The sequence below is a fragment of the Ochlerotatus camptorhynchus genome, unplaced genomic scaffold (assembly GCF_037179485.1).
Source record: "Ochlerotatus camptorhynchus isolate MF236.1 unplaced genomic scaffold, CSIRO-AGI_Acam_v1.1 ptg000241l, whole genome shotgun sequence".
In the NCBI taxonomy this organism is placed as follows: Eukaryota; Metazoa; Arthropoda; class Insecta; order Diptera; family Culicidae; genus Ochlerotatus; species Ochlerotatus camptorhynchus.
The window spans coordinates 667,260-731,353 of NW_027040731.1; the positions used below are offsets into that span (position 1 = coordinate 667,260).

Sequence of the window (64,094 nt, forward strand, 5' to 3'; positions counted from 1 at the left end):
ATATAGATGAATACAATTAATTACATCATTTGTGTGGTAGTTACACCGAAAAGTCGAGAGATGTCGCCCCGCCAGTGCTGGTAAAATCATTTTTGCAGTATGGAGAATATCAGAAAATCCGCAATTTCTTACGAAATACATTTGCAATGCAAGTAAAATGTTTACGAGTACTTGTATTTGTACCATTTTAATGTGCTCGGGCACTTTTCTTGTATTTAACATACATGCTTATATTGGAAATATTCCATTAATACTGTAAATCCCCATACAATCTCAAACCGTTTACTACCAGCTCCATATGCATCCGAAAGCGGTTGGTCCTCTGGTTGTGAATGCTGTCAAAAACACCATAACATGATTAATTGTCGATGGAAATTTGATAGGTTCCCGAGCAGAGGGTGAGAACAAAATGAAAACAAGAATTATGTTGTTTTCATTATTCCTGATAACTCAAATTGATTTCATTTTGATGGAGTTGATGGCTAACAGAACAAAAATGAGAGGTGAAAGATATGCGAAGAATATCAAAATTATAACATATATTGATATTAGTGAGAACTGCTTGATAACTTATTTTGATATAGATTTTTTTTCTCAAGCATTTTATAAAAATCTGTATAAATCTGTATTGTAATTTAAAAATCTGTGATAAATCTGTATTCTGTATCGGGTCTGTATTAAGATTAAAAAATCTGTATAATACAGATAAATCTGTATAAATGGCAGCGCTGCAGAGAATGGACACAGCAAATAAATGCTAAATAAAATTAACTATTGTTGGCTTAATAATAGAATATTTTTATTTTTACAATAGTTGCATTTGAAAAGTGGCTGATTAAAACAAAAAGAATACTATTTTGAATTTATATGAATAAGTATTATTGAAACAACAAAAAGCAATATAATTTCAACTGGAATTGTTTGCTTAAATACAATTAAAGATTTTTTTGGTTCAATGCAAACAATTTTCTGTCCGTGCAGAAGCAACAATCCAGCATCTAATTTGACGAAGACGGCAGGAAACATTGTTGAAACAGAGTTATTTACGAATGAGGGTGTCGATGAAGAGAATCGATCAATGTAGATAGGACCTATTGAAAAGTGACGCGAGATTTGTTTTCCGTACACGCTAAGATCAGATAACCCAAATGTAGGTTTACTTTACCCAAATTAGGCGTAAACTGCACACTGAACGAATTTGACATATTCCTGTTATGTGGAAGTCTAATAAATTTGCGCTATAAGATAATCCATTGAAAATGATATGATTGAAAATGTGTCAGGTAAATTCTATATGAATATCTGATACATTTACAATGCTGATAATTTGGTAACTTTTATATGATCGTCATATGATATATGAAAATCGATCAAATTATAATAATTAACTGAAATGGATTTGAAACCCATAAGCATAAGCTATACTTTTCACCACAATATAATATATGTGTCATTAATCAATCGAAGTAAAGTTTATGTGAAAATAACATGAAATTTACTTCTTCTTTTGACACATATATTTAATCGATTTCTAAAAATAAATTCGAAAAAATAAACATCAGGCAGTGGGAGCTTTCACAGTTGTGCCTTTTTTTTTATTGTAGCTGATTTGGGATTCGATCAAGAACTGTTGAGGTGTGATGCTTTCGGTGTCTGTGCTCGATTCCACTGGGCCACGGCTGACTTCAAGATTGAGCTCGTTCAAATAGCATAAAGTAAGAACAGCTCTCCCGACATGGAATGTAGTGCAACTTTATGCTCGTTTTGCTAGAGTGAAGCCAAATAGCACTGACAAATTTATGTTCCGTTTCGGTGGTGTGATTTGTTCAAATCTTTCTTAATGCACCTGTGTGCAATAAATCAACGACTAAATTATATAATTTGATAGAACTGGCTCATGAAGTTCGAGTACTACTCAGGGCTGAAATCTGAATTAGCCGTGTAGAAGGCTTACAATTAGAATCATAGCAAAGTAAATATTACAGTAGAATCATTTTTTTTTTCAATCTCCGGAACCAATTATCTTATGAAACAATAACAAACAAAGATTATTCAATACAGTATCATTGTTGTTAGTAGTATTTAGTTCAACGAATCATTTTAATGAGTGTACGTTAACATCGTTGAAAATTGTTTCAATAATTTATAAAGAACAATCATGTAAGATGTATTTTATTGGGAGCGATATTCATCCCAGAAAAACATGCAAAAACAAATGCTTGCTGTTGGATTTCTTAAAAGGCATTTCTATATGACTATTTAATGATTGGGATAGATCTGTTTACAATCTTTAAACGTCAAAAATCAAAGCAAGCTATTACAATGAGATATACATGTTTTCCTATACTGCAAAGTTAAATGACAGTCCAATAGTTTCTACATGTCTATTTACACGCGACATATCAACAAACGTCAAAAATCAGTAAAAGCAACTCCAATAACATATACATGATTATCTTATAAATAAGATATATATTTTAGTGAGCCATATTCATCATGAAAACAGGTATATTTTACTGAATTTTCTCATAGTGCAAACTTATATGATTTTCCATTAGTTTCTAGATGTCTGTTCCCACCCATGACATATCAACAGTTTTTCACCATGAAATATATCAGACAATATTCATATAATTCTTACCTTCGCTAACCACGTTCGAAGCAAAGTATTATCAAGTACTAAGTATGTGAAATTACGATAGAAATCATTCCATATCGCAGTCATTGTTTTTAAGTTATAATCCAATAGAATCTATCAATCATCACATAGAATAAATAAATCTGCTGACATTGCTATTTTATAAGATGGATTCAATAAACGGTACATGTCGATTTGTTTCAGTGCACAAACTCAGATATAGGTAAATTTTTTAACCCAACTATGGGTAAATTTAAGTCAAATTTGCACAAAAATAAATCATTTATGGTTCAAAAGAACCCATATTTGGGTTAAAAAAATTACCCATATGTGAGTTTGTGCATTTTACGGCCAATCTCGGTAATCTCTTTGTACCGTCTAGGTAAACTGATCTTAGCGTGTACTGAGCTCCAATGCTACCGACGCCAGGGAGGCAGCTCCCACACCTGGACCCTACCAATCGACCCATCAAAACAACGACTTTACTTCCCGAAGGAAGGCGTGATCAGAGATGTTATGCCTTAGAACATGCCGGTGGCGCCGACTGAGATTGGACCCAGGCCTGCTGGGGTGAGAGGTAATCACTCTAACCACCGGCGCCGATATCTTTCAAGGTGATATCACGGCGAATGAGATCGACTCAAATTTGAGTTTAGTTATCTCAGAAATAAGAAATAAAGTGCAGGAACTCAGCGATGAGTAAATTTGCCTCATGTTTTCCCAGGATTTTCCAGGGAAAAATTCCCGAATTTGAGAAAAGTAAAGATTGGATTCACTCAGTCTATTGGTACTGCTAACTTACCTTACCAATCAGGCTAAGGCCTTGTTGTCCTCTGCTGTCCGAAGAAGTCGTCTCCACTCTACTCGATCCATGGCCACAGTTCGCCAGCCTCGTAGTCTGTGAAGGGTCCGCAGGTCACCTTCTACTTGGTCGATCCACCTTGCTCGCTGCGCGCCTCTTCTTCTTGTTCCTGTTGGGTCGCTTTCTAGAACCATTTTCACTGGGTCGTCGTGCGGCATTCTTACGACGTGCCCAGCCCACCGTAGTCGCCCAATTTTTGCAATGTGGACGATGGATGGTTCTCCCAGCAGCTGGTGCAATTCGTGGTTCATTCGCCTCCTCCACGTTCCGTCATCCATCTGCACTCCACCGTAGATGGTACGCAACACCTTCCGTTCGAAAACACCAAGGGCGCGTTGGTCCTCCACGAGCATAGTCCAGGTCTCGTGGCCGTAAAGGACCACCGGTCTAATCAGCGTCTTGTAGACAGTCAACTTCGTGCGGCGGCGAATTTTATTCGACCGGAGCGTCCTCCGGAGTCCAAAGTAGGCACGATTCCCTGCCATAATGCGTCTTTGAATTTCTCTGCTGGTATCATTTTCGGTGGTCACCAGTGAGCCCAAATACACGAACTCATCGACCACCTCGATTTCGTCACCGTCAATCTGAACTCGGGGTGGGAGGCTAACATTGTCTTCCCTAGAACCTCTTGCTTTCATATATTTTGTCTTTGATGCGTTGATGGCAAGTCCAATCCGTCTAGCTTCAGCCTTCAGTCTGATGTACGTTTCCGCCATCATCTCAAAGTTCCGTGCCATAATGTCAATGTCATCGGCGAAACCAAGGAGCTGGATGGACTTCCTGAATATCGTGCCACTCGTGTCTATCCCAGCTCTTCTGATCACACCTTCTAACGCGATGTTGAACAGCAGACACGAAAGTCCATCACCCTGCCGTAACCCCCTTCGAGATTCAAAGGGACTCGAGAGTGTCCCCGATACTCGAACAACGCACGTCACTCGATCCATCGTCGCCTTGACCAATCGCGTCAGTTTATCCGGAAATCCGTACTCGTGCATAATCTGCCATAGCTGATCTCGATCGATTGTGTCGTATGCGGATTTGAAATCGATGAACAAATGATGTGTGGGCACGTTGTATTCGCGGCATTTCTGCAGAACCTGCTGAATCGCGAAAATTTGGTCCGTGGTAGCGCGGGCACCCATGAATCCCGCCTGGTATTGCCCCACGAACTCTCTTGCATATGGTGACAGACGGCGGCATAGAATTTGGGAGAGTACCTTGTAGGCGGCGCTCAGCAGTGTGATCGCGCGGTAGTTGCAGCAATCCAACTTGTCGCCCTTTTTGTAGATTGGGCATACGACACCTTCCATCCACTCCTCCGGTAATATCTCCTCCTCCCAAATCTTGGCAATTACCCAGTGCAGCGCTCTAGCCAGTGCTTCACCACCGTATTTCAATAGCTCACTTGGTAGTTGATCTACACCAGTTGCTTTGTTGTTCTTCAGCCGACCGATCTCCTCCTCAACTTCTTGAAGATCAGGGGCCGGTAGCCTGTCGTCTTCTGCGCGTGCTCCAAGGTCTGTTGCCGTGCCACCTTCGTTTTCTGCTGCTTCACCGTTGAGGTGCTCGTCATAGTACTGCTTCCACCTCTCAATCACCTCACACTCGTTCGTGAGAAGGTTACCGTCCAAGTCCTTGCACATATCGGCTTGCGGCACGTAGCCTTTGCGCGAACTATTTAGCTTCTCGTAGAACTTCCGTGTGTCGTTTACGCGGTACAGATTTTCCATCGCCTCGCGATCTCGATCTTCCTGCTGACGCTTCTTCCTTCGGAAAACCGAGTTTTGTCTGTTCCGCGCTTGTCTGTATCGCTCCACATTCAATCTCGTGCGGTGTTGCAGCATTCTCGCCCGTGCTGCATTCTTCTCCTCTACTAACAGTTTGCATTCGCCGTCAAACCAGTCATTTCTTCGGTCCGGGATTGCAGTACCTAGTGCCGCTATAGCAGTACTACCTATGGCTGAACGGATGTCCCTCCAGCCATCTTCAAGAGAAGCTGCGCCAAGCTGCTCTTCCGTGGGTAGTGCAACTTCCAGCTGCTGCGCGTAGTCCTGGGCAACTCCGGTGTCCCGTAGTTGCTCAATGTTGGGTCGTGGCGTTCGACTTCGACGTGTGTTATGCACCGTCGAGAGTTTTGAGCGCATGCATACTGCAACTAGGTAGTGGTCCGAATCTATGTTCGCACTGCGGTACGTGCGGACGTTGATAATGTCGGAGAAGAATTTCCCGTCGATTAGAACGTGATCGATTTGGTTTTCTGTGTGTTGGTCAGGTGATCTCCAGGTGGCTTTGTGGATATCCTTGCGGGGGAAAAAGGTACATCGAACTACCATACCCCGGGAGGCTGCAAAGTTCACGCATCGTTGGCCGTTGTCGTTCGATACGGCATGCAGGCTGTTTGGCCCGATTGCCGGTCTATACATTGCCTCCCGTCCTACCTGAGCGTTCATGTCGCCGATGACGATTTTGACGTCCCGTTGCGAACAGCCGTCGTACACCTGCTCCAGCTGCGCATAGAACGCTTCTTTCTCGTCGTCGGGTCTCCCTTCGTGTGGGCAGTGCACGTTGATGATGCTGTAGTTGAAGAAACGGCCCTTAATCCTCAACTTGCACATCCTCGCGTTGATCGGCTGCCAACCAATCACGCGTTGGCGCATCTTACCCAGCACTACAAAGCCGGTTCCCAGCTCGTTGGTGGTGCCACAGCTCTGGTAGAAAGTAGCCGCTCGATGCCCACTTTTCCATACCTTTTGTCCCGTCCAGCAAAGTTCCTGCAGTGCTACGACTTCGAAGTTGCGTGGTTGAAGTTCGTCATAGATTAACCTATCGCAACCCGGGAAGCCGAGCGATTTGCAGTTCCATGTTCCGAGTTTCCAATCGTAGTCCTTATTTCGTCGCGTAGATCTGTGCCGATTGTTCCGATCCGTATTTCTTTCTTCGGTATTTGCAACTTTGTTTTTTTCCAGGGCGGCTTGTTGGGCCTGCCCCAACCCCCTGTCTCGCCGGGGGACCATCGTGCACAGCTCTGTTTAGAGTCCCACGCTGGCACTAGGACGGTGATCAGCCGCTCCTAACATGGAGAACAGACGCCGTTTTGAGCCGCACCTCCATGGTGAGCAGACGCTCAGGTTTGGTGAAGCATTTCCTCTATCACCGTACTATGGTTACCGCGCCAGTGTTCGCGTCGTGTTCAAATTTACTCATCGCTGAGTTCCTGCACTTTTGGCGATTATGAGTGAACTAAACTCAAATTTGGGTCGTTCTCATTCGCCGTGTACGCAAAAAGAAAAGAGCCAGTTTCGCTATTTGTTCGCAAACTACTCATAATGCACGGACAGAAAATTGTTTGCATTGAACCAAAAAAATCTTTAATTGTATTTAAGCAAACAATTCCAGTTGAAATTATATTGCTTTTTGTTGTTTCAATAATACTTATTCATATAAATTCAAAATAGTATTCTTTTTGTTTTAATCAGCCACTTTTCAAATGCAACTATTGTAAAAATAACAATATTCTATTATTAAGCCAACAATAGTTAATTTTATTTAGCATTTATTTGCTGTGTCCATTCTCTGAGCCATGAAAGCAAAAATAACTACCAACCATTCTCTCGTTTTCACCCGGACAAAAATGTAAACAATAACAATACCTACGCGTTCCACGTAAGTATTGTTTTTAATTGTAAATTTCGGGAAATAAGTGCAAGATTTTCGAAAATCTTGAGACTTGAGTTAAGTAAGTATGCTGCAATTCGAGCTGCAGTTGATAAATATAATCAATATTTCTGTTTTTTTTTTTTCCTTTATTTTTTTCCGTCGATCTTGTTTTCCGTACTGAGTATCAATGCTCCCGACGCCAGAAAGGCAGCTCCCACATCTGGACCCTACATATCGACCCATCAACTCATGAACCGGGGCTTTTATTTTATGCCTCAGAAATTCAATTACAATTTCTGCAATTTTGTTTCCAAATGAAAACGAAACATAAAAAAAAATGCCATATTATTTTTACATCAATAAACACATTTTTATTTCTACTGCGTGAATTGTCAGACTTTATAAAATAAATATGATTGAATCAACAAGAAATCTCTTTTAAAAACAAACATATTTTTGTTGTTGACCCAGCTGCCAAATTTGACAGCTTACGTCAAAACCATGAAAGCTCTTGTAAATTCTAAAAGATTTTCTTTTTGATTTAACAATCCATGGGTTTTTAGAAACAAAAATACTGGATTGTTGAAACAATAATGATTTCTTTTTGCAGCCAAAACAAAATGAAATTCTTATTGATTTTACGTCAAATATTATTACTTTTAAAATATTTTTTTCTGCGTGTGGGAGGAGTCTTTGTAGCTTTTATACCACTTGGTTGCACATCTTTCTGCTTTAACATGAAAAGATATAAAAGAGCGCTGCTGTATGGCATTAGCTCATTTTCGCTTCGGACGGCGTGGTGAGGAGCAATAGCAGCAGTAGGAAGGTGGTGGCTAGTCCACTCCTTCACAACCAACAAGCAACAATTGACTGGTCGTGGCAAAGGAGGAAAAGGTCTGGTAAAGGAGGCGCCAAGCTTCATCGCAAAGTTCTTCGAGATAACCGCCATCGGTCGTCTGGCTCGCCGTGGTGGTGTCAAACGTATCTCCAGTCTGATCTACGAGGTGTGCTGAAGGTGTTCCTGGAAAATGAGGTCCGTGATGCTGTGATGCGTGATGTGCTGGCCATGGATGTCCTCTTCAATAAAACAGCCCTTTTCAGGGCAATCAAGCTTACATCAGTAAAGAGTTGGAATAGAATTTATCTGTGCTTGTTTGTCCATATTGAGAACCACACAAAATGCTCTCCAGAGTTGTAAACTTGTAACCAAACTAGGAAACAGGGGTGCAACTGATTTTGATTGATTCTCTTAATCAACTTTCTCTTTGAAAAAGATTACTTCAAACTTGGTACGCCTACAATTCAAAAACGGAAAGAGTTGAGATAATAGATAATTGATCAATTAAAAGAACTAAATGCTCTTCACATTTATTCCGTCCACTAGCGGTCCTACGTCAAGCTTTCGTTCGTGCCCAAGGCACAGACCCTTCTACTTTTTTAAATTGATGCGGAAAACCAATTAGCTGTAAAGAATGATCAGCGCAGTTCATCTAGGACGATTCAGTCAGAATCGGACCAAAATACCAGACGCAAAAAACGTAAAATATAAAATATAGTCGTGCTAGTCAAAGCAAAACTAATAGTAACAGTAAAAGCAACAAACCAGATAATTGTAAGACTCGTCCGGCCATTGTGATTAAACCGAAAGAGTCCAAACAACCTCGCGAAGATACTCGTAAGTTTTTAAAAACTCAGTTGGATCCAAAAACACACAAAATCAGTAATTTTAGGAATGGTAAAGATGGCTCCATTATTGTTGACTGTGCAACAGAAGCAAACGTAAGTGATGTGAAAAATAGTATTTAAAGCAATCTGGGTGAAAAATATAGTGCTGTTGTTCCCACTTCGGTGCCAAGATTGAAAATAGCGGGCATGAGCGATCAGTTTTCCTCCGATGTCTTCATTGACTACTTAAAAAGTCAAAATGAAGACGTCGCTGTTAATGATGTAAAAGTAGTGAACATGTTTGAAAATCAACGCTTCACGTATAACAAGTTTAGTGTTGTAATTGAAGTCGATGTCGATACGTATTAATGTTTGTTATGTGCGAAAAAAGTAAATGAAGGGTTTGATCGATGCTCGATAGTTCCCGCGATTAATGTGTTGAGACGCTTCAAATGTGGAAAATTTGGGCACAAGAGCATGGATTGCAAAAATTGTGAGAGATGCTCCAAGTGCAGCTAACAACACAAAACGTCGGAGTGTACTTCAACTGTATTGAAATGTATTAATTGTTTGAAAATAAATAAAGAACGTAAAATGAACTTGGACGTCAACCATGCTGCATTTAGCTCGGAATGTTTGCTCTATAAAAGATGTTTTGATCAGAACAAAAGCAGCTTGCGTTTCAATAAATAGCTGCCAAAGTCCAGGAATGTGGATCAATTCGATTTTTTGTATTTGAATATTGCGGGGTTGACAACAAACTACGTACACTGAAACAAATCGACATGTACCGTTTATTGGATCCATCTTATAACATAGCAATGTCAGCAGATTTATTCATTCTATGTGATGATTGATAGATTCCATTGGATTATCACTTAAAAACTATGACTGCGATATGGAATGATTTCTATCGTAATTTCACATACTTAGTACTTGATAATACTTTGCTTCGAACGTGGTTAGCGAAGGTAAGAAATATATGAATATTGTCTGATATATTTCATGGTGAAAAACTGTTGATATGTCAGGGGAGGGAACAGACATCTAGAAACTAATGGAAAATCATATAAGTTTGCACTATGAGAAAATTCAGTAAAATATACCTGTTTTCATGATGAATATTGCTCACTAAAATATATATCTTATAAGATAATCATGTATATTTTATTGGAGTTGCTTTTACTGATTTTTGACGTTTGTTGATATGTCGCGTGTAAATAGACATGTAGAAACTATTGGACTGTCATTTAACTTTGCAGTATAGGAAAACATGTATATCTCATTGGAATAGCTTCCTTTGATTTTTGAGGTTTAGAGATTGTAAACAGATCTATCCCAATCATTAAATAGGCATATAGAAATGCCTTTTAAGAAATCCAACAGCAAGCATTTGTTTTGGCATGTTTTTCTGGGATGAATATCGCTCCCAATAAAATACATCTTACATGATTGTTCTTTGTGAATTATTGAAACAATTTTCAACGATGTTAACGTACACTCATTAAAATGATTAGTTGAACTAAATACTACCAACAACAATGATACTGTATTGAATAATCTTTGTTTGTTATTGTTTCATAAGATAATTGGTTCCGGAAAAGAATGTATTGAGATTGAAAAAAAAAATGATTCTACTGTAATATTTACTTTGCTATGATTCTAATTGTAAGCCTTCTACACGGCTAATTCAGATTCCAGCCCTGAGTAGTACTCGAACTTCATGAGCCAGTTCTATCAAATTATATAATTTAGTCGTTGAGTTATTGCACACAGGTGTATTAAAAAAGATTTGAACAAATCACACCACCGAAACGGAACATAAATTTGTCAGTGCTATTTGTCTTCACTCTAGCAAAACGAGCATAAAGTTGCACTACATTCCATGTCGGGAGAGCTGTTCTTACTTTATGCTATTTGAACGAGCTCAATCTTGAAGTCAGCCGTGGCCCAGTGGAATCGAGCACAGACACCGAAAGCATCACACCTCAACAGATCTTGATCGAATCCCAAATCAGCTACAATAAAAAAAAAGGCACAACTGTGAAAGCTCCCACTGCCTGATGTTTATTTTTTCGAATTTATTTTTAGAAATCGATTAAATATATGTGTCAAAAGAAGAAGTAAATTTCATGTTATTTTCACATAAACTTTACTTCGATTGATTTATGACACATATATTATATTGTGGTGAAAAGTATAGCTTATGCTTATGGGTTTCAAATCCATTTCAGTTAATTATTATAATTTGATCGATTTTCATTTATCATATGACGATCATATAAAAGTTACCAAATTATCAGCATTGTAAATGTATCAGATATTCATATAGAATTTACCTGACACATTTTCAATCATATCATTTTCAATGGATTATCTTATAGCGCAAATTTATTAGACTTCCACATAACAGGAATATGTCAAATTCGTTCAGTGTAGCATTACGTCAGCTTGTTGAGGAAAAACGTCCTCTTTTAGTTTTATTATCTGAAACTCATATTCAGCGCTGCCATTTATACAGATTTATCTGTATTATACAGATTTTTTAATCTTAATACAGACCCGATACAGAATACAGATTTATCACAGATTTTTAAATTACAATACAGATTTATACAGATTTTTATAAAATGCTTGAGAAATTAAAAATTCAAAATTTATAAAAACAAAATAACTTGCTCGATTTTATCAGCGTACCCCCTTCTCTTCAAAATTAATTGTTGTGCTAAAAACCATATTTTTTGCAGTGGGATCTGCTCGAGGCGTTACTGTTTCTTTTATGCTTCTCTCACTCCCTCCAACGGAAAACGCAGTCACGCCCGTCACGGTAGTTTCGTTGTAATACTTAGCTCTCATTTTTGTTCTGTTAGCCATCAACTCCATCAAAATGAAATCAATTTGAGTTATCAGGAATATTGAAAACAACATAATTCTTGTTTTCATTTTGTTCTCACCCTCTGCTCGAGAACCTATCAAATTTCCATCGACAATTAATCTTGTTATGGTGTTTTTGACAGCATTCACAACCAGAGGACCAACCGCTTTCGGATGCATATGGAGCTGGTAGTAAACGATTTGAGATTGTATGGGGATTTACAGTATTAATTGAATATTTCCAATATAAGCATGTATGTTAAATACAAGAAAAGTGCCCGAGCACATTAAAATGGTACAAATACAAGTACTCGTAAACATTTTACTTGCATTGAAAATGTATTTCGTAAGAAATTGCGGATTTTCTGATATTCTCCATACTGCAAAAATGATTTTACCAGCACTGGCGGGGCGACATCTTTCGACTTTTCGGTGTAACTACCACACAAATGATGTAATTAATTGTATTCATCTATATTAAAAACATCAAATAGTAATGAACTCGTGCACTTTTTTGCATTTAAAACTGCTTATCAGGAAGATAATGAATAGAAACTAAAATCTCCATACATTTTCAAACGGCTTCATATCACTCTTATAAATAAGTACGGACGATATCACAAATGGCGCAATTATATCCCGTATGGTAAGTACGATAGCCCGAATAGGTGGTTAAGAACTTTTTATGGTTATTTTGTATGCACTGTATTTGTAAAACAACAAAACATGATTAATTAAGAAAAAAATCGTCAATACAGAAAATACAGATTTTTTAATAGAGTGGATACAGATTTTTTATAAAACCACCTGGCAGCTCTGCTCATATTGTAGAAACCGAAGCTTTTGATTAGTATAGTATTCTGGGATATATTGTTGCTGCTTGATTATCACATTCTAGACACACTGGCAGTGTTGCTATTTATGTCAAAGAATCAGTTCAATTCAACCTTGGTACCAACGAAGTTATTGATGGCAACTGGTTCTTGGGCATTACAGTTGTACGTGGCATGAAGATAGGTAATTATGGTGTTTTGTATCATTCTCCCAGCGTTTGTTTAAGTTTTAGAGAACTGGCTCGAGACATTCCTTGATTCTAGTAAATTAAATATTTTGGCTGGTGATTTTAATATTAATTGGCGCACGCTATGTCTGAAGGCAACTTTTTGCAACATTCATGTACCTCATATTTTTCTTCACAAGATGTTAGCATTGATTCTAACAATCAAATGGTTTTAAAATATTTCATCTTGGGTTTTTAGAGAAAAAGTGTTTTTGAAGTATACTTAGTCGTTTACAAAGGCGTATGCGAACTATTGATAATACAAAACTTTTACGGATCGAAACAAATTCAGCTGAAAATGATTCAAATTGTCAAAATACTGGTAAAGTAAGATTTCCTTTTCGGTACCGTAAGATATTGTAGCTTTGCCATGATCTCATAATGTTTAAATTAATAAAATAATTAAACAATTGTGTAGTCTCTAAATTTACTATTAATCAGCCATTGCATTGCAAAGCGATAAAGTGGTTCTCAGAATTTGGTGAATTTGGAAAAATTATAATTTTATTCCTTATCGCAAAATATTTTTATTTTATTTTGTGTCATAAGGGTGACCATTTCAACGTTAGAGTAGTCCAAAAAATAGTTTATATTGAAAAACATTGATTCCTGGTCTTCCTGCGACGTTTACAAAAATAACCTCGGCTAGTTGTTTGCCTGCTTTTGGCGAAAAAGTGTTTTTCACTACATGCATGACGTTTCCTATGAGAAAGCTGCGTCAGAAATAATTTGCAAATTTTTATGAATTTCTTTTTTTTTCTGCGGTTATTTTTTCTAACAAATAGGGGAATTTACGTATTCTCGTCAATCTAAGCAGCGTCCGAACTTCTATTAGCGATTTCTCAGCGTCACACACATACATGACAGGTTTGTTTGTTGACATTTATCTGCTGCTTGCTGTTCTACCAATTCCAATCGACAGAATTGATCAAAACGGGTTGAACATGTTTTTACAACGATCCAAACTTCTCAGGTGAGTGTGACTATTGTTGGCAGTCTCTTTTTCTTCGGCACCCTTTCCATTTGAACTGCGTGTTAACCAGCTGTTCTATTATCGGCAACTCGAAATCAGCCGTATTTTGTAGTGTGTATGTTTAATTTAAAGAAAAATATGGCATAACAGGATTGCACAGTCGTAAAAATGTAATCAGATTGAAGCTGAAAAGGTAAGGAATCGGCTTAATACATTCAGCGAAGAGTTTTGATGGGAAAATACAGTGAAATTAACGTTTCAATTTCGGTTGCCGAAAATAGTCAATGGGTGCCGAAGCCATAATTTACCCTATCTAAAAACCCGCACATCTTTGACTGTCGAGTTTGGTTTGAACTTCTTGTTAACATCTTTCTTCTGGATATTTGTGGAACTCAATTTTCATAAACTGCTCCCTTTTCTATACCGGTAAACGGAAATGTAACATACGCGAGTCGTATTCACGATATTTTTTTAGGTGGCGTACCTCGATCATATTTCATAAGGGAAAGAGAAAGAGATATCACAAGAAATTATTTCTACTATACTTGTTTCCTATGATATAGAGTAGGAGTTGTTCAACCAACGACCCGATGAAACAGCTTATATTTCCTTGAACTTCGATGAAATTCTTCGAACATTCTTGATGTTCTTTGACCGTCTCTGAGTTTGGCTTTTTTTTCTTGAAATTCTCAGATATTTTCTAAAGTTCACAGTACTTTCCTAATGTTATTAAATTTTCCCTGTGGTTCACATACCATCCTAAAGTTTGCAAAAATTTCTTCACTTTAAAGAACTTTTTGCAGAGCATCATTGAAATTCATATAATGTTGCTATAGTTCACAGAACTCTCTTGAAGTTCGTAGAACTTACCAGAACGACATTGAACTCCCCAGAAGCTCACAAATCGTCCCTGAAGTCGGCAGAATTTTCCTGAAGTTCATAGAGCTTCTCTGAAGATCGAAGCACATCTTTAAAGTTTTAATAATTTTTCTGAAATTTGTAGAACTTCCCTGAAAGTCAATGAACTTATGTGAAAGTTGTTGAATTTCTCTACTTTATTGGCGGAAATTATTTAAAGTTTACAGTACTTTCCTAAAATTCACTACAGTTCCCTATAGTTCGCAGAATATCCTGGAAGGTCGCTGAATCTTCCTGAAAATTTCCATGGACAAAATATGGGAACTGCAATGAAGCTCTAGCAACTCTGTAGTAATTCAAAGTGAGGGCTACCTATACTCACTGGGCAAGAGTAACTAACCACATGTGAGTTTCATTCCTGTATTATTGGCATTATCGGTTAAACAATTTTCAAAACATGTCGTCATGGTTGCCAGAATTTATTTTCGATCTCGCCGTTGAGTCAAACATATCTATTTATTTTTAAAAATCCAAGCAAATTTTCCGCCCCTCAGGATGATTTAGTGGTAAATGCCACCAGCTGCTGAGTACAAGACACAAAACTTTCGGATACCTACTATCTCCTTTATTTAACTCCGGTAAAAATCTTTCAACGATCGTCGCTACTAAAGTGGCTTCATTTTTTTACAGAGTCGCTTTTCGAAGCACGACAGGCGAGCTCTCTATTTTCTTCATGAGATTCTTTTAATTTTTCCAGATTTTCTACACGATACATCCATAAAAAAAACACTCGAAATAGGACGAAAATCAATGCCTACTATGATTACGTGGCTGTTTCGGACTGTCCTGCTCGCTTCTTTCTCTTTTACTATTATGATGGAAGAGAAATTAAAAAGATTTGCATCAATTGAATCACTTAGTTAGCGAATATCATAAATTATACACTTCACTTTTTCAACAAAGCCTTAAACCAAAACAAAATTTCTTAACACATTACTCGACAATAATTGAACACAGTGGTCCACTAAAAAAAAAAGTTGCTTTAGATATGAGGCACGACATCGGAACTTCAAACAGTATTTTGATAACACATCTTCACGAAAAAAATACATGTTACACGATGTGCGTTAAGGCAGGCATACTTTTTGCGTATGATGTTGTAAACAGTAGCTTCTTAAAATCGTGATAAGAACATATTTTAACAACTTAAAATCCACTTTCATGATCGCTAGTTTTGAACACATTCAAACAAACAAGTCCCTAACATACAGAAATATGAATTATGAAGGTCACTTTTTGACAGTTACTCTGAATCGACCATAGAAGCTTACCAAATCATTGATGTCATCAAATATAAGACCCAATTATATTTGAAAGTATGTAAATGGTCTATAAGAAAATATCAAGAGCACTATTAAGCGTATGAAATAGTGAAGTAATGATGTATGTATGAAATAGGTTATAAACAAAACTGCATCAATATGATAGGAATAGATATGTTTGATGGTCCTCCATTTGCACTTGAGTGAATAGAAAATTTACTGATGTTCAGAAGAAGAATGTATGCATTTGATGACATTTAATGAGACGAAGAATACAAATGGAGATCAATAAGTATGTTAAATTAAGATCTATACTTATGTTATAAACTGCATGTCAATAGTAATAATTATCTTATTTTTTATTTAAATATTAAAGAAACATTTAATTATACAACCATTTCATTAGAGATGACTCAACTTATTTCAACAGTAGAAAAGAAGCATTTTTTTTTCGTTTCTATTGATTAGTGGCCAATTTTTTTCGTACTTATTATCAAATTAACAACATTTTTACTTATTAATGCTTATAACTGATTGAAATGGCTGTGTAATTATTTATTTCAATAATATTTCTGAAAAGCAAATACCTCTATTAACCCGAAAAAAAAATTACAGTGAAATTTTCAGTGGAAACAATGCTCTAACATTAATATTTATTGTCGACAATAAAAATGATTGTTATAATGTTGTACTCTTCCGAAAACGGCAAAACTGCTACCTAGATGTACAATGAATGTACATAATAAAATGTTGTTACAATGATTTTTATCGTATTTTTCATTTATTTTATTGTTAACATGATTCGATCATGAACAATAATGAACAACTCTATTACAATAAAAATTGTGGTTACATAAAATATTGGTGTATTTCTCGGTGTATTTTCATTGTGTGTTATTTCACGAACAATAAAAATAAATCTGATTGAAGCATGCAGATTATGAGAGGGTCAGCAACACTGCCAATGTAAGTAATAGCGAATTCGTTTATTATCGGGGTTGGAACCAGTTCCAACCCAGTGCGAAACCGAACTTTTTGTCAGTGCGAACCTCAACCTGAGCTAGGTTTTAAAAACAAACGAGCAAACTGACGTTTGTCAGAGAACAAGCAGACCCAAACTTGATACCCGATCCAGGTTGGAACTGAATAATAAACGAATTCGCTATAAGATAGGCGCTGCTCGTATCGTTGGGAGCGTGTGGTTCTGAGTATGGCGATGAGAGTGCAAAATATTACGCAATTCCATCCTCCCTATTCGCACGCACCCGAGGATCGGAGGTGAATGCCACTTCGACTTGTTTCGTCTTCTTACTACTCTCTGACGACTGTGCTGCGGAAGAAGCATATGTATGTAGGTAATTGGTGGATTTGTTAGTTAATTCGACGCTTTTGGACAATGCTGGACATTTACCAGTTTTTCAATAGTTTCTTGTTGAAAATCAACATTCGGAAGCATTTTGTTCGATGCGTAGCCATATTTCTGATCGATTGATGATAAAATTATTGAAATTGGACCAGGGGCAGCTGAGTTATTAACGTTCAAAATCTTTCTTAATTTGTTACATGTTCTATTTTCGGTTTTTACATAGTGTACCTCCATATCGAAATCAAAGACGTACACACTAAGATTTTTTTTACAGTATACCGTAATTTTTTACCGAATATGGAACAGCTGAACATTCGATAATCTATTCGGTATTTTTTTTTATTTACAATCCGTTCGGTAAATTTTGTTCACTTTGTGAGCTGTCAAAATGTACGGACCAGGACTGTAAATTTTGCTGAATGATCGGTGAAGTTTGTAATATAGCGTTCGGTATAATTTTTACCGAATGGCTGTACTTAATTTGCCTGAATTAATCGTTAATAACATGATTTTTATTGATTAATTAATCATTTATTTGACTAATAATCTATTTATTATCTATAAACATACATTTTCATCGTGCGTCCGTATATAAAGTAAGAACCTGACCGTGGTTAGCGACCCAGTAGCGAACCGTGCACAAATTCGCTTTTTGCTGTTGGGGACGAGGTTTGTGTGTGAGATTTGGCCATTTAATGTCCATGTCGTCTGAAAGCAATTGTCCAAGAAATGAAGAAGCATTATATAATTTATACTTTCGATGTAAATTGGACGGATTATAGGAAAAAAGTAACGTCTTACTATTCACTAAGGATAGCTAAAGAACACTCAACTTCTAAATGACAGCAAAGCTTTACAGTGTGAAGTTTGCAAATCTGTTCTGTATTTTTTACAAAAGTCTGGTACATTACTGCTGTTTGTTTTTGTAAAAGATTATATTTACAGCACATTCGTCACAATGTTTACAGTATTGCGGAATTGTAGCAATTTACGATTTAGATCAGTAATTTTGATTTACAGTTTTCGGTAGATTTCTATAAATTACGGAAATTCAGCAGTTTTGATTGCGGAAAATTGGTAAATCAATACTTTTACAAAGTTTTCGGTAAAATTTATATTTTACAGAACGAATCCAGCAAAAAAAGTACCGAACAAGATTTAAGAAATTTGGTGTGTAGTCCTACGTCAAAAGGACCACCCGTAACAGACATACCACTTCCACTTCCCGGGGCAATGTTTTTTCGATTTATTTTTAAAGTCGATAAAGTAGATCTGTCAAGTCAACACATACACTCTAAAGTACACTGTTATTTTTTTTAATCAATAAATTCGCCAACCAACAGTAAAATAACAATAATATATTATGTTATTGAAAAAAAATTATATGGGAAAATCACGAAAATTTCATTGTTAAGATACTTAACAACCCCCCTTTTTTATTGTAAATTTTCCATTTACCATGAAATTTACTGTTTTGTACAACATAAATCAAGGTAAATTTATTGTAGACGTAACAATATAAATCATTGTTAAGACAATAATTTTCGTCTTATTGTTACATTGTTTTTTAATGTATTTTTGTTGTTATTTTTTTTTCGGGAAGCCAACTACATAGATATGGGGATCATTTAAATACGATATGATTTTCTTCCATTCCAAGGCTGATGAGTTGAAAAGTTTATGTATGCAAATCATTCACATCTAGTTCTATTTTGATTTGATTGATGTATCATTATAGCACTTATTTTAAATTATATTCATACATTAGACTTGATTCTGTCAAAATATGAATTGAATGACGATCTTCTTAAAATCATCTGATTATAAGCATGGGGCTTGCGTGAGGCAAAAATCATTCAGTAGGCGTTGGGTGTTTTGGTTCAGTGCACGTAGGCGACGAACTCTTCCATCTTGTCGGCCACTTCTGACTTCGCCTTGAGCAGATACACCATATAGTAACGAGAGAAATCATCAATTACCATCATAAAGTATCGGTTGCGTTGCTGCGCTGAGCGTTGTTCCGCTTTTCCGTCTCCCGAATGAATTGCCGGCAAAACTTTTGTTTATGTCCCGGCTGCTTGCAGAAATGATAGATGATCTGCTTCTTCTTTCTGCTTTCCTCCTTGACCTTCAACGCTGAGTCCGTCTTAGAGCCCTGACGGTTGGTAAATTCGTCCAAAAGTTTCCTTTTCACCAACTCCAACGTAAGGTCGGCTTCTTCCCGGCTCTCGTAGTTGTCAATGCGTCGAACGAGCTCGGAAGACCTCGCAGGATCATTGCGACAGCGAGGTTTTCTGCCAACTCCTGCCCACCGTTAGTGAGCCGTGAAAACAACTCCTCCACGAGCTCCTCCATACTTTCCCGAGTTTTTTTTAACTCTTTATTTGTTCCAAATTCAAAATAAATTAAATTTCATTTTAACCTAGGTGCTCCAGTTACTACAGTAGCTTACCAGCCTTAATTGTTATGTACTTTCCCCCTCCGAGTAGCGTTTATCGCAAATGCGTTTCAGAAGGGAAATTTTGGAAGTTTCTGGTTTTCTCGTGGTGATTTTTCAATGCCAGCCAGGTTAGTCTTGCGGTTCTCACAGCATGAATCAGGCTATGCTGATTATCAAGCCCGATGGTTGCTTTCACCTTTGCGTCCCCTGCATCCCAAACGGCAGCTGCTTCGGCATCCGGCTTTACTCCTGGCTCATCATAGCGCCAAAGCTCCTCGCGGATGAGTAGCAGCTCCGCTTTGAAACGCCAAGTGGGGTAGTTGATGTTGTTTAATTTCTGAATGCTAAAACGGGATCCATCCATTTTGTTGCTCTCCGACGACGGCTACCGCGACGAACAACAAAAACAGCGATGAAAAATTTAACGAATTCCGATCGAAAAACAAGCCGAAAAATGGCATCACTATTGTATTTTCTCCGCGTGCAGGCCCATAACCTGTTGTGATATGCGCAGTACAGAGAAAGGAAACAACGTGTAGTACGGTTGACTAACTAACTCGGAACGAAACTTTATTTCTGCTTTTTGTGCTATACAGCAATCAGTGTATTTGTGTGTGTGAAATGAGTAGTGAGAAGATAATACTGATATAAAAACGATCCTTTCTTTGTTGTGATTCAAATGACAAGAGTCTAACAAGTTCGCATAAGAAAGTGTCTACATGGTAACCATCGTAAACACATAAATGAGTAAAAAAATACACATTTTTTATGTTTATATGCAGCTGTCCAAAAATGTGTAAATTTGAGGATCTTAAAATGTGTAAAAAAATACACATTTTAAGAATGTAGTACCAGTCAAAAAATTTGTATTTTTATACCCATTAATGGGTAAAAAAAAACTTCAAAATTTGCTGCATCCTGCTTTGTTGACGCACGCCATTAGCTAGATTTTCAGTGAAGAACAGGAAAATACTCGAACTATGGTCCAAACTGGACAGTGCGCAACGATGGACATGCTAGAAGGTAGGTGATTTATACTATTTTCATAGTTAAGTTTTAGAAAAAAAAAATCATATTCAATGTCCGTTGTCTCGCTTGCTTGCTTTATACTGATTTTTGTTTTTTTCCTTGATTTGTTTTTCGTGCTGAGCACCAATGCTACGACAGGAAGGCAGCTCCCACACCTGGATCCTTCCTATCGATCCATCAACTCATGAACCGGGGACCAATGGCTTTACTTCCCTTCCGAAGGAAGGCGTGATTCTCGGCGTGATCAGAGATGTTATGCCTCAGAACATCCCGGCGGTGCCGACTGGGATTGAACCCAGGCCTGCTGGGGTAAGAGGTAATCACGCTTATCACTACACCACCGGCGCCGCTACTGAGTTTTTTTATGGCATTCCTTTTTTTAATAAAATTCTTTTGTATTCGAGCAATCTTTATTTTATCATTGACACAAATAAGAAAATTCCGAAGATAATCAAAAAAACCATGCGCACCCATTATGTTTAAGTTCTAGAAATGATTACTTTTTACACATTTTGCTGTAAAAACCGTTTTTGAAAAATGTGTAAAAAATACACTTCTATTGACGTTTTCTGGGTTTACACATAAATGTGTAAACGCAGTTTACACATTTTATGAGTAGGCTCCCCGCATAGAAAAATACCATTTCTAGAACAGTTCAAACTTCACTGACACCTTACTAGCTATGTTAACTTTTCACAAAATAGTTTTGTTATGGTTTATGGAATGTAATAAACATTAAAGAAACACTACTTTCAACTGTTACAGTTTCTGGTATGTTTCAGCTAAATTTTGTTACGGTTGATCAACTATACTGAACTGTTACAAAACATTACGAATAAAAGTTGTAAACAACTTGTACAACGCTTACGTGTTTCGATTATGGTTGCTTTATGTTTTTACAATTTGTACAAACAGAAGAAAACGCTTTTGATTGAAACGGTGCTCGTGAGTTCATTGTGTTGTTTTGTTCGTTATTTTATTTTTAAAACCCTTGGTAATATTAGCTTAAAGCATAAAATATTTCTTAAAAGCGCATGCATTTTCTACACAAATATTCAGGGCTAACAGCGGTTTACATGTGAAGGAGATTTCGATGTTGGTGGCTCACATCATCCAAAAAGGAAATCGAAGCAGGTACGTTATGCCGGGGCCTTTTTATCTTCCAGAAATGGAATGGAGTTTGTTTTGCAGGGCAAATTCATTTATCTATTCATTTTATATTAGATCAATAAACATGTTACCAAGAGCAAGGGAGGTGTCCACAAAAAGAAATCTTGTAAATCACATTAAAATTAAAGAACAACCCATGATGGCTGTATTCCGGATAAGCTACGACAGTATTTATTATAACGTCAATAAGTATAGTAATTTATACCATTTCATAGTATATCATGAAGTTAACAACAATGGTTGGTTTTAAACCGTACTACCTTATTCGAAAGTTAATGGAAATAGTTTCACATATCCAACTAGAACCTTTTCTGATGTGGTAAGGCTATAGTTGTTTTGCTAAAAATGTATGAGAAAAAGCGAGATTTCGTATGGTGAACGTTCTTAACCACCCATTGTTCATATGGTTGGGTCTTCGAAAACCTTAATCAATATGGTCAAAACTTTATCTAGGTATGGTTTGATTAAAGTTGACTGAACCTTTCTCATTATGGTTTTCAGAGGAAGATAAACCATTTTTAATGTGGTAATCGTATGGTTGTGATTTATGCGGGTTGTCAATACCGATGTATTGACGTCAATATAAAATGCATTGACAATACGATCCTTTTTTCGCGAAATGTGTGAAATTTTACACAAATGTGTTTACCCTGGTTACCGTGTGTATTTGCTGGAAGAGCAAATTTTTTGACGGTGCTGTCAACGCCAATACAAAGGAGCGATACCCGCATAGAACCGGAACATACGTGAACAGTACCACTAATGGTGTATCATCCACCAGTTTACCATATCGTTAATGGTTTACAAACTATATCCCAACTACAGATTTTATGATTTTAACCATATATACAATTATTTTTTTTCAGAGTCAACCATTAAATCAATAGGTTGTTACGAGGGTTGTTAAGTATAATTACCATACGCAAAATGAAGAATTCCCATGCAATTTTTTGTAGAGAACCTTTCGTGAACCATTTATTCGAAGTATTGGAAAGAGCTGGTTTAGAATCATGGATTTTAACGTTCGAATGTAGTATTAGATGATATTTTGGACTATTAATTTTAATTTTATTTTAAGGTTTTGCTATTAAAGAGAGAAGATAGATGAAATAGTTTATTAATGGTTTCATAAAATTGTGCTACCATACATTGTGATGTTCTACTAGTTTACTTTTACGTTTAGCTTCGAATAAAAAGAAATGTTATATTAAAAATTAGTTTTATTAAACGAAACAAAAGGTTATAATCAATATTGGGGTTTCATCACCCATAATCTCAGCATTTACAAAGTTTTATTCACTTTTTACCTTCGCACGTAAAAAGTATGAACTTTAACAATACTTATGAAATCTTTTACTCGCTTTTTACAACTAATTTTGCTTTTTTGATTTTGTTTCCATTAGGAAAGAGTATAAAAAAGGAACGTAACGAAATCCAGGATTTCAGTTTTGTTTCGTACGTATAAATGAACTAAAAGTAATATGAAAATAGCATACATCAGGAAGTGTAGATCGTTCTATTGCAGTGCCTCTTGGACTCGTTCTGCATCAGCCTTATTCAAGTTGCTGATTTTTTGTGCGATACATTGTCTCACAAATCGGTCGTTCGCCAAAAATGAGACCTCTTTAACTTTGTGAACTCCAACCCGCATTGTCACGCGTTCGGTAAGCTTCTCTGTAAATGAAAAATAAATATACTGATATGCATTGATAATCAATAGCCTTTAGTTACCGTGAATGAACTTGAATATCTTAGGTTCAATCTTCTCCCTAGCGGGGTACTGCAGGGATCCATCAGGATTTAGCTGCTTAATAAATCGTGGCGTTGGTTTCCCGGTACAGCTCATTCCTTTAAGCCTGTCGGTCCCATAGAAAAATATTGCTAAATTAGCAACAAAAAGGCTGTCGGTCGTGGCCTCATTGTTCATTTCCACAATCTGCTCGTATGCAATATTTAATCCTGGTTCCGTCGTGACATCTGGAATAATGAAATAATTTTTGTTAGTTTCATTCCAAGTAGTGTTTTGAATTTTAGCTTACCGTTGGAATTTTCTGGTGATCCTTTAGATCTTGCAGCTCGCGGGAAAGGGATAGCGCCAGATCGTCGGTCTGAGCTTTGGCTAGCTCAGCCTCTTTACCCCTATTTCGAAGTCTTTTTATTTACTTGCCTGCGGCCTTGACCTTTTTTTCAGCCTCTTGAATCATTTTCTTAGCTAGTGGCACGCAAGCGGCACACAGCTTGTTTGGTGGTAAAATTTCTGCATCCAAGAGGGAATCAAGATCCAGAATATTCACCAATATAACTTGGGTTATTGGTTGAGTATGGGACAGCAGTCTTTGAAGGGCCTGCCAATGCATCTGCCACATATGCGCGATTACATTCACTGTCACGCGTTGGTTCCAAAAGCACCACATTCATTTCTTCTTGGTCAGTCAGTTTGAAAGCGACTTCAGGCACCTGCGCTTCTTCTGGTGATGAACGGATGGACAGATTTAGGACACAATTTTGCATCGTGGCATTCGGTTTGAGTTTTAAATTTTCGTCCTGGATCTCATTACCGTGACTTCCACTTTCATCAGTCTGAAATCCCTCTGTGTCCTCAAATATATCCAACTGCTGTTCATCCTCAAATGCCATCGTAGATGACGCAAGGGGATCTTGCGATTCTGGATATGAAGAGTCATTGGTATGGAGATCATCAGCCGCAACAAAAGTGTATCCCGCTCGAGTAAAATGCTCTCCTTGACTTGCGAGAAGCTTTTTGAGCTGAAAAAAAATAAAACATTGGAGTTAAAGCAACAAAAACATTGGTTTTCCTTCAGAACTGCTAGTCTTCCAGGAAATGTGGACTTTAACCGAAGACAACATATCAAGAAGACTGGCAACTCTTCCATTTTTTCTCAAACGACCGGTATGAGACAGCCACAATCACGTCATCTGCCGCTCAAAGGTAAATGCTCCGAACGAATTGGATAGCAATGGTTCCATCCACAGAAGAAAGGTTTGTGTATTTGCTCATTTTTCTATGCGTTGCTTCCACCTTCGCTCGAGCGCAGCGCTATTGTGTCTGACGCTCGGATTCAGGCAGAGTTGTCTTCTTGGCAAAACCATACCGGTAATACCATAGAGGTAACTCTAAGACTGTTGGTAATACGACACTGAACACAGGAAAACATGCAGGTACATGTGTTTTTACAAATTGATCGAATTAAATCAAATCGATTGTGGAGTGCGCGGCATTACCAAGCATGTGGAATAACCCACGTTTATGGTATGCAGTTCTTCAGTTAGTTTAGTGTGATTTGTATTATACTGGAAACAAGTTTCCAAATTATTTTTATGAGTGTAATATTGTATCTAACATTGCAGGTAATAACATTGATTGATATATATTATATAATTTAAATTTATTTGCTGTGTACACATTAAAGTGATGAGCGGTGGTAGGAAAGACACTTAATAGTGATGCATTACTTCGTTGTATTAACATAGGATGTACCGTGAACGTGGGTTATTCTGCGTGAGCTGTAATTCCGTAGACTTGTCATTCAAATACCAAATGTTGTAACTGTTTGTCAGGATACACAGGACAACAGATAACTTGACATGTACTTCCAAATTGATCGAATTCAATCAAATTGATTGTCGAATGCGTGGAATTACTACACGTGTGGAATAACCCACTTACACGGTACGCATTTTCCCAAATAGAAACTATCATCAGCATATCATTTTGGTAAACATTCATAAATGAAAATCATGCATATAATAATTAATTTACGTTAAGTGTAGGTATGTGAAACACTGATAGTATTTATTTTATTTTAAATTTAAAAAAAATAATATGATTATGCTTGTGATTTTGTAGAAAGTGTACATCCATATAAACGAAGCCTGGGTGATTGGTGGCTGTAAACACACATTTTTTATTTAGTTTGAAATCGATTTTATATCACACACGCTGCATGCGCGAAGGTGCTTTGTGAGTCAGTAGAGCTAAATGACGTACGTTCTCTCTCCTCTTGGGTAGGGGAAGAATATTGATAAAGTGAAATGAAAATCAGTTTTTCACCAATACTCGTTATCAATATTACCCTTTCAATAATATTGTCAGTATGTCAATTTACTTTTAATATATTGACTCGTGTAACGAGTGCTTTAGCGTGTTGTCATTAATGTTGTCAATATTTATGTATTGATAATATTGTAAGGAAAATTGACAATACGATGTTTGTCAATATATTGACATGTGTAATGGGCGCTTAAGGTTCAATTTACTTTGATGCATTTTCGAAAAATTCAATTGCAGTTTTTTTCGACGCATCATTTCAGCTTGCAAAAAGCTAGCGTCATTCTATTCTTTTTGCTTACACAAAATGACGCGAGCTTTTTGCAATCTGAAATGATGCGTCGAAAAAAACTGCATTTGAATTTTTCGAAAATGCTTAAAATTAAAAGTGACAATACGATACACTTTACGATACGCTTTATATACGCCTTTTTAATGCACCACCAATGTAGAGTGCGCCACCCGAGTTCGAGAAGAAACGTCAACCAAACCGTTTGTTTACATCAGAATAAGTATTTTCCCGAACGCAAATAACAGCATTTTTCATTCAAAATCTTGCCAATTTCCATCGGTAATTGTCTTATTGTACGATTTTCCACAAATCTGAACTGATTTGCACCTTAACTATTCACACACAAGAAATCCGGAAGATCATAACCACTAAGGCACTTTTCTAATTTTCCATTTTTCTCAACAAAAATATAGGCCTTTTTAATAGAAACTAAACGATCGATTCAACCTCTGGTGGTGAATAGGAGAACGTCAAAAAGAGTGTTGTGAGCATAAATTTTTGCCTTGAGACATAGGCAACGGAACACTTTTTTACTTTTCCTTATAAATTGATTCATCTGAGATGCTGCAAAACTTAATCTACAGTTGAAAAATTTAATTCTGTAACGTTTTGGAAAAGATCCTGCTGGTGTTCAGGAATATTTTTGTTGAGAAAAATGAAAAATTAGAAAAGTGCCTTAGTGGTTATGATCTTCTGGATTTGCTGTGTGTGAATAGTTAAGGTGCAAATCAGTTCAGATTTGTGGAAAATCGTACAATAAGACAATTACCGATGGAAAGTGGCAAGATTTTGAATGAAAAATGCTGTTATTTGCGTTGGGGAACATACTTATTCTGATGTAAACAAACGGTTTGGTTGACGTTTCTTCTTGAACTCTTGTGGCGCACTCTACGTTGGTGGTGCATTAAAAAGGCGTATTCCTGAACACCAACAGGATCTTTGCAAAAACGTTACAGAATTAAATTTTTCAACTGTAAATCAAGTTTTGGAGCATCTCTAATAAATCAATTTATCAGGAAAAGTAAAAAAGTGTTCCGTTTCCTGTCTCACGGTAGAAATTTCTGCTCACAACACTCTTTTTGACGTTTTCCTATTCATCACCAGAGGTTGAATCGATCGTTTAGTTTCTATTAAAAAGGCGTATACGTTTGTTGAAAATGAGCAAAGCAGCTATCCGCCAACAGAGGGACACCCTTCGAATGGGTGATATCAGTTCAATGAGCTGGATTACCGAGGTGGAGCAGTCGGTTAAGTTGTGTGAGTAAAACCCCTGTATGATACATGCAATTAGTGACGTCACTACTTGCGTTTAGGTTGATTTTTTGGATCACTAATACAACCATATTTCACGATCTGCTTCACCTCTCTCTGTACTCATTGATATCAGTTTGCTTAGTCAGCATTTTCATTGATTCATTGAGTGTAACCTACCCACACGGAGCTCTGGTCGTCATTCCGGCGAAAATCCTAAGCCAACGCGACACCAACCTGATTTCTACAGAACCCCAACCCGATGTTGACCCGAAATTGGGTCGACATCGACTATAAATTTGCCTTACATTGATCCGACATCGGACCGACATGTCGGGAAAATTTTCCTGTGTTTCTTCCATACTCCATTGTCTTTTTTTTTCCATGGTTTGTTTTCCGTCGATCTTGTTTTCCGTGCTTAGCACCAATGCTACCGACGCCAGGGAGGCAACTTATACACCTGGACCCTACCTATCGATCCATCAAACTCATGAACCGGGGACCAACGGCGGCGCCGACTGGAATTGAACCCAGGCCTGCTGAGGTGAGAGGCAAACACGCTTACCACTACACCACCTGCGCCGCTACACTCTATTGTCGTACATCAAATGACAGTGAATGACTCAATTGGCAGTGACGATGAGGTTCGATTGAGAAAGGGGCTCTTCAATGATGGGCATGAGAGAATACGTTTTCAGAGAATTTATTGAATATTTGTATTGGTTCATCTTCAATCGAATTATATGAAAATTATCATCTGCAGTGATGATAATTTTCACATCATTCGATTGCAGTGTCCACGGTTGTCTATGGGAGTGGATACATTTGGCCCTTAGCTTGATCCGTAAGAAATGGTATGGTCAGATCTATTGTATCGTTGAGAACGGTTATACTAAACGCGTATCGATGATCGAGTAAAATATAATAATCAATGCGGGATTAATTATTTAGAATGAAGTGTATTTAATTTAATTCGATGGTTTTGTCTGATGTTATAACATTTCGTCAAAGCAATACATAGGTATATCTTCTCTTAGGATCTTAGGTTCACGTAAAATTTAACAGGAATCATTGGCTGGCATGAAGCTATAATAGGTAACGTCGGTAGTTGGTAGTAAATAAATATTAATTCACATCATTCTCGATAGTTATTTGAATTGTTTACAAAGATTTGTTTAAAGATATTATTTGATTTTAGTCGCGCGACGCGCCAATGATGGTAAGAATATACATAAATATGTTGATAATATCTAGATACAAATTCAATGCAGCAAAAATGTATTCCTCAGGGCTTATGCTGTACTTGTGTTCTCCACCCATCATCAGTTGAGTGTCATAGATTAGATAAATACTGAACAACAGTGCTCCAGCGCTTGCATATACGATTGTAATAGTTTTTCCCGGGAAGAATATAGCGATGATTCCAAAAAGCATCAGTATGATAACTGCAACGAACAAAACTCCACCCATCACTGTAAAATCCCACTTTGTTTGAAAAGCAAAAAGTGTCAGACCGAGACAAACAGCCGCCGTTATGCCTACCGCGAGAAGTACCTACAATTAAAAGGGTAAAAATGGCTTAGTCGGACAGGACAGGCCTCTTTAGATCATTTACATACCTCATCAGAGCTAAACCTGGCTGTAGTCACACCGAGTAGGAATGATTGCGCAAATGTGTACAGTGCTAGGAAAATAAAGTTCATCGGAGCTTTACGGCGCACGCTGCCGCAACATGCCATGGATATAAGAGTAACAATCATCACTCCCAATGCAATCCAAAACATTTCTGGGTGTCTCTTTACCCATAATTGGGTGCCTTGATGATACATAAACAGTGCTATGAAACCAAGTGTAATAGCAAGCTGGACCTGAAAAGTAAAATCATTGTTATAATATTGTAATCATGTAGATCAATTATTATTATGTTTTTACGCGATTTATATTGTATTGGGTGTATCCTCGTGTCAAAAAGCATAGAGTTTTTAATTGTATACCTAAGGCTGATGCAAATTTTATTTATATCTTATGTACCTAAGCTAAATTTAAAATGCTTCCTTTACGCAGACAAATATTTTCATCTAAATTACTAGCACGAAATATGTTTGCGTAGGCGTGGTTATCAAAAGACAAAGTCGATGAAGATAATCGATCAAAGCAGATAGGACCTTTTGAAATGTTCATCGAGAAATTTGTATGGGTTTTATACTACACTCTGAAAAATTTTCACGTCCGATTTACGTGAAATATCTCGTAGCTACTCTGATTTTAGAAAACCTCAAATGTTACGTGTCGTTAGTCACTTTGACCTGCATCACAAGTCATGTTCACTAAAAATTTTAGTGAAATCTACCGTATTTTCAAGTGAACATATTTAGTGTGTCTGTGTTAGTGAGTTTCCGACTTTGACATTTCAGTGAAACTAGGTTTACGTGATTTTCAGGTATGCAAAAAATCAATATGGCGTCAAAGTGTAATTTGGCGGAAGAACTCCTCAACGATTTAAAATTTCCCGACAGCTTGCTGAAAGTATTGGACGGTAATTTGATTATTTTACTTTATTTGTTTAAGATTATGAGTCACTAACGTAGCTTCTTTTATATGTTTATAATTTCAGAAGGCGGATTCGGCATCTTTAACCTCCTTACTGCATCCGAGGATCAATTCTTAGCATGCTTAGAAGAGCTGGGCTATGAAGATATTTCGCGCACATCGTCATATTTATTCGGATTTCAGATGGGCGATATTCGATTACGAAAATACTTCTCCGAGCTTGTTCAGCCTCTACGTCTACAGACAGATTATGAAGTGATGCTTTCAGGCAGTGTGAATAACAAAGGAACTAATTATCGAACAGGAAATTTCATGCCAATGTTCAGAAACGGTACAACACTTTTATATGAGATTCTTGAAATAATGTGTTTTGAAAATTCATTGTATTTAATAGTACAAATTTGGGATGTAGGCCAATACCAAGAACACTTTTTAGCATACGAAGCGATGAATCGTTTAAGTTTGGTAAATATAATTAGCATATATAGATTATTTTGACAGTCAGCCTGTATCACTACATCGCGTTGGAAATTCGTACATGTTTAGAGTTAAGAATAATTATAATGATAATTTAAATAAATGTTTGAAACAGAGTTTGATACAGATTTATAAATATTTTGTTAAACAGTCAATAATTTGCAATTTTATGAGCAGGTATAAATATCAAATGCAACACGCAAAATTTATAGCTGCCCGATAAAATTGCAAAATATTGACTGCTTCTATTAATACGTTCAATTACTATCACTCCGTGACGTGAAACGCATTTCGAATGAAACGGAATATCACGTAAAAATTACGAATGTTTCCTGTATTTTTTACTCAATTTTCACGTAAGTAGTACGTGGAAATCATGCCTTATATACTTGACTGATCACGTAGATAAATGAAACTGATTTTTTTGGCTACATAGTATTCCAGTCAAAGTTACGTGAAAAGTAGGGTGAACGAAAACCACCTATGTTCTCAGGTAGATTGGACGTGAAGATTTTTCAGAGTGTAGTTTCTGAATTTTGAAGAAAATCTATGCTTGACATGTATTCTTCATCATCTGGCGCAAGCATTTCCAATAAAAACATATTTTTTGGAACTGTACAACAAACTTTCACTAAGAATAATGGTTTATTTTGAAGTGGATACTACTTAGGGCATCACTGCTTCGTAGTAGTGTGCACAGGGGGTGATGATGGTTTCAAAATTTTCCACGGGGAAGTATACGAATGCAATCTTAAAATGCTTTTATTTTGCAAATGGAACATTTTATTTAAATCTGGTTGCTGCTACAGTGGTAGAAAAGCTCAAATCTATGTGTACACCTAAAAATCTGAAAAGAAATTAATTTTTCTGTATTATTTGTATATTGAGTAGTCCTTAAGTTTTCTACTAACATAGCATCAACCAGATTTAAATAAAATGTTCCATTTGCAAAATAGAAGCATTTTAAGATTGTACTAGTATACCTCACCGTGTAAAATTTTGAAACCATCATCACTTTCATAGTTCTTCTATTCTCCACGAGTGCCAACTTTGATTTGCCAATTCACACACAGCAAATCCGGAAGATCATAACCACTAAGGCACTTTTCTAATTTTTCATTTTTCTCAAAAAAAAATATTCCTGAACACCAGCAGGATCTTTTCCAAAACGTTACAGAATTAAATTTTTCAACTGTAGATTAAGTTTTGCAGCATCTCAGATGAATCAATTTATAAGGAAAAGTAAAAAAGTGTTCCGCTGCCTATGTCTCAAGGCAAAAATTTATGCTCATAACACTCTTTTTGACGTTCTCCTATTCACCACCAGAGGTTGAATCGATCGTTTAGTTTTTATTAAAAAGGCCTATGGTGTTTCTGTGTCGAACGTGCTATCAAAACGTCAAGCGGCAACATACAATGCAGGGGAAACATGTCAAAAGGGTCTAACTCGAAACGTAAACAATGACTTGGATCGTCGGTTTTTTATGAATGACAACACACCAATCAGAGATTTTGCGACTCGTGAGCGCTCACTCTGAGTGAACGCTCACGAATCATAAGATCGCTGATTGTGACGCTCTCAGCGAAATTGACTGGTTTTATGAGTCAAACACATACTTTACTCCCTCGTCTTGTTACTAACAAGTACAACATGACATTATTGCATCTAATGATTGCATAATTCCGAATATGTTTTTATAGCAAGTAAGTGGAAGCAACCCTGCTTGAAATTATGCAAACTTAATTAAGACATAAATATTGTTAAAATGTAATGTGCTGCACTCTTAGCTACGATTACCTAAAATTATCGGTATTTTTTGCCGATAAAAATCGTTACTTTTCACTATAAATAGGCTACTTTTTAATATAAATTAGGTAATTTTTAGCGTTAATTATTGGTAATCCATGATTACCGATAATTTAGGTATGTGCACTTTCTTGGATTATCGGTAATTTTTACCGATATCTAGGTATTTTTACCGACTTTAAGGTATGTGCATCTTAGCGTGCGCAATGAATCTGTCCAATAATTTCGCACGTAAGTCACATGACAGATGAAAAAAGGTCGAATCTCTCAGGTCGAATGTCACGCTCAACATTTCAATTGGACCTATGATCTTTTTTCTTCCATAACTTTTAGTTTATCTAAGAAAACACAACTGTTGGGCTTCACAATTAGCTAAAACCTATAAAATTCAACATTTGTGAGCTAGCTGTGAAGAACAGCATCGATGCCGGGAAAAATGCGAATTATTTTTGTCTCAAAAAACTTTGAGGCTCATTATGTCAGCTTATTCGAAATGTTACATACGACCTAATAAAAAAGGACTCCAGACTTGTACTATCACGGAACCGAAAAATTAACCCAAAATTAAGTTCTTTTCACTCATCTCCCATGTTCCGTTCAATAAGCTAATTTTCAGTAAACCGCTTACAGTAGTTTACATTTGACGACGGCAAAAATAATTACTTACTCATGAGTATTTTCTACCTAAAATTTAGTTAAATTGACTCAAATTTGAGAATATCTCATATACTCACTAGTAGCATAGAGGTGACTCTAAGATCAGAAGGTCCCGAAGAAATGTGCTCAACTTTTTTGCTTAGCTCTGGTACTATCTTCGGTCCCAAGCTAATCGATGCACCCCTCGAAACATAGAAAATCCACGAACCCCTCATTTGATCTGCCAAACTTTCATAGCGAATCAAAACAAACATAGTGTAGTACTAGAATTTCGACTAGAATGAGGTGCGTTAATCGATTTGCTTGGGATCAATAGGCTAGTCACGTAGTGAACCAATTTAAAATCGTTAGTTGCCACAGGTTGCTAGTAGCTTATTGAACGATAGTCATGAGAAAGTCGAATCTCTCGTTCCGTTTTTGACAACAACAAATGGGATGCAAAACTCAAAATTACCCAAAATTAAGTAAAAAGAACTTAAATTTAGGGTAATTTTTTTTCTCTGTGATCCTTTCACTGCATCGAAAGTTCCCATAAGAAACTGTCAATCTTTGCAAGAAGAGACGATTTTTCGACGGTGTCGGACCAATTATACTGAACAAACCTTTGGGAAAAACGGGTACAACGGCAACTGGGGAGCGGGTCTTTGTAGAATCATAACAATGGAAAAACTACATTTGAAGACCCATGGCCACCGAAGGGTGGGAAAACTGGCTACGGAGTTCCACGAGCCTAAGAATGGTCATCAGAAGGACCATTCTTAGGCTCGTGGAAGCTCTGTCAATTTCGGCACCTCGTATCCCATATCAAGATTAAGCTGACCCGGCAAACTTTGTTTGAAGACTCCTACCAATAATAAAAAAATACCATACTTGAACGATAACCCAAATGATTGAACTATTCAAAAAATGGTTTGGATGATATCATGAACACGTCGTTAAGCAAAATAACCATACAATTTGTTTAGGGAAACATCTTAACAATAAAAAAAATGATTTTTCTCGAACAAATTTAATCTCATCACACTTATTTTCGTGGTTATGCTCAAATCGTTAAAAAGAAAGTAAATTTTTCTCCCGTACAACAATTCAACAATAAATTTTAGTGTACTCGAAATTCAACAGTAAAACTCATTGTAATTTAATTGTTTTATTATAATTATTTTTTTTCGGGTGTGCATCATCATCCGAGGGGAAGGAGGTCTGGATTATAGTGGCGTTTCGTGAGAATGGTTCTTCAATCCAATCCAATGTACTGTCTGTTAGAGTATGCCAACAAAAATAGATACATTCTACAAATCAGCCCTGCCAGCTACGTGAATCTAGATCTAGATCACTTGCATTATTTTAAATTTATTGGCCGATTTATCGCGAATGCTGAACAAGAAGCTAATTACCGAAGATATCGAAACGATTTACCCGAAGTTTTACAATTCGCTCATCTGCATGCAATATCGCCATGTTTCACGCACAGTCTGACGTTTGCTTATGGATTTTACTAAAGAGCCTGAATTTATAAAGAGACGACATCTTATCCATTTGACAGGTCTTCTGCTCGATTGGAACAGCTAGGTGGCAACCCTATCTTGTTTGCCTTGCCTTGAAAAGAGCTAACATCGCTGCGGGCCCGCGAATTGTGGGCCCCACTGACAGCTCATAATTGGTAAACAAATAGAAGATTCAAGCCAGAATTTCAAAAAAGGCGTGACTGATATTTTAAATATATTTAATATTTTTGCTTACATTTTGTGAAAAATAATCTGAGAACTCATAAAATATTATTTTCTGATTTTCTACCACGAAATCAACCATTTATATGGCATAAAAGAGAAAATAATTTCATTTGATAAAAATAAGACAATTCAGTTACGCCATTTTTGCAGTTCACACTTGAATTGTAACGTTTCAGATGTTGGTTTCAATAACATGGCGGCATATCACCCAGCTGAATTGGAATGACTTTGACAGATAGTCGATTGTTCCAATTTTGACATATCGTCTCTTTATAAATTCAGGCTCTTTAGATTTTACCATAGGAGTAAAGAATGTGGTAGATAGAGACTAATAGCGAATTCGCGGATCGGGTATCAAGATTGGGTCTGCTTGTTTTCTGACAAACGTCAATTTGTTCTTTTGTTTTTAAAACCTAGCTCAGGTTGAGGTTCGCACTGACAAAAAGTTCGGTTTCGCACTGGGCTGGAACTGGTTCCAACCCCGATAATAAACGAATTCGCTATAAGCATACGCCCTATTATTGCCCAGAGTGGCATCGTAGTGCGCTTAGTCTCTATCTACCACACTACAGAGTCACCGTCAACGCCAATTTCGAGTTACTGGGGCAGATTATTCATCACGAGTTGAAGGAGGAAGGCGATGAGGAACGAGTTACGAAGGAAAATAAGAAGGAGTACATTTCACCAACCAATCGTTCTAAATATTTTAAAATTTGATAGGTTAGATTGGTTTTTTACTCATTAGAGAGGTTCAGAACAATAAAAAAAGATCATATTGTCAAAGAAGAAAGATAAAATCAGGGGCGGCATTGCGCATCTCGAAACGAAAGCGTTCAAGCGTTCGTACAAAATGTCTTTCGTTTCGAGATGCGCAATATGCTTCCAGATAATGGACTGGTCTATTATAAACAACATATGATGTAAACATTCTTAGAAGTGGTGCCAGAATTTATGACAAATTATCTTTTATGTGATCTGCAGCCTGCATGACAAGGTGATTGGAGTGTGTCACAGTGTGTTTTTGTGGGTGTTAACACAAAGTGGCAGAGTGACTTCCCGAGCAAAGTCCAGCATCAAAATGACAGCAAATTGAAATCAAGTTTTGATATCAACATCAAACTGAAATCATAATTTGATTTCAGTTTACGCAATTGACAAATTTGATACCTTATTTTGTTTTCATTTTGCTGTACATTTGCTCTTCAAAAATATGTTGTTGCGGGTTCGTTTTCATTGCCTTAGCAATACCTCAAATTGAATACTTGTTATGTTATCAACAGGAAAAATGGATATCAAATTTGGTTTTCAGTTTGCTCTCACTGATAGCAGAAATAGTTTTCAATGTGATGTCACAGGAAGATATGTTTGCTCTCAATTTGAACCGTTAAAACGACCAAAACGACAGCAACCTGAGTAATCATTATCAGCGAAATTACAACATCAAATTTAGATTTCAATTTGATCTCAGACTTTGCTCGGGTTACCCCCTGGCCATGGGTCTTCAAATGTAGTTTTTCCATTGTTATGATTCTACAAAGAATACAAAGACCCGCTCCCCAGTTGCCGTTGAACCCGTTTTCCCAAAGGTGTGTTCAGAATAATTGGTCGGACACCGTCGAAAAATCGTCTCTTCTTGACAGTTTATTATGGCAATTATCAATGCACTGAAAGGATAGTACAGGTCCGCCATGTATCTCGCACAGTCTGAAGTTTGCTTATTAGATATCACCATAGGAGTAAAGAGCTACAGAGTCACCGTCATCGCCAATAAACAACTACGATCGCAGGGGGATCTGTCATTTACAGCGTTGTGTAAATCATGATTGCCAGTAAACATTGTATGTTGCCGCTTGACGTTTTGACAGCACGTTCGACACAAAAACACCATGAAACACCCAAAAATACACAAGAAACACAATCAGCACAATCACAAGGTGGCAGAGTGACTTACCTCCTGCCTTATACTAAATACGCGCCAGAATAAAAAAAAGTGTTTTTTTTTTATATTCTTGAAGTGTGAATGCACTACATGCACCGACAAACCGACATGAAACCTAAACTTAACTCTTGATCGATAATCCATAACGGCGGTTTCAAATGTGCAGCGATCCCATCTGTCAAAACCATAGAAATTTTTTATGTAGATAAAAATAATTTGCACGGAATAGATTAGAAACGAACCAACTCATACATTTTGTATGCGTGTTTGTGGCTAGGATACACAATTTTCGCGAACACGGCGGCAGATGTCAGTTTTGTGCTTTGATCAGAAATTTGATGATACTTTGTATGATCATTCATGTCGGTTTGTCGGTGATACATGTATCCAATTGATATATCGATGTGTTCATGCGAAGCTTATTATATATGAAGGCGACCTTAGAATGTACGTGTATGCACAGGCATTCTTGAAATGGGTCTTTGGATGTACAGTAGAGCTATCACCTTGCATCGCCAGGGCTAAGCTATGAAAATATGTGCAAAAAGTTTTCTTCCATTTAAACACACACACACACACACACACACACACACACACACACACACACACACACACACACACACACACACACACACACACACACACACACACACACAAACACACCCACACACACACACACACACACACACACACACACGCACACACACACACACACACACACACACACACACACACACACACACACACACACACACACACACACACACACACACACACACACACACACACACACACACACACACACACACATCGAAGAAAAAAACAAAAAAGACGAAAATGAGAAAACCAAAAAAAATATGAAGGACAACGGCAAGACGCCAGATAGTGAAAACGGAGGAGCGAAGAAGCGGAAAGTTGCAGAGATCACCAGCGTCGAACCAAGTGACCACAGCGAGTTCCAGTAGTAGCAGACCCCAAGTCGAACAGCATGGATCCCAAGGAGAGCAGCTAGGTGCGGTGCCATGCCAAATATTCACACCGAAATCCAGCAGTGGCAGCAAGAATTGCAGCTTGGGAGAACCAAAATGACGGAGGTTAGGAGGAAGATCGATGAACTCTATGTGTTCGTGAAGGATAACAACAACATACACAAGGAGGTCAAGCTACTTGCGGCGGTCATCAAATCCGGCATAGCTGTGGCAGATCGGGAACTGCAAGAATGGAGAAGAAGAGCCGCAGCGGCCGAAAAGGCTCTGGTTGAGGCCAAGGAGAATGCAATGCTGGCTGAAGCGCAGGAGACGCCGAAGGGACCAACGAATCCACGTCCGGAGAAAAGAGATAGGGAAGCGCCAGGAGACGAAGAGGACCCCAAAAAACACAAGGTCGACGAATACGGGGACAATGAACAAGAAGATGGAGAAGACAGTGATTGGCGTAAACTCGAAAACCAGAAGGAGAAGAGGAAAAAACTGAAGGAAGAGAAACAAAGGAAGAAGGAACAGAAGAAGAAGGAGGAGAAGGAAAAGAAGAATGAAGAGGAAGAGAAGAAGAAGACGGAAGAGAGGAAGAAGGAAGTCAAGAAGAAGGAAAACCCCAGGTATCGTAGGGAAAGAAGTAAGGGCTACGCTCTGGTTATCGAGGCGAAAGACAAAACGACATACGCAGCACTCCTCCGGAAAGTGAAAGAGGATCCGAAGTTGAAGCAACTAGGCAAGAACGTGGTGAAAACCAGGCGCACCCAGAAAGACGAGATGCTCTTCGAGCTGAAGAAGGACCCGTCGGTAAGGAGTTCAGCCTTCAAGGAATTCGTCGAAAAATCTCTTGACGAGGACGCGAACGTAAGAGCTTTATCGCAGGAGTCAGTGGTCGAGTGCAAGGATCTGGACGAGATCACAACGGAAGACGAGGTACGATATGCGCTGAAGGTGCAAGGCAATCTGGGAGATGTGCTTAAGGAAAGCTTACGGTGGTACACAAACGGCGTCGATACGACTTGCGACGGACGCAGCTAACGAGTTGCTGAAGATAGGACGAGTCAAGGGTTGGGTGGTCAGTATGACCCCTGAAAGCTATCCCTCGGGTTACCAAGCAAATGGAGATATGCTTTAAGTACATGAACTTTGGTCAGAAACTGCAAAGGCCCTGATAGATCGGAGCTGTGCAGGAAATGCGGAGAGAAGGGGCACGTTGCTAAAGACTGTATGAAGCAACCGGGGTGCATGCTCTGGAGAAAGGAGGACGGACACGGTCATATGACGGGAAGTTTCAGGTGCCCAGCTTACAAAAAGACGATAGCGGGCCAATAGTAATGGAGATAACCCAAATAAATCTCAATCATTGTGACACAGCACAGCAACTGTTGTGGCAGTCGACAACGGAAACAATGTGCGACGTTGCAATGATTGCGGAGCCGTATCGAGTCCCTCCCGATAACGATAACTGGGTGGCCGATAGAGCAGGAATGGCGGCAATACAAGTTATGGGCTGGTATCCCATACAAGAAGTGGTGACGAGGTCTTAAGAAGGATTTGTGATCGCCAAAATCAATGGAACCTTCGTATGTAGTTGCTATGCACCCCCCAGATGGACAATGAAGCAGTTTCACCAGATGCTAGATAGACTCACCGGGGAGCTCACCGGACGGAGACCAATCGTCAACGCAGGAGATTTCAATGCTTGGGCAGTGGACTGGGGAAGCAGATGTACCAACGCAAGAGGGTATAGCCTGCTGGAAGCTCTGGCAAAGTTGGACGTTAGTCTGGCCAACGAAGGAACCATCAGCATCTTCCACAAAGATGGTAGGGAATCCATTATCGACGTCACTTTCTGCAATCCGTCGTTAGTGGCAAGATTGAGCTGGAGAGTGTGTGAGGAGTACACTCATAGTGACCATCAGGCGATTAGGTACAGCTTTGGCCAACGGATACCTACGGCAATGTGGAAAACGACAGTAAGCAAGCGGAGGTGGAAGACGTTCCGCCTCATGGCCATGCGAGTCGTGAGCGCGTACAGAACAATTTCGACGGAAGCAGTATGCGTTATCGCCGGATGATACCCATCGTCATCACCTTGGCGGAGGACACCGAATGCTATATGCGAAGAGATACCAGACGAGTACGGACATTGGTGAGAACGGAGTCGATGGCTAAGTGGCAACAGGAGTGGGACGCAGCGAAGAACGGTAGATGGACACACAGGCTAATACCGATTCTTTCGACCTGGGTGAACAGGAAGCATGGAGAAGTCAACTTCCATTTGACGCAGTTTCTGTCTGGTCATGGCTGCTTCAGGAAGTACCTGCATCGCTTTGGACACACAACGTCACCCCTCAGTCCGGAGTGTGGCAACGTGGACGAAACGCCGGAGCACGTGGTTTTCGACTGCCCAAGATTTGAGGCAGTGCGAGTGGAGATGCCGGCCCTTAGCGCGAGAAATGTCGTCAGTGAAATGTGCCGGGATGAGAGGACGTGGAGCGTCGTCAGCAGAGCAGTGACGCAAATTTTGTCGGAGCTGCAGCGAAAATGGAGAGATGATCAGCGAATTAGAAACGCCGGCTAGCTGAGCTAAAGAGATGTGCTTGAGCACAGCCCCCCCCCGACGAAATACTCTAGGAGAGTTCCGGAGGGATAGTGGTTAGAGGCGAGTAAGGTTTTAGTGGCTAAGAGTCCCACACTGTGCCAGAAGGAGAACAAACACGCAACACAGAGACAGGCCGGGCTTTTGAAGCTTTCCTTACTATAAACGCAAAGCAAGATGGTATAGCCTGCTCGAAGCTCTGGCAAAGTTGAACGTCAGTCTGGTCAACTTAGGAACCATCAGCACCTTCGCAAAGATGGTAGGGAATCCATTATCGACGTCACTTTCTGCAGTACGTCGCTAATGGCAAATATGAACTGGAGAGTGTGCGAAGAGTACACCCATAGCGACCATCAGGCGATCCGGTACAGTATCGGCTAATGTACACCGGTGGAAATGCGGAGGACGAAAGTAAGCGAGTGGAAGTGGAAGACGAAGGTATTCAATAAGGATCTCTTCATCGAAGCTCTAAGGGTAGACAGCAGCGTCCTGGGCCTAAGCGCGAACGAGTTGACCGAAACATTAGCAAGGGCATGTGACACAACTATGCCGAGAAAACTGGAGCCAACGAACAGGTGGCGTCCAGCTTACTGGTGGAACGAGGAAATTAGCACCCTCCGTGCTACTTGTCTTCTAGCCAGAAGGCGTGCTCAGAGAGCAAGAACAGAAGCAGACAAAGAGGACCGCAGGGTGGTGTTCCGAGAGGCCAGGGCTGCACTGAAACGAAAGATAAAGCTGAGCAAGTCAAATAGTTTCAAGGAGCTGTGCCGCGACGCCGATGCCAACCCCTGGGGCAACGCAAACCGAGTCGCGATGGCGAAGATCAGAGGTCCATCGATGCCGGTTGAAATGTGTCCCAACAAGCTGAAAGTCATCGTGGAGGGACTTTTCCCACAGCATGACCCAACGAACTGGCCACCTACACCATGAAGATCAACGTAGATGAAGACAACGTTGAACAAGTCTCCAACGAGAAACTCATAGCAGCAGCGAAAGGGTTGAAAGCGAATAAAGCTCCCGACCCGGATGGAATTCCCAACGTGGCGTTGAAGGCAGCGATCCAGACGTTCCCGAACATGTTCAGGATGGTGCTGCAGAACTGTCTGGACGAGGGTCAGTTCCCTGATAGGTGGAAGGTACAATGTGCTGTTGCCGAAGCCCGGAAAACCGGCGGGGGATCCTGCATCGTATAGGCCAATATGCTTGCTGGATACTGTCGGAAAGCTCTTGGAGATCATCCTAAACATGCTGACGAAATGTACGGAGAGTTAACACGGATTGTCGGAGAGGCAGTTTGGATTCCGGAAAGGGAGATCGACGGTGGATGAAATTCGGACAGTGATTGACAGAGCCGAGAAAGCTTCCAAACAGAAACGGAGAGGAAATCGATACTGCGCCGTGATTACGATTGATGTGAAGATTGCATTCAATAGCGCCAGCTGGGAGGCCATCGCCAAGGCGCTCCATAGAATGAGGGTTCCAGGCTACCTCTGCAGGATTCTAAGTAGTTATTTCCAGAACCGGGTCCTGGTCTACGTGACAGAGACGGGGCAGAAATCGCTTAGAATCACGGCGGGAGTTCCACAAGGCTCCATTCTAGGTCCCACGTTGTGGAACGGAATGTACAATGGCGTGCTGACGCTCAAGCTGCCCAAAGGAGTTGAGATCGTTGGCTTTGGGGACGATGTCGTCTTGACGGTAACCGGTGAGACGCTGGAAGAAGTGGAAATGCTGGCGGCCGAGGCGATAGATACGATTGGTAACTGGATGCAAGGAGCGAAGCTGCAGATAGCCCACCACAAAACAGAAGTGATGTTGGTCAGTAACTGCAAAGCAGTGCAACGGGTAGAAATCACCGTTGGAGAACACACCATTGTTTCGAAGCGCGTGCTAAAGTATCTGGGAGTGATGATCGACGACCGGCTAAATAGCCACATCGAATATGCTTGCGAGAAGGCGGCGAAGGTCATCAACGTAATAGCCAGAATCATGCCGAACAATTCTGGTCCAAGTAGCAGCAAGAGGCGTCTTCTGGCTAGTGTGTCCTCATCGATACTAAGGTACGGAGGTCCAGCCTGGATTGAAGCGCTGAAAACGAAGCAAAACCAAAGGAAATTGAGCAGTTCGTTCCGGCTCATGGCCATGCGAGTCGTGAGTGCGTACAGAACCATTTCGATGGAGGCAGTATGCGTTATCGCCGGTATGATCCCAATCGGCATCACCTTGGCAGAGAACTACGAGTGCTATATGACGAGAGAAACCAGAGGATTACAAAAAATGGTGAGAACGGAGTCGATGGCTAAGTGGCAGCAGGAGTGGGATGCAGCGGAGAACGGTAGATGGACACACAGGCTAATACCGACTCTTTCGACCTGGGTGAACAGAAAGCATGGAGAAGTCAATTTCCACTTGACGCAATTTCTGTCTGGTCATGGCTGCTTCAGGAAGTACCTGCATCGATTCGGACACACAACGTCACCCTTCTGTGCGGAGTGTGGGAATGTGGAAGAATCACCAGAGCACGTGGTCTTCGAATGTTCTAGATTTGATGATGTGCGAGAGGATATGCTCGCCCTTAGCACAGAGAATGTCGTCGAAGAAATGTGTCGAGAGGAGGGCACCTTTAACGCCATCAGCAGAGCAGTAACGCAGATCATGTCAGCGCTGCAGCGAAAATGGCGAGAAGACCAACTAGAAAGTAGAAATGTGCTCACACAAGTGCGGATGGAAAGCCGAAGCCGGGAGAACTCTCCGTCAGAGTAGGCTGAATCCACCACCGGGGATAACCGAGTAGAACGTGACGCTGGGAGCTAAATGGCTCACAAATTAGAGAGAAGATCAGCGAATTGGAAGCGCCAATTAGCTGAGGTAAAGTGAGGTGCTTAATGCACGGCCCCCTCCGAAGTAATACGACAAGTGGTTCCGGGGGAAAAGGGCAAGGCGTCCAACGAGGTTTTAGTGCGGTAAGAATCCCACACACCGTGTAACCGCGACTGTGCGCCCAGTCGTCAAGCGATGGCACGATGGCCTTTTTGAAGGTTTCCTCCTTGCCAAAAAAAAAACACGCACACACACACACACACACACACACACACACACACACACACACACACGCACGCACGCACGCACGCACGCACGCACACACACACACACACACACACACACACACACACACACACACACACACACACACACACACACACACACACACACACACACACACACGCACACAGGGCTACAAATGGGATAACGATTGGAGACTACATACAATGAGTGGAGATAGCGGCCCAGAGGCCCATCATAATGGAGAAAATCGGAGATAAAAATAAAAATGAAGGAAATGAAAAAACCAACAAAAAATATATATACGTATGAAGGACGACGGCAAGACGCCAGACAGTGAAAACGGAGGAGCGAACGTGTTCGCAAAGAGCGGGATATTGCAGAGATTACCAGTGTCGTACCTGGGGGCTCACCTGGGGGCCACTGCAATTTCCTGCAGCAGCAGTAAGTCGCAAGGTGAGCAGCAAGGACCCCAAAGTTTCCAAGGAGAGCAGCCAGGCGTTGGGCTAAGCCAGATATTTACACCGATATCCAGCAGTAGCAAATCTCAAGAACTGCAGCTTGGGAGAACCAAAATGACGGAGGTCAGGAGGAAGATCGTCCTCGGACAAAACGTCCTACGTAGTTCTAGAATGTCATGAAAACCAGGCGAAACTAGAAAGGCGAGATGCTATTTGAGCTGAAAAGGGATCCTACGGTTAAGAGCGCAGCTTTTAAGGAGCTCGTCGAAAAATCTCTTGGCGGGACGGCGAACGTAAGAGCCTTATCCCAGGAGTCAGTGGTCGAGTGCAGGGATCTGGAAGAGATCACAACGGAAGACTAGTTGAAAAGTGCGCTGAAGGTGCAATGCAATCTGGGAGACGTACAGATGGCGATTCAGTTGAGGAAGGCGTATGGTGGCACGCAGACGGCGTCGATACGACTTTCTTCGGACGCAGCTAACGAGCTGCTGAAGATAGGCCGGTTGGGTCGTCAGTGTGCCCGTTGAAAGCTATTCCTCGGGTGTCTAAGAAAATGGAGCAATGCTACAAATGCATGCGCTTCAGTCACCAGGCGAAAAACTGCAAAGGTCCTGACAGATCTGATCTTTGCAGGAAATGCGAAGAGAAGGGACACGTTGCAAAAGACTGTACAAAAGGAACCGAGGTGCATGCTCTGCAAAAAGTAGGACGGAAACGGCCATGTGAGGGGAACTGGTATGTTGAAAAAAGCATAAATCAATACGCAGTATTGAAAATTCTTAAAATCTTCTAGGAGTTTAGATCTTGAAGTTCTTTATACCCAAAACATTTTGTGGGATACAAAGATGTGTAATTTGTAATTGTAATTGTTCAGTGCATAGGCTGTGCCTTCCGCTAAGAAGGCTTATCTAGGGACCAACCCCCTAGTCTATACACCTACTGTCCTTCCCGTTGCACTCGTCAGCTCGTGCGATACTCTAGACACACATGGGTGGTCGTATCCGGGTCCTCCCCTGGGTAGGCTCGTGTCCGTCCAGGTTCTGGTACAGTAACTTATCTATATGCATGGTAATTATACTTTTAAAACTCACCTTTTGATTATAATGTCGAAAATGCTGAAACTAAATAAAGGTTAGCGATCCATATAAGGTGTGTGCTGCGACGGAGTAGTAATTGAAGGAAATGAGGTTCTGATGTGAAGTATAGGTAATTCTAAATTAGGTAAATCAATTAATCATTAGCTGCTAACAGTTACTAATAAATGGGTACGATAAATCACTCATCAATGAGTATTGCCACTCCCACTGAAAAATGGGCAAAACCTTAATCATAAATGGATATTCGATTCCTACCGTGTATTTAAAGTAAAGTTAGGATCTTATCAAGCAAGCACACACCTTTTACGATTCTTATCCTACTTACGGTTTCCTGCACATACGACTTTTCCTAGATACAAGCTTCGTCCAGTATACATTGGCTGTCTCCAACCGGCATGATCCTTTCTGCTTCCTCTTGCCGGTGCAAGTTTAATTCTTCTTTTCTTGTTCGAATTTTCTTTTTCTCCTATTGATCTTCGTGTTCCCATTTGTCCTCAGGCAGTTAATATTAGTACATGATAGGAACAAAGAAAGAAAGAAATAGAACAAGTTAAGTGTGAGCCGCATGCATTGGTTACTTATTTGGGTCATGGTGTTGTCTTCCCTATTTATTTGCCTCTATTCGCTCTCATATCGCAACGTTTAACTCTGGATCAACAATAGAAAAGGGCCCATCAGCACTCGCAAACAAACCGCTCCAAAGCCCCCCACTCACAAAGCGAAGGCCACCCACGCAAACCAACACCATCATCGGATAGGGGAAACTTCCACCTACACGAAGATGGTGTTGGCCTGCGTGAGCAGCCTCCGATCCGTGAGAAATGGGCTTTGGACGGTCTGCCCACAAATGCCGATGGGCCCCCCTCCATTGTTGATCCAGAACTCACCCCCTTCCCTCACACTATTATGGTCGGAAAAGAGAACCCATATTTAGTAATCTATCGCGAACTGCGATGCAGAAGATATTAATAGCAAACTAATCTGGAACTGGTCTAAGACATATGACCCAGTGAGTATTGACACCTCACACTGTTGTGAATGAGCACGGACGCGAGATTTACTAGAGTATTAAATGCAAAACGCAAATTCAAAATAAAACTTGACAAGTCATCGTCAATCCCCTTATTCTTGGGCAGGGTCTGACGATGTGAATCTGATTTTGATCAGTGAACGGGCCTCATATGGTACATTTTCTCACTATGAACATGTCATTTCCAGCCTATCTGAACTATTTAATAAATGGAAACCATAACATGGGTTACGCTTCCCCTAAGCGGGCCCTCCGCATCCTATCTCTGTCTTATCTCAAATGCCAATGGTTTGAATGTATCAATATATACATTGGAAATGACGTTCAATCAAATAAACCCATACCCCACTCACTTGGCCAGGCTTCAGAATCGTCCAGTGGGCAGTGCGCTCTACACTCCAAGTTCCCTTTCTTTCAAATTCACCCCAAATTTGATATTTTACCCCTTTGAGTGTTGATTAATCACAATGAAACATTGTGACAGAGCACGGACTTGAGGTTACTAGAGTATTAAATAATCTAGGTCCTATTTAGGATTATATCTGAAAAATCCAAATTTGGCCAACGCCCACCATTTTGTGGGATACAAAGATGTGTTACCAAAATATTTAAATTGTATTGGAGATATTGTACAGGTATTAACATAAGTTCGATTTTCACTTTTGAGTATTTTGAGTCTCAGTTCAAAATATAATTTAAGGTTATCAATACGATTATTCGACTTATCAATTCGATGATAGAATGGGTAAACCTTAGGGAAGCCACATAATATAATTGCCCAGGTAACAATTTTGTTTTTATCATGGTTTTGAAGAGGCCTTATGGGTTTAGAATTGACTTAAAGACCACATTGAAATCGGAAATGTTGCTTGTGTGGTTTGGAATATTAGGTTTTTCAAAATTCCTGGAGGTCAGATCTTTATTTTTTTTTATTAATTTATATATTTTATTATTATATATTATATTATTATATATATCATATTATTATATATTGTATTATTAAATATTATATTATTATATATTATAATATATACAATAGTAACTTTAACACTCATTGATCATTCGTGACTTATCCCGGTTAGATTACAGAGTTATAACATGTTATAGCGCTATCTTGATGGTGGTTTCTGTGTTGCAATTATTTGACAACCGTTATAACATGTTATAACTCTGTAGTCTAAACGTACTTTTATGTTCATAATAATGATGATTGCCCCTAGGTTTGAGCTGGATGATTTATCTCTAAAATAATCAAGTACATTGACTTCAGCGTGAGAGGTATGGATTCAGATCTTTATATTTTACAGGCTAATCAAGGTAGGGTAGAGAACTACTTCGGCCTAATCGTCAATTTTGGGCCTATCGAGCAGAAAACTTCAAATAAATCCATGATTTCAGAGTTAACAAGTCAATTATGCGTTTGGTACGATACTTCAGTTAATAAGCTACCGAACGAAGTCAATGAGAACGCGTGATATGAAGGTTTGCACTCATTATTCTTAAAAACAAAAGAAGCGCTCCGACTGAATCAATTTTTATCTTCATCCGATAGGCCGAAGTAAGTTAATTGGCGTTTCAATGGCGTTGCAATGCGTTAGGCCGAGTTTAGAATCCGTAGGCCGAATTTGGCGTCAAGAAGCAGTGTTAGACAATATCTCAACGATTGGTTTATCTTCATCAAATCTTACGGAAAGGTAAATAGATTTGGAAGCCATCAGTAATAATAACATTCCGTTTGGTGTTGAACTGCGCTAGATTAAGAAAGCTAAGGACGGGTTGTGTTTAATTGGCCGGAAATGGGGTAGTTAACCCTATTCTACGATATCCTGACTAATCTGGTGTACCTGATTAGCACAAAGTGCAAAAATTATTTTTATTTTATCTCTGGACCAATCATCTCATGATTTTTTTAAGTTCTTTGATTGTGTGCGGTGTCGAACATTTGCATGTCAAGCATGATCGGGTATGCAAGGAGTTTGAGATCGGAAATTTTTTTAATTGGCATGAATTTGCTTCTCTATCTTCAAGTAGCTTCGTGACAAGATATGTCTCGGTTAGGCTTTATATTAACACTACTTTACTCGGAAAACTGTAGCAAAATAATTCAAAAAATGTTCATCCAATGACAACCAAAAGAAATTCTAAAAAAATACTCTGTAAGCTATCTTGGTTGCTCCACATGCTCAAACAAGTGAAAGAAAAGAATAGATTTGTTTTGTAATTTTGAGGAATTTCGATACTTTACCACAGTGAAAGCATAATATGAAAATTGTAAACAGAAGTGTAAACAAATGAATATAATTGTGTATATTAAAAAAATGATTGATTCCATGTAAAATTGCCAGTTTTATAAGAGTTTAAATGATTCTTGAAGATCAACACATCTCGATTGAGAAGCTGAGCGACCAGAACTACACAATCTGGAAGTTCAAAATGCAGCTTCTAATGTCCCGTGAAAGAGTGCTGAAAGTTGTGTCGGAGCCGAAACCTGCGGAACCTGATGCTGCGTGGCTCGCAAACGACGAGAAGGCGAGGGCGCTGATCGGTCTGGCACTGGAAGAGAGCCAGCTAATTCACGTGATGCAGACCACTACGTCGAAGGAAATGTGGGACGCTCTTAAGGGATACCACGAGCGGTCATCTCTTTCGAGTAAAATCCACGTCATGCGCCAGATGTTTGCTACCCGGATGTCGGAGGATGGCAATATGGGAGAGCACCTGTAGGAGCTCACGTCGTTGCGGCTTCGACTGATCGCACTTGGTGAAGAAATGAAAAATCCGTTGTTCGTACCCTTGATGCTGTCGAGCCTGCCGAAATCATACGATGGCTTGATCGTGGCGTTGGAGAGTCGACCAGATGCAGACCTCACGGTCGACTTAATCAAAGGGAAGCTGTTGGATGAAGGCCGACGTCGAGCGCAGGAAGGTGTAGAAGAAGAAAAAGCACTGGTATCGAGTGGAGGTAGTGAGAATAGTAGATTTGAAAGTGAAAAGAAAAATGACAAGAAGAAACTGTGCCATTATTGTAGTAAGAATGGCCATTTTCGGCGAGACTGCCGGAAGTTGGTGGCTGACAGGAAGAAAAAAGCAGCTTGTGAAAAGGCCGTGGCCGTTGAAGCAGAAGATAGTGTGGATCAGTGTTTGTTCGTTGGGAGAGCTGAAGAAGCCGGGTTGTGGTACTTAGACCACACTGGTGCCACTTCTCATATGACAAACGACGCATTACCTGGAGAAGCTTGACAAATCGAAGCAATCAGCAATTTCGTTGGCTGACGGCCAATGCATCAAATCGACTGGTGCAGGAAGTAGCAAGCTTGTGTCCGTGAACGGAAATGGTGCTCGGATGAACGTTTCGCTGGACAACGTGTACCATGTGCCGTCGCTCGCAACAAACCTACTTTCGGTGAGTAAAATTACTGATTTGGGGTTTCAAGTTTCGTTCGATAAGACTGGGTGTAAAGTCCTGAAAGCCGGAAATGTAAGGGTGGCCTATATCACCTGCAGCGGTTTCCGGAGCAAGCCAAGTTAGCGTATTCGAATCATGAAGTTTCCTGTTTACACCTGTGGCATCGTCGGCTTGAGCACCGTGACATGGAGGCGGTAATGAATATTGTGCGGAATGATTTGGGACACGGTTTAGAAGTGTCTGTCTGTTTGCGAATCCTGCTGTGAGGGCAAGTTGAGCCGTGAATCATTTCCGAAAGTTTCATCTTCGAGAGCTTCAGTCGTTGGTGGTTTGGTGCACACGGACTTGGGAGGAACCATGGGGGTGCCAACAGCGCGCGGTAGTCGATTCTTCATGACAATGGTGGATGACTATAGTCGTTATACGGTTATCTACCTGTTGCATAAGAAGTCGGAGGCCGAGGAGAAAATTCGCGAGTATTGTGCTTTGGCACGCAACCAGTTTAGGCACTATCCGAAAGTCATCAGATCGGATGGTGGCGGAGAGTATGGCAGTAAGTCTCTGCAGAAGTATTTTGCTGATCATGGAATAGTGCATCAACGGACGGCTCCGTATTCGCCTCAACAGAATGGGGTGGCCGAACGCAAAAACCGGTACCTCGTTGAGATGATGCGGTGCATGTTGGCGTATTCGAAGATGGAGAAGCTGTTTTGGGGCGAGGCGATTTCGACTGCCAGCTACCTGCAGAATCGCTTGCCTTCGTCTTCGGTAGAGTCTACGCCTTACGAGCTGTGGTACGGGAGGCAGCCTGCGTACGGATATTTTCGAGCATTCGGATCGGAAGCCTTCGTACATGTTCCGAAGGAGAAGCGCCGGAAGCTGGATAAAAAAGCGGAGAAATTGGTGTTCGTTGGTTACGCGGAGGGGCAGAAGGCCTATCGGTTCGTGAATCTGGAAACGAAAGGAATCACCATTAGCAGGGATGCGAAGTTTTTGGAACAGTGCGATGTTGAGGTTGCCAAACAGGAGCCTTCGACGTCAGGAGGAGTAGTGGTAGTGTCACTCGAACCTACTTCACCGCTCGAGAATCTGGCGGCCGGTACAAATGATGCCGAGGAAAGTGTTGGCGAAATAAATGATACCGATCTTGATGCAACGCAGTACGACAGCGCTACAGATGAGGAACCATCGTTCCGAGGTTTTCCTATGGATGAAATCGCACGCAGATCCGGTCGTCCGAACATCGCGCCAGTCCGGTTGATTGAAGAGGCCTATGCAACGAGTACTGTACAGAACCAAGGAATCTGAAGGAAGCATTAACCTATAAGGAAAACGCAGAATGGAGAGCAGCAATGGTGAACGAGTTGAAATCACATGCGGAGAATGGCACTTGGGAGCTGATAGAGTTACCTGCAGGACGGAAGGTGGTAGGTTGCCGCTGGGTCTTCAAATTGAAGCGGAACGCAACTGGGGAGGTGACCAAACACAAGGCGCGTCTGGTGGCTCAAGGCTATTCGCAGCGGTTCGGCGAGGATTACGATGAAGTTTTCGCTCCCGTCTCGAGCCATACGACTCTTCGCATGATGCTTGCTCTAGCTTCGAAGAAAAAAATGACACTTAAGCATTTTGACATCAGAACGGCCTACTGGATACGAGGAGAAAGGCAAGGAGCACTTGGTTTGCCGTTTGAAAAGAAGCATATATGGACTCAAACAGTCCGCACGTTACTGGAACCAAAAATTACACGGTGTTCTTGTGGACATGGGTTTTCAGCAGAGTAGTTCTGATCAGTGCTTATACATGAAGATCGAAGATGGGAAGAGGGTATTCCTGTTAGTGTATGTTGACGATATAATGGTTGGATGTGAAGATGAAAAGAAGATTGACTCAGTGTACCAATCGTTGAAGAGACATTTTGAGATCACAGATCTCGGAGACTTGAGCTACTTCCTGGGACTGGAGGTTAAGCGAGAGAAGGGTGACTATAGTGTGAGCCTCGAAGGCTACATCGATAAACTTATTGACAAGTTTGGATTGAGAGATGCAAAGGTTGCTAAGACGCCAATGGATGAAGGGTTTTTGAAAGTGGAAGATACGAGTGCCTCTTTCGCTGACGAAACGAAGTTCAGAAGTTTGGGTGGCGGCCTTCTGTATATTGTTGTGTGTGCTAGGCCGGATATTGCTGTTAGTACGGCGATTCTTGACCGTAAAGTGAGCGCTCCTACGGAGGCATGCTGGGTAGCAGCGAAGCGAGTAGTTCGCTATTTGAAAGCGACTAAACATTGGAGGTTGGTGTACAACGGATCTGGTGGTGGTCTGATCGACTATACTGACGCTAGTACGAGGAAATCAACGACTGGATACGTTTTATGCTATGCCAATGGGGCTGTTTCATGGGCCAGTCGTAAACAGGCCTGTGTTACTTTGTCGTCTATGGAGTCAGAGTATGTGGCTCTGAGCGAAGCTACGCAAGAACTTGTTTGGCTTCGAGGATTGGTGAAAGAGATAGGCGAGCGAGATGATGGTCCTGTGACGATGATGGAAGACAATCAGAGCTGTATAAGTTTCGTGAATTCCGAAAGGACCACTCGTCGATCAAAACACATTGAGACAAGAGAATTTTGTCAAGCAGCTATGTGAGCAGGGTCTCTTGAATTTAGAGTACTGTCCAACTGAGCACATGGTGGCTGACGTGCTTACCAAGCCCCTGGGGACTACGAAACAACGGAAGTTCTCAGGAATGCTGGGACTGTCATCGAATGGTGGCACTATACGTTGAGGAGGAGTGTTATGAGTATAACTGCCGTGCCACCTTACTCATTCATCTTGGTTGGTGGCAACCAGGGGTTGAAACAGTTGACGTTTTTTACTACACTCGCTTCGATGTCGCGCGCGACAGTCTGTTTGTATTCGTACACTCATGCTCTACTGTTGCCTCTCTCACACAACACAAACGGTAGAATAACATTCGAACAAAAAGAAAATTATCAAATAACTATCATATGACATGTGTGATTTCGTTCTAATTCCTCAATTTTGGGTAAAATAAACCATTTCTGATCAGAAATGTTATTACTAGGACATCATTACTTGCTTTTATCAGAATTCACACAAACACAACATATGAAGCTCTTATTATGAGAAAAACTAAAATACATACATTCGTGACGGTCTTCGGCGACAGTGTCGTATGACAGAGCCTGTCATATGACATATCAGTTTGGTACTGTAGTATGATAGCTTGCTTTGTAAGTGTCGGAGGCAAAGTCAGTCGATTATCACGGAAAATGTGTCGACGACCGTGACCGCTTACAAGACTGGTGGCAACACTGTGAGAAGAGGAAGCAAAAAGGTGCTGTAGGTGCCATTTTCATTCGTGGTCGAACATTCGAAGTGTTAACATCGTTTCTTAAGTTTCTTTTTATCGTTCGTGAACTAAACTCGGCCTTTCAATTCTGATGAAAAACTCTGACCAATAAAATTATGGCCTAAACGACTACGATAAAACCAAAAATGTTACTTAGGATGAGTATACATTATCTTTCCCGGTGCGATTTGGGTTTTCCCGCATTTTTCCCAGTTTTTTCCCGGCTTATCCGAATTCCCGGTTTTTCCCGGATTTCCCGGTTGGATGGACACCTTGTAAGATGCTTCAAATGTGGAGAATTTGGGCACAAAAGCATGGATTGCAAAAAATGTGAGAGATGCTCTAGGTGCACTGCCCTGTGCGGCATAACAGTCCCATTAGCATTTTAGGCGATTATGAGTTATACATTGGAATCGATTGTCAAGTACCATCACTTTACAATGTACACGAAAAAAATCCTACTTTGTTCAGAAAATGTCGCGAAAAATAACAAAACTATGTTGTCCCATCCATAAGAGCCCATGGAGAAAAAAATCTTCAACAGCGTTTTTCTCAGCTTGCTGTTTTAACGAATGGGACAACTATGCTGAAAAGGGCAGTGCAGCCAACAATTATTATTATTTAGCTTTATTAAGGAGGCTTTAGCAGCCAACAACACAAAACGTCGGAGTGTACGTCAACTGTATTGAAATGTATTAATTGTTTGAAAATAAATAAAGAACGTAAAATGAACTTGGACGTCAACCATGCCTCATTTAGCTCGGAATGTTTGCTCTTTAAAAGATGTTTTGATCAGAAGAAAAGCAGCTGACAAAGTCCAGGAATGTGGATTAATTCGATTTTTTGTATTTGAATATTGCGGGGTAGTCAACAAACTACGTAGCATTACGTGAGATTGTTGAGGAAAAACGTCCTCTTTTAGTTTTATTATCTGAAAATCATATTGTAAAAACTGAAGATTTTGATCAGTATAGTATTCCGGGATATATTGTTGCTGCTTGTTTGTCACGTTTTAGACACACTGGCGGTGTTGCTATTTATGTCAAAGAATCAGTTCAATTCAACCTTCGTACCAAAATGTTATTGATGGCAACTGGTTCTTGGGCATTACAGTTGTACGTGACATGAAGATGGGTAATTATGGTGTTTAAGTTTTAGAGAACTGGCTCGAGACATTCCTTGATTCTATTCTAGTAAATTAAATATATTGGCTGGTGATTTTAATATTAACTGGCGTGATAGCCATAATTCGAATCATTTGAATAGCCATAATTCGAATTCATGAATAACCGATCATGAGACCTTAGTGATTAATGTCTTAGACCATGTTAATGATAACGATAATTTTGTAAAATTGAAGTGCTGGAGGAAATATTCGAAGCAAGCTGTTTCGAATCTTGTTGAGAGGAGCGTGGATTTTCCATTTGCGGCCGGTAACTTAGATGAATCTACAGCTGTTCTTAATAACGCTTTGAAAACGTGTACCAATCAACTAGTTGAGCAAAAGCTTGTTTCTTTGAAAAACTCGAACAGCTGGTACAATTTGGATCTTTTGCGTCCTAAACGGAAAAGGGGCAAATGGTACAAACAGTTTTGTAGATCAAATAATGACAATCATTGGAATAGGTACACAATCGCGCGTAATAAGTATTCACAATCGATAAAGAAAACTCGTTGTGAATATTTTCAAAGGAAGATTGATCAGCATGAATAGCAAAGAAAATGGAAAATTTTGAAATCTTTATTAAAACCTAGTAATTGCAAACCGCGGTCCATAACATTTAATGGCACATTAGAACAGTCAGAACAAGTAATTGCATCAAAGTTTAATGATTATTTTGTCGAAAGTGATTCATTAATTAATCAATCCATTGAATTGGTCGATGAACCTGACGAAATAAAACAGCCAGCTAATAGTAGTTGTAGATTTGAAGGTTTTCACCGAATTACATTAGATGAATTTTTTTCACTTATCCGCCATTATAGGGCTACCATCTTAGGAACCGCTTATTCTATCGCTTGATGCCAGTGGGTTGGTGGAGCGTTTCCATTATCGGTGTATTAAAGATGTTTCGGCAGTCTTCTATTCAGTTTGCTATTATTGATTCGACAAAATTGTCCAAGCTACACCGCCCAGTTTAGTCCCGGTTAATAATGTTTTGTAGCGTTGAGCTGGAGTGCCCCCCAAGTTCCAAAGTATGGCGCATCTTGCACGTTATCACATGTCAAATTTCAAAGACCTCGAAGTTGTGATCGGAGGTAAACTCTAGTAATAATATTTAACCCAAAGCACTGGTATAGAATAAAATTTGGAGGAAATGAATCCTTAAGCATGATATTAGTTAGCATAAAAATCCATAGCAGTCACCTTCTTAAATAAAAAGAAATCAGTAACCTTTCCTTTGAATCGATTGGAGCATCAATTAATCTAACGCTGATATTACTAGTTAAAAAAATTAACTTGAACCTTTGACGAATGATTTTTATGTAAAATCGTACGCTGAATCCAACAATATAAATATCAATTATTTTAACGCTAAATTAGAGGTAAGAGATTTTTCGTTCGATCAATTAAACATCAATTGTCAGTGAGATTAGTGGTATTGTTATTATTTAATAGTTTTTTTTTTAAGTTTTCCTTAGAAAAAATGAATTTCTGCTAATTTTTTAAGCAATGTAAATAAAAATGTTTATTGTGGTTCTACCATTACTCTCACGGAAAAAAAAGTTGTAATGATCGAAATCAAATTTTATCACGTTTAATTCGGCGTTAAAATATTAATTATTACTTCATTACAGCCGGAGGTATTTGTGGTTTTAGTAAACAGGTTTTTTTTTAAAGTGATATTTAATTTTTTAGCTATATCTCGAAATCTATCCTACTGAGATTTATTGGACTACATTTTTGGATTCAGCGCACGATTTTACATGGGAAATGACCATCAGCGTACAACGTTCAAATATGCTGTAAACTAGTGTATTTAAACGAGTATATCTGTTTTGGACTCCTAGTCAAGCAACTTCTAAATAAATACTTTATTCAAGACATGTTTTTTTTTCATTGATTTAGATCGATTTACATGCATGTACGGATTTTGATTCATCCTCAACACAGTGTACGGATTTCGATTCAAAATTGTACGGATTTTGATTCAATCGTAGAACGCTGTACGGATTTTGATTCAAGAGATGTGCAATTTAAATACTTTTTCTTATAATTAAAGGTAATTTTAAGACCTGGTGTTTGCAAATAATGGTAAAATAAAGATAAATGTATGGGGAAAAGATGTGATACAGAGCATAATGTGATAGTATTATTTAGTATTGACCATTAATGATTCTTTCGTGCTTAGGTGTACGGATTTCGGTCCCGCACGGTAGTCTACAAAGGTTTGAGCCTCGCGCGCGTATTACGGATATAGAGGACTGAATTTAAAATTTGATAAATAAATGCAATTTTGAAGCTCATTTGGAAGATACCTTGAATTAGTAGTAAGTTTTCTGGCAAATATTGGGGGTTCGTGAGCATTTCTGACATTGCTGAAAATTATGATAGCATCAGATTGCCGGGTTGCTAGTGTAATAGGATGCTTTGTTGATTGTTCATTAACTCTTGATTGCTTGTAATACTTATGAATATTTTAGGTGGACAAAAAGGCGAACTAAGAGGTGGACGCCTGAGCTTTTCAACATTTATATCGCTGTGAAGCAACTGTAAACTCTACAGGGAATTTATATCTGTAGCTGTAACCAGTTCTATTTTGTTTGCAAGTCTGGTTAAATTGTCATATTTAATTATCTTAAAGATAAATCGTCCAGCTCAAACCTTTGTAGGGGTAAGAGGTGGGCCCAGACAACCAGAATGTACGTATATTTAAAGTTGTTTTCGTGATATACAAACATATATACAAACAAACAAATCGTATAGAATGCAAAAATAGGCCCTATACCTACAAAAGTGGAGGCCATATACGTGCAAATTTTAATTTCTTTTTAAACGAGTTGATTTGACATTATATACGATTCAATCTGTAATAACAAATTCAATTTGAAAAACCTTACGATGTAATCCGATTTAATTTGTGATATAGTACGATGAAAAAAAGATTCGTCGTAAATAAGTCGGAAATTTGCATTCTATACGATTTAACTTAAACATAATGCGATGTATGTCATACTTATATGCGATGTTGACTGAAACTGTAGTTATTTACGATACTTTACGTACATTGCTATACGACTTCTGGTTGTCTGGGGGACCATCATCATCATCATCATCTTTACACTTTTTCCGACTCGAGCTGTACGCGGTGGAGAAAAAAAACTGATCGAATAATCGGTCCGTCCGCCATATTAGCTTTCTAATTGTTGATTTAAATTTACACGAGTATGTAAATTTAAAAAAATACATTTAAAATTCGATGTTCTTCGATAAGTTTTTACATCGCGTGGAGAATAATTTATGTAATTTTATGAGTTTTATCATGCTCTTTTAATGGAAAATTAAATTGAAGCGATGTAATTTTAAAATGGCTTTGGTTTACCTGTCACGTAAAATTGCTTTTTTTTTGCTGTGAACTAACAGTCAAAATATCGATCAATTAATCATTTCCTGATAAGGAATAAGTGCATCGAACACATTATGACATTAGACTGAAGCTCGCACTTTTTCACACTTTAAGTCAGTGCGCAAAACATTCAGCTTCAATGAATCATTTTCATATGAATATGAACTGCCATCTGCCTCATCATTCTGCCTGAATGATTGAGAGTACAGTTTGATGGGAATTTCGTAATACTTACCGTCAGAATGGAATACACTTTACGAATAAATCCCCTTCTAATTGATTGATCAGTAAAGTCAAAGCCTTTAGCACTTTGATCTTCGGGATCATAGTGTTCATAATTTCCACCCGGGGCCATTGCTGGTTGTCCTATATATCCTTGATCTTGCGGAGGGTATGAGGGTTGAAACATGGGTTGTGGCGCGATACCTACACACATAAAAATCAGATTGTTCAACTTTCCATACACAGTTCTGAATATACAAACACCATACCTGGCTGAGGGGGATAACCCGGTTGAGGGGGGTAGCCCGGCTGAGGTGGATAACCGGGATAACCCTGTTGTGGTGGGTACGGCTGAGATGGATAACCACCTTGATTATAGCCTGGCTGTTGTGGAAAACCGCCTTGATTGTATCCTGGTTGCTGGGGATAACCGCCGTAGTATTGATGATTAGGATCTGAAAATAGTTATTGATCTTTAGATTAGGACATGGCGGTGAAATAAAGTATAAATGAAAACTTCACTGAGGAACCGTTCAAAATAATAGTGCCCGTACGATAAACGTCAGCAATCTCTATTAACCTAGAGTCGGTGTATAATGAGTCACGCCAAGAGTGAAGCCAAGTCTACCTATTGAACTGTCAAAGCGGCTACCTATCGTGCAAAGTAAATAAACATTACGATGCTATGAAAGGTTCACGAAAGGTATTGCAATAAAATATAAAATATAATCGAAGAAATGAGCATAAACACGCAGTGAGCGTTAAATTGTCATGGGATACGCTCGGTAATGATTAGTAATGAGAATTTCTACTATTTTTTGTTAAGATAATTTGACAAAATCACTGATATAATGATTTACTACAGCCGCAGTATTTTTTCTCTCGCTAGAAGTCATTTGAAGTTGTTGTAGAAGTCCTCTGTTGCCAAGTGAAAAGAATTGGAATCTTTCGAAAACCGTGATGCGAGCTCAACTGTTTTTCTCTTGGCGTGACTCATTATACACCGACTCTATATTAACCGACTATCGCTGACAGAAGGTTTTGTCACGCAGTGAGAGGTAGAGCCATTGACGTTGACGGCGACTCTGTAGCTCTTTACTCCAATAGTAAAATCCATAATCAAACGTCAGACTGTGCGTGAAACATGGCGGACTTCGTACTATCCTTTCACTCCACTGAAAATTCTCATAAGAAACTGTCAATCTTTGCTAGAAGAGAAGATTTCTCGCGTCACTTTTCAAATAGACCAATGTAACAAATGTAAACAAATCGAGTTAAGCGATACAAAGTATTGCGCTTCTATCATTGTATGTGATACAAAAACATTCATCCAAATTTACTTTCATTTATTTAAGATAATCATTCATCAAACATTGTCCAATGTACAGTTTAAAATGATGGGTACATGATTGTTACTTCGGTCATTCGGACTGCCTAACATGATTGGTGCTCATTTTCCAAAGGCGGGGCCAATCTAAAGTTAGGTACTATACTCTGAAATCTGTGAAAGGGAATCTAGTATCATGTAGACAAAACGTCCTGTGTAACACTCATTGATTATGTCATTGAGAAAAATCGTCCAATGTAACATGTTCAATGTACAACTCGACTTGTCAAAACGTCCTATGTGGTTTTTTCTATGTTGTAGCATGAAATTCAAAGTAAAATTGATTTTACCGTTTCTTCTGAATTTTCAACGTTATTATACACTGACTACATTAAAAATAGTATTGCAAAATGTATTGTTTTTAAACAGTTAAAATAATAATCTGTCGAACTTCAACTTCGATTTTCTCAAAATGGTGGATATGTTGCATTGGTCTATTTGAAAAGTGACGCGAGATTTTTCGGCGGTGCCGTCAACGCTAATGGCAAACGACTATCACCAGTAATGGTCGCTGCTCACAGGCAAAACGTAACCCTCACTGCTGATGATGAAAAGCACAACGAAAATATTGAAGACTTCTGATGAGAAAAAGCGAAACGACAGAAGAAAATGAAAACAATAGACTTCTCTGACGTTTATGAATTGGGTGAATTCTACGGATGTCTTGCACTAAAACTTATAATTTTCCCCAAGTTCTGCACTAATATTTGCGCATTTCACAAACGTCAGAGAAGTCTATGCGTACGCATAGAGATTGCTAAAGTGTGATTGTGTCAGTGATTTGTTTTCATCAGGAAAACTTTTCGCTATGCAGTTTTTTTTCCCGATGAAAACATTTTGCGTATACGTATACGTGACGTAACGTGTATACGATAAACGTCAGCAAACTCTATTCCAAGTTCTACTCGGCAGGCACGGCTGTGTGAGTTACAAACAAAGCTGGCAAAATTAAACGGGCTCACGCCCCAATAAAGCTGTCCACGAGACAGTTGCGATCAGCTGGCAATTTTTTTTTACCAAGAACTTTTGATAGATCACAGTAGAACTGGCAGTTTATTCTCATATGAATTTCTTCGGATTTTCACTAACACGTTCTCACATACAGCACCAATACAACCGGACGTGAAAATCTCAATACACTCGCATGAGCAAGCAAAGCAGGAACTGCTTCAAAACGAGCGCAGATATGAGTGTCATGAATGAGTGGAGGCGAACAAGCCTCCCTAATAAAAATTAATTAATTAATTGTCATGAATGTCGGGCATGACCAATGAGGTACAGAGAGAGGTGAAGCAGATCGTGGAATATGGTTGTATTAGTAATCAAAAAAAAATCAACGTAAACGCAATTAGTGACATCACTAATTGCATGTATCGTACAGTGGTTTCACTCACAGAACATTGTCAATTGCTTCACCTCGGTAATCCAGCTCATTGGGTAATGACCAGATCGATGATGGTTACCGCCTTAAGGGGGGTCTTAAACCTCTAAAAATCGGTCTACGTAGTTTACGAACAGCCCCTAGACAAAAAAAAATACGGGTGTAATATTTTGCGATAAGGAACAAAACCAAAAATTTTAGAGCCGCTATATCGTTTTGCTATGGTATAGCTGATACATGCTAATAAACTTCCATGAGCATTATCGAATTCGTAACGATTACACCTATACCGTATTCCTCGCTCTTGCTATCTCCTGATTTATCTTGCTCGAAATTGATTAGTATGGTATCCAGCTTTCCATGCTCGGTAATGGTGGCCTGTTTGTATGAAAAAATGTATCCTTCACTGTACTATCTGGAGGTTCGGATTTTGATCCCTCACTTTCTCTCTCCCAGGAACAGAAGAAAATGGAACAACATACGCCCTCCAGTTAGTGTCAAAAAGTACAGTATAGGATACATATATTCATACAAACAGGCCGCCATTACCAAGCATGGAAAGCTGGATATGAAACAAAACGGTAGCAACCTTCATACTAAACACTGTCGAATGCTATGTCTAGCATTGTTTGTTCGAATTAAATTAGTAACTCTTAAGAGTTGATGAGTAGTTGAATGCCCATGGAGAAATACAAACTGCTCATCTGCAAACATTAGCGGCGGCGGTGGTGTAGTGGTAAGCGTGATTACCTCTCACCCCAGCAGGCCTGGGTTCAATCATGACTGATCATGATCCCGCCGTCGGGATGTTCTGAGGCATAACATCTTTGATCACGCCTTCCTTCGGAATACTTCCCGTTGGTCCCCGGTTCATGAGTTGATGAGTCGATAGGTAAGTTCCAGGTGTGGGAGCTGCCTTCCTGGCGTCGGTAGCATTGGTGCTCAGCACGGAAAACAAGATCGACGGAAAAAAAATCAAAGAAAAAAAAAAGCAAACATTGGGTTTGCATTGATGTGTAGCATCATTCTATTCAAAATAATGGTGACGATCTTGCCAAGTCCGGTAATGCAAAAAGTGCAATATTATGCTGATACAAGGTTAATATAAAAATTTAAAGTCGTACTTAGAGTCGGTGTATAATGAGTCACGCTAAGAGAAAAACAGTTGAACTCGCATCACGGTTTTTGAAAGATTCCCTTTCTGTTCACTTGGCAACACAGGACTTCTGCATCAACTTCAAATGTCTTCTAGCGAGAAAAAAAACATAGCGGCTGTAGTAAATCATTATATCAGTGATTTTTTTTTTCAAATTTTCCTAATAAAAAAGTAATAGAAATTCTCATTACTGATCATTACCAAATGTATCCCATGACATTTTAATACTCACTGTGTGTTCATGATCATTTCTTCGATTATAGGGGAAAAGTTGGCTTCGGCAATACCTTTACCTATTATCGTCAGGGGGTAAACAACGTCCTTGAGAGCTCAATTTTGGCATGTGGATACATTGTGTTTCAGAGCAACTATTGGCCAAATTTGAGTGCTCTAGGACTTTGTTTACCCCCTGACGATAATAGATTAAGGTATTGGCGTTGACGGCGACTCTGTAGCTCTTTACACCTATGGTAAAATCCATAAGCAAACGCCAGGCTGTGCGTGAAACATGGCGGACTTCGTACCATCCTTTCACTCCACCGAGAAATCCCATAAGAAACTGTCAATATGTTCTAGAAGAGACGATTTTTCGACGGTGCCGTCAACGCCAATTGCCGAAGCCAACTTTTCCCCTATTTTATAATTTATTGCAATACCTTTCGTGGACCTTTCATAGCATCGCAATGTTTGTTTATTTTGCACGATAGGTAGCCGGTTTGGAGGTTCAATAGGTAGACCTGGCTTCACTCTTGGCGTGGCTCATTATACACCGACTCTAGTCGTACTAAATATCAGCCTGATATTGCAAGAAGGGCCCTCATCGGGCTAATAACGGGCTTGGTGGTTACTTGCGTTATTGAATAGTGTATGGCAAACATATAAATTTAGACAATATTACAATACACTACAATATCTTACTATTGTTGGTCAAGTTGGACACAGGAAAATCCCACACGCGACGTTCGATTTTACTCTCGTTCTGTACGTTAAACATAACGTCAGACATAGTGCACATTATAGCGCATCATTGCGCGAATACAGCGCACTATGTCCGACACTATCTTTAACGCACAGAACAAGAGTACAATTTATTGTCACGTGTGAGCTTTTCCGGTTTTCAACTGTACCGATAATATCACCTCGAAATTTCAAGACCAAAAATGGTTGCTCCTACTAAACACAATGAAAATGGAACTCTACGTTTGCTGCAGTTTCAGTTTTATGCGCGATACTGCAACAGTGTCCAAGATGTGCGCTAGACTGATGCAAAATTTGAAATTTTCGCTCCACAGTGCTCAAATGGTTCCAAATTGGGCCCTGATTAGCCTCCCAAAATTTGAACTCATTTAGTTAGAAACTGACTTGGCACAAACCATTTGAAGTTTATATGACCATTCTAAGCAAAAAAAAAAAAAAAAAATACACCAACGTCTAAAACATAAAACAAAAGTACCAGCAATTTATTTGTTATTATTTATGGGCAGCATATTGTTTACCTATTTTAGTCAGGAGGTAAATAAATCTTCCAGCACTCAATTTAGAGCAAATTATACTCTGATACATATTGGTGAGTCTTGTTAATACATATTTCTGGGGAGTGTCAAGAAAATGTTTGTGGGAAAGGAACTGAAATGATTAGGAACCTCTGATCGATAGTTAACATTCGCTATCATAAAATGTAAATTGCCAGGCTTACAACAGATTTACTTTTTCTCAGATGGATCAGGAAGCCAATATAAAATAAGATGACCGCTTTTAATTTATGCAACATGCAAAAAGATTTTGGCATTGCTACCGAGTGGAATATTTTCGCAACTTGTCATGGAAAGGGTCCTTGTGATGCTTTGGGAGGAGTATTGAAACGAAACGCTGCGAAAGCGAGTTTGCAAGGCCACCATAAAACAACGGCCCAAGAACTTTATTCATGGGGTATTTCTAAGCCAGATTCAAAAATATACTATCATTTTTTTCGGGGTTTCGCGGTATCGAATATTGCTCAGTCTCAGCTGAAAACACAACGAGAGACACCGAATCTACGAATTCTGAGAGCGGAAGGGAGAGAAGTAGGTAGTGGTAATAAGTCGATGTCCTTTTTATTTCATAGCACTCGCAGCTCAGCTGCGGTGCTGTTTCAATAGAGGAGTGTGGTGTTCCGCTGCTTCTGTATACACACTTAGATTTTTTTACAGGAGTCAGTATTTTTACTGGATTTTTGGATTACTGACTCGGTTTAAAATTCAAATGACTGTTATTCGTAAAGATTGGATAAAATCGAAAATTTTTATTTTTCATCATTACATGGGGTTAACAGAAGTTAGTCTGTAAATTTTCGTAAACATTTTCTCAACTTTGAACTTTTCACAGATTTTTTAAATTTTACCGAAGAGTTCCGCAATTCAAAAACTCGTTAAAAAATTAATGACTCGATAAGTGTGTACTGATGTATGGTTGGTGAAGAGGCTAGCATACTGTTTTGTAGAACAACTAAATTAACAGTAATGAAAATTTTCAACTTAAAAACACTAAAATGTATAAAATTTCACCATTTTTTTTGGTACTTTCAACATACTTTTCAATTTTAATGTATGATAATTAACTTTAATCGAGTTCTTTTTCAAAGAACATTGATAGCTAAGACAATAATCTTTCATTTGGTATGTTGAAATCAGAAAACCACATTAAGATAAAAAA

At 39.3% G+C, this 64,094-nt stretch overlaps 1 protein-coding gene across 2 annotated transcripts; it reads right to left on the reverse strand.

Moving 5' to 3' along the window:
* Positions 1-28,715: 28,715 nt before the first annotated feature.
* Positions 28,716-57,847, reverse strand: LOC135704462 (protein lifeguard 1-like). 2 transcript variants are annotated; one of them, XM_065225939.1, is made up of 4 exons: positions 57,767-57,847; positions 57,493-57,683; positions 29,149-29,397; positions 28,716-29,083 (listed from the first exon to the last, which is right to left on the reverse strand). In XM_065225939.1, exons 2-4 carry the CDS (start codon positions 57,664-57,666, stop codon positions 28,724-28,726), a joined length of 783 nt encoding a protein of 260 aa, XP_065082011.1. In that variant the 5' UTR covers positions 57,667-57,683; positions 57,767-57,847; the 3' UTR covers positions 28,716-28,723. The 2 variants fall into 2 exon arrangements, with proteins under 2 accessions (XP_065082011.1, XP_065082012.1); XM_065225940.1 differs by having other exon boundaries at positions 57,749-57,830.
* Between the last annotated feature and the right edge of the window lie 6,247 nt (positions 57,848-64,094).

Coding starts and splice junctions, on each gene's coding strand:
- LOC135704462 (XM_065225939.1), bottom strand. CDS start 57,666: ATGTTTCAACCCTCATACCCTCCGCAAGATCAAGGATATATAGGACAA. Junction 29,398..57,492: donor AAGTGTATTCCATTCTGACG/GTAAGTATTACG, acceptor TTTACTTTTCAG/GTCCAGCTTGCTATTACACT. Junction 29,084..29,148: donor CCAGGTTTAGCTCTGATGAG/GTATGTAAATGA, acceptor TTTTAATTGTAG/GTACTTCTCGCGGTAGGCAT.